This window comes from Mirounga angustirostris, unplaced genomic scaffold (assembly GCF_029215605.1).
Source record: "Mirounga angustirostris isolate CCGP_5_RB_7025 unplaced genomic scaffold, mMirAng1.0.hap1 SCAF_17, whole genome shotgun sequence".
Taxonomy (NCBI): domain Eukaryota; kingdom Metazoa; phylum Chordata; class Mammalia; order Carnivora; family Phocidae; genus Mirounga; species Mirounga angustirostris.
Genome location: NW_026991725.1, coordinates 56,004,811 through 56,072,987, shown reverse-complemented (window position 1 = coordinate 56,072,987; position 68,177 = coordinate 56,004,811). Strand labels below are relative to the sequence as shown.

The 68,177-nt window shown below is 45.3% G+C and overlaps 1 protein-coding gene across 8 annotated transcripts; it reads left to right on the top strand.

The window, feature by feature from the left end:
- The first annotated feature begins 17,266 nt into the window (after nt 1-17,266).
- Nucleotides 17,267-67,974, top strand: PRPSAP2 (phosphoribosyl pyrophosphate synthetase associated protein 2). 8 transcript variants are annotated; one of them, XM_045889748.3, is made up of 13 exons: nt 17,267-17,409; nt 22,219-22,315; nt 22,567-22,717; nt 23,930-23,982; nt 26,054-26,120; nt 29,385-29,557; nt 31,704-31,819; nt 44,267-44,322; nt 51,879-52,027; nt 57,464-57,534; nt 61,572-61,718; nt 66,649-66,729; nt 67,783-67,974. In XM_045889748.3, the coding sequence occupies exons 3-13, from the start codon at nt 22,599-22,601 to the stop codon at nt 67,840-67,842; spliced, it is 1,092 nt and encodes a 363-aa protein (XP_045745704.1). In that variant the 5' UTR covers nt 17,267-17,409; nt 22,219-22,315; nt 22,567-22,598; the 3' UTR covers nt 67,843-67,974. The 8 variants fall into 8 exon arrangements, with proteins under 8 accessions (XP_045745704.1, XP_054366994.1, XP_045745702.1 ...); XM_054511019.2 differs by having other exon boundaries at nt 66,649-67,974; XM_045889746.3 differs by lacking the exons at nt 66,649-66,729; nt 67,783-67,974 and adding an exon at nt 65,777-66,456.
- Nucleotides 67,975-68,177: the final 203 nt, after the last annotated feature.

Genomic DNA, 68,177 nt, shown 5'->3' with positions numbered 1-68,177 from the left:
CCTTGGAATTTATTCCCAGATGGGGAAATTCGGGCCAAAGAAAATAACAGTTGTACAGCTCTGGTTTAAATATTACCAATCACTCTAGAAAGATTGGCTTGACTTAACCATCACACACACACACACACACACACTCCTCCAATCTTTGTTTTTCTCTTCAATCTGTCAACAACTTTGTTATTTTTATTTTTTAAATACCTATCTTTACTGAGTATCTAATACATGCCAAATGCTTTGTCTGGTATTTCTTAATGCATCTTCTTTTTTTCTTTTTAAGATAAGAGGGTTTTTTTTTTTTTTTTAAGATTTTATTTATTTATTGAGAGAGAGAAAGAGAGTGCGAGTGGGGGGAGGAGCAGAGGGAGAGAGAATCTCAAGCAGACTCCAAGCTGAGCACAGTCCAATGCAGGGCTCCATCCCACGACCCTGAGATCATGACCTGGGCTGAAACCAGCAGATAGACCCTTAACCTACTGGGCCACCCAAGTGCTCCACTTAATGCGTCTTCTCAAAGTGAGTGTTTGCATTTACTAATGAAGAAACTTGGCAAGTTCCAGTCATTTGAGGTTACACAGATGAGGGTTGACTGGCCAGAACATTCCTACAGTTTCTATGAGCCCTGCGGGTCCCATATTCTCTCATGACCTGTATCAGCTCAGGAATGAAGAAACTATACAGATCCAAATTAAAACCCAGAGGGCAGAGTCTTGGATGATGGTGGCGGTGATGGTGATATCATATTTCAAAATCTCCAAATTCCTACATAAAAACAGTTGAACCAGGAGAGCACAGCAAAATCTCACTGACTAGATCCACAACAAAACCAGCTGACAAGGACTCAAACTACCATGAAGTTGCAAACACTCAGGGTGCAGTGTGTGTCTATGAGCCCTTCCTGGGGTGTCTGTCAAAACCTTTTGGGAGGATTAAAACAGCCCCAAATCTTTTAAAAATCCCTCTCATTGAGGGTTATGTTATCTTCCCTTGAATTAGAGTGGGCTCTGTGGTTGCTTTCTTAAAAAAAAAAAAAGATTTTATTTATTTATTTGACAGCGGGAGAGGGAACACAAGCAGGGGGGAGTGGGAGAGGGAGAAGCTGGCTTCCCTCTGAGCAGGAAGCCCCATGTGGGGCTCGATCCCAGGACCCTGGGATCATGACCTGAGCCGAAGGCAGACGCTTAACAACACAGAGGCACCCCTCTGTGGCTGCTTTGATTACTAAAATACCAAGAAATGATAATGTGCCAATTTCTGGGCTCAGGCCTTTAAGAACCTTGCGGCCTCCACTTCCTGTCCCCGCCTTCCTGGGGAGAGCTAGCTGCCAATGTCCGAAGTCAGACTACTCTAAGGAAGCCCATGCTAGCCACGTGGAAACGCCGCCTGGCGAGAGGTCAAGGCCTGACCAGCCCCAGTCGGTTTTAGCCATCCTGGTCCATGTGAGCCAAGGCCAGTAGCCTTTGGAAAATTCCAGCCCCAGCCACGAACACCTGTGTGAAGCTACTCTGGATGTTTGCTGTTTTTTTCTGTCACTTGCCCTGAGTATGTTCCTACTGCTACACACAGGAGGATGGGTTGTTTTTTGTTTTGTTTTTTTTTTTAAACCCACGTATCATAAGACTCACTATTTTAATGTATACAGTTCAGCACTTTTTAGTATATTCACAAGGTTATGCCACCCTCACCACCATCCAATTTCGGAACGTTTTCTTCACTCCCAAAAGGAGTTAGTAGTCACACGCCATCCCTCTCTCCCCCATTCTCTACAACCCCTGCCTTTCGCAACATTTTTTTTTTTTCAGATTTTATTTATTTGAGAGAGAGACAGAGAGAGAGCATGAGCAGGGGAAGGGGCAGAGGGAGGAGAGGGAGAAGCAGACTCCCTGCTGAGCAAGGAGTCTGCCGACGTGGGGCTCTATCCCAGGACCCCGAGATCATGACCTGAGCTGAAGGCAGATGCTTAACTGACTGAGCCACCCAGGCGCCCCTCAAGGCTAATGTTCATTTCAGTACATAGTTTACCAAACCTTTGCTGCTGTATTATAACTCCATTCTTCCCTTCCATTCTGCTGCGATTGTCCCCAAATAAATATACCTTGTGTGCCCATCCACATAGATTTAAAAGTCTTGCTTTATGTAGTTGTCTTTTAAGTTTATTTATTTACTTTTTACTAATCTCGACACCCAACGTGGGACTCGAACTCACGACCCTGAGATCAAGAGTCCCACGCTTTTCCGACTGAGCTAGCTGGGCACCCCAGTGTAGTTTTCTTTTAAATCGATATGAAAAGAAGAGGAGTTACAAACCAAAACTGCGATCTCACTAGCTTCTGTATTTACCTATGTCATAACCAGGATTTGGAACAATGCAGAGAGAGGAGTGGAGAATGACGGGGGCAGGGGAGGGGAGGGCATGGCAAACAGAATAGCTTTCATGATGATTTGGGGGTAGCCCACTTGATGCTAAGCTCGGAATGGTTGCCCATGGTTGCAGAAACACCTTCCTACCCTGGACTGAATAAGGAAGGTTGTTTCCCTGGTGACTGCTGGCTGGCAGGAAGTCATTCCAAGGAAGAAGCTGACACATGAGGAAGGGCAGAGCAGATAGAGCAGCAGAGCCTGATCAAACCACTCCTGAAACTCATGTCACTGGAGCCCATAAGTTCCTTCTCTTGTTAGGATTTCTCTTGCCTGAGCCTGACCATACCCTGAGTGCACCTTCTTCTTTCCCCTTCTTCTCATATCTCCAAGCCTTTGCATTTGGCCTCTCTCCACTTCGAATGCCCTTCCCTCATGCCCACCTGGTGCAAACCTAGTTATCCTTCAATATTCCTTCTCCGTGTAGCTTCCCCCGAGTTCCCAGGTAGGGTTGGCTCATCCTCAGCGCAACTAGAGGTCCCAGGGTACACTGCTATTTTGTATACACTGGGCTGCCATGATTAGTTCTTGGTCTGTGTCCATCACTGGACTGAGGACTCCTATGACAAAGGACTGACTCCAGTTTTTCTCTTGACCCCCAACCTCCAGCACAGAGCTCAGTATATACTCCTGCAGTTGATTTATCCATGTTGCTAAATGTAGCAGGAGCTCATTCATCTTCTTTGCTATGTAAGATCCCATGACATCATGCCATAGTTTGTCCATTCTCCTTTACCAGCTGATCACTGAGGACATTTCCATCTTTTTTGCTATAACAAATAATGGTGCCCAGAACACTCCTTTATGGCCTCCTTTTCTTTTTACTAGGATTTTGTTTCACTGCTAAGTGATAGGGACGTGAATAACAGTGCCATAGCAGTATGGACAATGGCCTCTGGAAGATACCAAGTCTTAATCCCTGGAACCTGTAAATAGTCCCTTATTTGGAAAAAGGGTCTTCATAGATGTGATGAAGCTAAGGATCTTGAGATAAGATTTTACTGGATTATCTGGGTGGACCCTAAATGCAGTTGTATATATCCTCAACGGAGAAGGCAGAGGGAGAGTTGATGTACACACAGAGAAGGCAGTGTGTAGATGGAGGCAGAGATTGGAGTGATCTAGCCGCAATCCCAGTAGCCACCAGAGGCTGGAAGAGGCAAGGAGCAAATTCTCCTCTAAAGTTTCTGGAGGTGGGGGCTCCTTGGTGGCTCAGTGGGTTAAAGCCTCTGACTCTCGGTTTCTGCTCAAGTCATGATCTCAGGGTCTTGATCCCAGGACTTTGGGATCATAACCTGAGCTGAAGGCAGACGTTTAACCCAGGCGGCCCCTGAAATGTTTAAGTAAAAAAAAAAACAATTTTTTTTAGTGTATAAAAATCACCATGCATTATTTGTATATTTTTAAAAATGTTTGAAATAAAAAAGAGAGGGAAGCTAGGATACAGTAACTTACTGTGTCCAGGGCCGTGCCCTCTGTGGGGGGCTTGTCTGGAAGCACCCATGGGGGGCTGATTCTAGGAGAAGACAGACTGAACACCCAGGAAGCCATTGGGAGCAGGGGCTATGGTCTAACAGACGTCATGGAACAGCCCCGTCCCAACCCATGATAATGGCTGTCATACCAGAGCCAGCAACAGGCTCTGAAGCAGGCAGAAGGGCAGTCACTTTCCAGAAAACTCCTGTCGAGTGCTGTATTGGATTGAATAATGTTCCCTCCCCCTCCACACACACACACACACACACACACACACACACACACACACACACGTGTGCAGAATTCATGTCCACCTGGAACCTCAGAATATGACTCTATTTGGAAATGGTGTGTCTTCGCAGGTATTCTTAGTGAAGATGAAGTCATACTGGGGTAGTGTGAGCCCTAAATTCAACATGATTGGAGGAGAAGAGACACAAAACACAAACACGAATGTGCCCCGTGAGGACCAGGCAGAGATTGGAGAGATGTAGTGCAAGCCAAGGATCAGGATGGACTGCCAGCAATCATCAGAAGTCCGAAGAGGCAAGGGAGGATCCTGCTTTGGAGGCTTCGTAGGGAGGGGGACCCTGCCCACACTTTGACTTCTGACTTCGAGTCTCCAGAACCGTGAAAGAATAAATTTCTGCTGTTGTAGGCCCTCCAGTTTATAGCATTTTGTCATGGCAGCCCATGAAGCAAATACAAGCACCTACTATATGCTAGACACTGTGTCAAACCCTGGAGACACAGTGAAAAAGTGGGCCAAGACCCTTGTCCTTAAGAGCTCTCAGTCCAGTGGGGGAGGCAGACGTGTGCTGGAGTCCAGGAAGTTCTGGGTATAAAGGGCAGAGACCCCTAATCAAGCCCCTGGTTGAAAAGTTCTCCAAGCAAGGCCCGGAAATCTGAGCTCTTCTTTGGAGGGACATTTTCCCCCAGGTGGTGGCCAAGCCGATTCTCCTTCCCTTCATTCCCCCTGTGGGCAATTAAAGCTTCGGAAACCCTCAACCCTTTCTGGGTCACCACACATACCATGCTGCTCTGTGTCTCCCCTGACCCACAGTCTGTCTCTCTCTTGGCTGCAAGGACCAGGTGTTACCGATTGTTTTTTTAAAAGATTTTATTTATTTACCTGAGAGAGAGAGAGTGTGAGCGGGAGGGAGAGGGAGAGAATCTGAAGCAGACTCCACACTGAGTGGAGTCCGGCGCCTGGCTTGATCTTGACACTCCGAGATCATGACCTGAGCCGAAACCAAGAGTCAGATGCCCAACCAACTGAGCCACCCAAGCACCCCTTTCTGATTTTTAAAATCACTGATATTGCTTAGCAAAGTGCCTGGCACCAAGGAAGTCCCTAAAGGCTATTGAAAACAATGAAGGGGCGCCTGGGTGGCTCAGTCGTTAAGCATCTGCCTTCAGTCAGGTCATGGTCCCAGGGTGCTGGGATCGGGCCCCACATTGGGCTCCCTGCTCGGCGGGAAGCCTGCTTCTCCCTCTCCCACTCCCCCTGCTTGTGTTCCCTCTCTCGCTGTGTCTCTCTCTGTCAAATAAATAAATAAAATCTTAAAAAAAAAAAAAAAGAAAAGAAAACAATGAAGTTAAAACCCAAGCGAAAATGGGCCTGAGAGATCTTTCTGGAGTGATGGAAATTTTCTATAATCGGTTCATGGTGGTGGTTGCACAACTCCATAAATTTACCAAAAATTGTTGAATTGGACACATAAAACAGGTGAATTTTACAGTATGTAAACTATACCTAATAAAGCTGTTAAAAAAAAGAAAAAAGCCTAGGGATGCCTGGCTGGCTCAGTTGGAGGCACATGAGACTCTTGATCTTGGGGTTGTGAGTTCGAGCCCCATGTTTGGTGTAAAGATTACTAAAATAACTAACTAATGTAGAGACTACTAAAACAAACAAACAAACAAACTTAAAAAAAAAAAAAAGCCTAACCTATTTGAATGGCTAAAATGGAAGAGACAGAAAACACCCAGTGCGATCAGAATCCTGTTGCACCACCACTGGGAGTATAAATCAGCTCAACTAGGTTGGAAGCAGCCTGGCAGGAGCTGCTTATGCTAAACCAATATATATAACCTATGGCCCACCAATCTCATTCACAGGCATACACCCAACAAAAATATATATAATCTCCACCAAAAGATAAGTGTGAAAGATTCATAACAGAGCTATTCATAATGGCCCCAAACCGGAAATCACCCAAATGCCCATCCACAACAGAAGGGAGCTACAGAACCAGAATGAGCTGTGTTCATTCAAAAATACAACTACAGGGGCGCCTGGGTGGCTCAGTCAGTGGCGCACGCAACTCTTGAGCTCGGGCTTGTGACTTCAAGCCTCACCTTGGGGGTAGCACTTACTTTAATAATAATAATAATACAATTACCCACGACAGCATGGATAAAGCTCACAAACGAATGTTGAGGGAAAAGACCAGACCCAGGGGGCGCCTGGGTGGCTCAGTCGTTAAGCGTTTGCCTTTGGCTCAGGTCATGATCCCAGGGTTCTGGGATCGAGCCCCCCATGGGGCTCCCTGCTCAGCGGGGAGTCTGACTTTCTCCCAGCTCATGCTCTCTCTCTCTCAAATAAATAAATACAATCTTAAAAAAAAAAAAAGGCCAGACCCAAAGGAGCACATACTGTATGATTCCATGAATATAAATGACAAAACAAGAAAGATTAATCTAGGGCTCTGTGAATGAGGACAGTGGTGATCTTCGCGGGGGGGGTGGGGAGAGTGGGTGGAAGAGGGCATCTATATTCTATCTCTTGAGATGAATGAATGCTGGCCACACAGGTTTGTTCAGTTTGTGAGAATTCATTGAACGGAACCCTTAAGATGCACTTTTCTGTATATGTTTTCTACTTCCCTAAAAAGTAAACAACATAAACCCAGACTGGTTTCTCACCTCTCCATCTCCATCTCGTGGTCATTTTGTGAACTACTACACCCAGCCCGTGCGGGCTCCTGACAGGGGCTGGGCTGAGCGTGAGGAGGGCAGGTTAATCAATACTTCCCGGAGGAAAAAACAAAACAAAACAAAAATCCAACCAACCAGCCAAGCCCTTTCAGCGTCCAAAAAAAAAAAAAAAAAAATCACTGTGGGGATCCAAAGGTTGAAAAAGCTCTCAGAGTCCTCTGAAGTGCATTGGAACCAGGTCACCAACCAAGTCACCTCCCTCTCTGCTCTCATCCCTGACGCGGCGGCTAATCTTCCAGAACCCAGCCGCTCCCAGCTCCCGCCCCTTTCCCAGGGCTCTCCGCCCACGGGGACTCCACCCCTTATCCAGGTGTGGAGTGTGTGACGCAGGGTAGGCCAATCAGGGCTAATATTCCCTGGCTTAAGTGATTGGCTCGGGCTGGGGTGGGGGGTGGGAGTGTGACTCAGCCTGTCCAATCAGAGTGAGCCGGGACTTTTTGCGGACCACGCTGGGGCCAAGGCTGCGGAGAGCTCTTCTGGAAGGAGGCAGGTCCGGAAGTTGTTCACCGCCGTCTAATGGCCTGTCTACCGGCGGAAGCGACACTGACGATGAAAAGCCAGTGATGGGAAAGAGATGGGGGCGTGGCCTCATCCTCTGGTCTTTGGCACAAAACTTGGCTGAAGTGAAATCTAGGACTATTTGGTTATGTGGAAAAATTTCCTTTTTTTTTTGGTTTTTGGTTTTTTGTTTAAGGCAATTTGTGTGTGTGTGTGTGTGTGTTGTTGTTGTTTTGTGTGCTTTGCCACAGAAGGAAGCCAACAGAGTCCGAAGGCATGTGCTTCCAGAAGAATCAGCACTTGCATTGGAGGGAGGGAGGGATCCTAGGCTCCAATCATCAGTCAGGCGCTCGGGGACTGCGTGAAACCGGAGAGATCTGTCCTGGGACGTGAGAACCGGAAGGTTTGAACAGGCAGAGTTGACTAGTAAACCACACAGGAAATAAAAGCAAGGGGGGAATTCCTCCGTTTTAGATTTTATTTTTTCGACGACTTGTACAGAAAATTGTCAACCACAGCAGAGTTGGAAGAATAGTTCGGTAAACATTTTCTCATTTCCTAGATTCAACAGTTGTTCGCATTTGGTCCTATTCAACTTTTTTTTCCTTTTCTTTTTTTTAAAGATTTTATTTATTTGACAGACAGACAGACACCTCGAGAGAGGGAACACAAGCAGGGGGAGTGGGAGAGGGAGAAGCAGGCTTCCCGCTGAGCAGGGAGCCTGATGCAGGACTCGATCCCAGGACCCTGAGATCATGACCTGAGCCGAAGGCAGACGCTTAAGGACTGAGCCACCCAGGCACCCCTTCTTTTTCTTTTTTTTTTAATCAAAGCACTTCAAAAGAAGTTGCAGAGAGCGAAAGCCCTCAGGGCTGAACTTGGACTCCCTCCTCTAGCCTCATGAATGGATTTTCAATGTGCATTTAGATGGGGTTCTTGCAGGACCTGTCCTGTGCTGTTAAACGGACCCAAGAATGCCCCTCGATTGCTGTACTTGGCCTCTAGCGTTTTTCCTGGTATAACTTATAATTTATGGACTATAGCTTTACTGAAGAATGGGAGTCTTTACAGTGTAACTCACCTAGCAGGGGACCCCAGAGCCAGTGGCTTCCCTTTGTTGAGATTGCCTGCAGCTAGAACATGCCCCCCCATGCAGAAATTAGAGAAGAAAAGCCATATGGAAGTTCTTCATGAAGCTGCTGCTGTGTTTCCTGCTCCATATCCTTTCTAAGAAAATGAGGGGCTGGGTGAGCCATTGCGTGTCGTGAGTTCGATTGTCAGTCCTAACCTGAGACCCACTCCTGTGGTCTTGGGCTAACTTTTCACCTCTAAATACTTAAGCACGCACCCCTTAAAAACAAGAATATCCTACATAACCCAAGGATACTACCACATGCAAGAAAGTTTAATTTTGGTATCTGTGCTGCTAAAGGAAGCACAAGAACATTTAGAGTTCTATAATACTGTTTCACATCAAGTCCCCTTTCAAGTTTCCTCAACTGTCCCGCAAATATTCTTTAGAGCTGGTGTTTAAACATTAGGATCAATGGAGGGTTGTTGGCAAAAGTTCTCTCCTTGATCAAACTTGACCACCAAACTCTTCTGAGCCTAACTTGGCCCTGTCCTTGAGCACATCCTCTAAGAGTTTTAGCAAGAATCCTGCTAAATCATTTTAGCCAGAATCTCCCACCCTGGATATCTGAGGAAATTCCTCATCCCCCATCATCGCTCAAGTGATGTCTGATCACCCTGGCCTGCCTTTAGCCAGAATCCCCCCTTAGCCCTGATATTTCCTCTTAATAATTTTCCATCCATTGACCTGCCCATGCTGCTCCTTGGCTGTGAATTCTGATTTTTCCTTGTGTTCAGAGTTGAGCCCAGTCCTGTACTGAGAGGTCTCTTTTTCCCTTGTTAAAAAGAAAACCCAGGCCCCAAATGGCATCACTTGGGCCAGGCCAACTCACCAAACTGGGGCTTACTACCTAACCTAATTGCAGTTTCGACCTTCCCCAGAAATGTAAGGATGTGTCTTCACCTGTCAATCAGGCCGCGGAGGTTTTGTAACTTCCACACCTCAAGCCCAGCTGAGTCAGAGTCAGATGACCTTCTACACTGGCTTGAGGGGCCGGGATGTAAATCAGAGATGACCACACCTGCATCCGCTTTAGGAACATGGAGGAAGAGATTAAAGGGGGGAGGGGGGGGAAAGGGTCTTCTGATGCTCTGCCACTTTCTGGCTCTGTGACCTTGGCAAGTGACGTTTCCTCCTTCTCTCCAGTGCACAGTTGCGTGAGACCTAATGGACAAGACCACCGTTCTGGGTGGGGTCTGCTTTACAGATGGTTGCCCCAGGTTTCCCTCTCAAAGGAAAGTGGTGGAGGATGGCATTATACGCAGAGCCACTTGCTGGAGCACTCTCTTCCCCTGCTTCAGACACCAGGCTTGGCCCCACGATTTCCTCTGGCCAATGGGTGTGTTAAAGAGAGAATGACTCATTCTGACACCCGTTAAAGAATGGTAAGGCAGGCTTTATTCAAGAGGGTCAATCGGGGTAAGTGCCGGGACCACTGTGGTGGGGTTTTGCAGTGGGGGAGAAAAACTGGGCTCAACTCAGAACACAACACAGAAAAGTGGCCATTTATAACCAAGGAGTAGGGTGGGGGCCATTGGATGAGAAATTACCGAAAGGAAATGTCAAGAGGGGATTCTGGCCAAAGGAGATTTTGGCAGAAGGCGGGCCAGGGTGATGAGACACCACCAGGGGGACAGCGGAGGGTGAGGATCTCCATTAGGTATGGAGGGTGATCGCATATGGAGGATGGGGGATTCTGGCTAAACGGACTTAGCAACGTTCTTACTTCAACTGGACAATGCAAATATGAGCACAGAAGTCCAAAAGTTGAGGCCTAGTTGAAAAAGAACTTAGAGGAGCCTGAGTAGAGTTCAGCCAAGGAGAGACTCTTTGTCTGACATGAGCAAAAATGACACATGTCATTTCCCAGCAGGAGCTGTTCTGGATGATGCATAATTAGCAACAGATGTCTTTTTTTCTCTCTGCTGGGAGATGGACAGTGGCCCAAAAAGGGGTTGTTCCTTCAGGCTGGGGCATCGAATATGGACCATGTGGGTTAGAGCTGCCAGAGGACCCACAATGGACACGTAGTGTTAGAAAGAATTCTTTGGGGGGCGCCAGGGTGGCTCAGTCGGTTAAGCATCTGCCTTTGGCTCAGGTCATGACCCCAGGGTCCTGGGATCGAGCCTGGCGTTGGGCTCCCTGCTCAGCGGGGAGTCTGCTTCTTCCTCTCCTTCTGCTTCTTCCTCTCCTTCTGCCCCTCCCCCTTCCCCTGCTCGTGCTTTCTCGTGCTCTCTCGTGCTCTCTCAGATAAATAAATAAAATCTTAAAAAAAAAAGAACAAATTCTTTGCTGTTATAACCAACAGTCATCTGGGGCCCATTTGTTACTGCAGCAAAACCCAGCCCAGCTTGATCCACAGAGACCTCCTTATTGCCGTTCACAGTGGTGCCTCCCCAGACAGGACAGGCCTTCTGCTGGTAGCTCTGACCAGCTTCCTGAGGCCGAGATGAAAGCTGTTTCCTGGCAGCCTCTGCCCTGGCCCCAGTTCGGGCCTCAGTGAGGAACAAGGCCCAGCTGCTCCCTCCCATGGGACAGGCCTGCAGTGATTTATAGGCAGAGAGGTGTCTCCAGGGTCCATGTCCAGACACTTCAGAAAGAGCTTCCACTTTATTTTGCAAGCTTTTGGGCACCAAGCCCAGGACTGAGGACTATTTCAAGGGCCCTCATTTATATTTGAGACCTAATTTTTTTTTATTACATCAAAAAAATGTTTTAAACCCCTGCAAAGCCGGTATTAATCAGTATTTAATTAAAGGCCCACACAATGTAACATTAGACTCCATCTCCTCATCACTGAATCTAATGTTCATTCATTTTTCAGGACAGCAAAACATGTGGCTTAGATTTCCTCACTTTGTAAAAATTTCCCATAAAGTAAGATGAACGCTAATTGCTTAGATATCACAGATATTCAGGAGTTGAGTGAATCCCTTGCGGCCAAATGACTTCAGAAATGAAATCATATAAAATCCTTCCAAGTTTTATTTTATGGCAAAGACTTTTGTATTTTCTGCCATATGTGGGCACATTTTTATATATTTGATGGAGGATGTGGAGTGAGCATACAAAGACAAAGCCTTGGAAGAAGGTCTTTTTTAAAAAAAAATTTTATTGTTATGTTAATCACCATATATTACTTCATTAGTTTTTTTTTTTAAAGATTTTATTTATTTGAAAGAGAGAGAGAGAACACATGAGAGTGGGGGAGGGTCAGAGGGAGAAGCAGACTCCTTGCTGAGCAGGGAGCCCGATGCGGGACTCGATCCAGGGACTCCAGGATCATGACCTGAGCCGAAGGCAGTCGCTTAAACCAACTGAGCCACCCAGGCACCCTACTTCATTAGTTTTTGATGTAGTGTTCCATGATTCATTGTTTGTGCATACCACCCAGTGCTCCATGCCGAACGTGCCCTCTTAATACCCATCACCAGGCTAACCCATCCTCCCATCCCCCTCCCCTCTAGAACCCTCAGTTTGTTTTTCAGAGTCTATCGTCTCTCATGGTTCGTCTCCCCCTCCGATTTCCCCCCCTTCATTCTGGAAGAAGGTCTTAATGCTGGTAGTGGTCCTTTGCAGGACATGACTTGGGGCCCCTTCCCGTCTGTGATAGAGATGGCTAGTAGCTCACCAACATCCACTCTTCTCCTTCATCCCCAGAGCTCCCAGACAGTGGTTCTCAAAGTATGGCTGTTGGACAGCATTGACATCCCATGGGAACTTGGGATGAATGTCATATATGGTGATATAATATCATTTATATATTTACAAAATTTATATTCTATAGTTATTTACGAAGGTCTCACTTGTATAGTATCATTTCCTGGGTGCTAAAGCAGGCACTTGGCAACCACTTAGCATGCAGGGGCTTACCTACCTCTTGGTCATCTCGTAAGGCAGGTGTTTCATCATTCTCTGCTGAGGCCCAGCTCTCTAACTGGGCCTGGCACGTGGTGGGTACTCAATCAATATTTGTTGAGTGAATGAATGGAGCTGAAGGTCAGCTAGCAAGGTGGCCAGGGAGTTACAGGCGGTTTGATATGGACAAGTAATTTTATTTTATTTTATTTTATTTTATTTTATTTTTTAAATGTTTTATTTATTTATTCATGAGAGTCAGAGAGAGAGAGGCAGAGGCAGAGGGAGAAGTAGGCTCCCCGCCGAGCAGGGAGCCGGATGCGGGACTCGATCCCAGGACCCGATGATGGAAGCTTCCAAGGTCCCCTTGACTACTGACCAGGCCACAACCTGAGCCAAAGGCAGACGCTTAACCATCTGAGCCACCCAGGCGCCCTGGACAAGTAATTTTAAAAGCCCAGGAAACATTGACCATCCACTGGGCCAATTAAAAAAAAAAAGGATTGTGCTTGGTGTGGGTGGGGATGAGGAGAAAAAATGGACACTCTTCATGTTTTTGGCAAGAATATAAGTTAATACAAAATTTCTTGGGGACAAAATTTGAAAAGCGCATATCCTTTGATCAACAAGCTTACCTGGAGAAATTTAACGTGAAAAAATACTTGGGCAAAAGTGCAAAGACAGGTTGCGTAGATTAGTAAAAAGTGCTCAGAATTAGAGGTGGTTTAAAAACATCATGGTCCATCCATATTACCGTAGTTCATAGTAAGTGTGGCTAATAGAAAGTGGTTGGCAACTCTGTGCCAGATAATAAGTCACTTGGTCATCACGACAACCTACTGAGGTAGACGTTGTGATCATTCCCCTCCTATAGCTGAGGAAGCAGGGACAGAAAGGTAAAGGTCACATGGCCAGTGAGTAGGGGAGAAGGAATTTGGACAGAGGTCATCTCGTTCCCAAGTCTATGCTGTTTAGTCCACGGTACACATGACGATGACCTTGACTTAAGTTCATTAACATGAACTGTCTGCAATCAATTGGTAAGTGGAAAAGGGAGGTTAAAAAAATATCAGGAGTGGGGTGCCTGGGTGGCGTAGTCAGTTAAGCGAAAGACTCTTGATTTTGGCTCAGGTCGTGGTCTCATGGGTGGTGGGATCAAGTCCCGTGTTGGGCTCCGCGCTCAGCAGGGAGTCTGCTTGAAGATTCTCTCCCTCTGCTCCTCTCCCCCCCCCCCGCTCAAATAAATAAATAAATCTTTAAAAAATCATATCAGGAGTGAGCATCTCTCCACGGTAAGATAATGGCAAACACCTTTTTACTTTCTTCTCTTTGTGTGTTTGAATTTTTTTACATGTAAATATTAATAATCACGAAAACTATGAAGCTTTTTTCATTTTTGGGGGGGGATATAGAAAAAGAAAATCCAAAGGATAAGGGAAAGGGCTCGATGATGGAAGCTTCCAAGGTCCCCTTGACTACTGACCAGGCCACTGGTCTCTGTTGCCTCCCACAGTCAGACCAGCTGCCATCCTCCTCCACTTGGAGAGGAAACAAAGCCATTTATTCCTGATGGCCAGAGATGCAGGGTGGGCCAGCTTCCCCTGGTGGCCTCTTACTCCTGGACTCCACGGAAAGGTCATTCCCTACCCTGAATCCCCATATAGCTGCTAATCTGAGTACCCATTTTTCAGGTGAGGAAACTGAAGCTCAGGGCAGTGCCCTCACTGCTCTGTCTGAGGTCATTTCTGCAGTGAGGAGGCAGGATGCAGACTCTGGTCCTAGTGACTGACAGTCAAGTCCCTGAATTTTCATTTTAACATTTATTTGAAGGAGAAGTCTGTGTTTTCTGCTCTACCACCCTTCTGACAAACTTCTAAAAAACTATAGCAAAGATTCTCTTCCTTTAAAAAGAAAAGGTTGGAGGGGAATGTCTTAGGCTTGGTGTCTTGATTCATATTTTATGTGCAAAAGTTTGACCCTTGAATGTGGTCAATGAAGTGATGCAGGCAGGCTGATCACTTCCATAATATATAAAGACTTGTAAACCTCCAAGTGTGCAAGGGATTCTCAAGCTTAGCAATAGACTAACCCAAAACTGCATTCAAGTGAAACTGACCACAGTCTTTAAATTCTGGTTCTGCTCCTTTCTTGCTAATTACCCATTGCTGTGTAGCAAGACATCTCCAACCTCAGTGACCTAATCCAAAAATGTATTATTATCTCTCAATGTTCTGTGGTTTGACTGGGCTCAGCTGGGTGATTCTCACTTGGGGTCTCTCCTACAGTTGCTGTCAGGTGGTGACTGGGGCTGCGGTCACTGCTGGGTCATCGGGGCAGGATGTCCACCACAGCTTCCCCCCATGGCCTAAACCCCAAGGATAATGATAATGGGAGATAAGACATCGGCCCCAGGGATTTCAAAAGAGTCTTTGGAAAACGGAAGGCAGATGGACAAGTGGTATTTGATATAAAAGAGCAAAGGAAACCTGAAGCTAAGTGCCTGCAATGAGGGGAAACTGATGAGAAACTAACCATTTCACTGGAATCCTGGAAGCAGTGCTATATCGGAGCAAGCCATACTGGCTCAGGAGAGCCGATCTGTATAATTTCCAGAACGTTCTCTCTGTGTGGTGCGAGTATCATATAATTCTGTGCTATTGCCCACCTCCTTTCCACCAGGGGAGTAAATCTGAGGTCACCCATTTTACAGACATTTCTTGAGTACCATATTTGTGCCAGACACTGTTTTGAGTACTGGGAAATAGTGGTCAGCAAAAGAGACAAAGGGCCTGCCCAAACGGGACTTACAGTCTATGGGACCTGGGGTGGAGATATTTATGAAATAATCATCCAAGTAAAACAATTAGCAATAATTAGCAATCATGATAAGCTTAATGAAGAAAAAGTACATGAAGTAGATGGGGGGTGTTTAGGGAAGGCTTGAAGATGACAGCTGAGCTGAGATGCAGTTTCAGTAGGAGTGGATGGAGGAAAGGACTGCAGGAGGAAGAGCATTCCGGGAGGCAGGAACAGCACGTGCAAAGGCCCTGTAGTTCATAGATAGAGGACCAGGCTGGTGAGAAAGAACAACAAGTAAGCTGGGCGAGAACCCGCAGGCCCCTGCGAATGAATGATTGAAACCCAGTCCGCAATGACTTAAGAGGGTAGAGGGCGAGAAATTTATTGGCTCTCATCATTGAAAAGTCCAGGGAACTCCTGACTTCAGATTCAGCCAAACTCAACGGGGCTCGTCTATATCCCTCCCCCTTTCTTCTTCTTCTTCTTCTTCTTTTTTTTTTTTTAAGATTTTTATTTATTTATTTGACAGAGAGAGAGATAGCGAGAGCAGGAACACAAGCAGGGGGAGTGGGAGAGGGAGAAGCAGGCTTCCTGCTGAGCAGGGAGCCCGATGCGGGGCTCGATGCGGGGCTCGATGTGGGGCTCGATCCCAGGACTCTGGGATCATGACCCGAGCCGAAGGCAGACGCTTAACGACTGAGCCACCCAGGCGCCCCGCTCCCCCTTTCTTCTTCTCTGAGCATTTCTTCTGTCGGTTCCCCTCCAGGTATCCTGACAGATAGCAAGAGAGGAAGCCTCTAGCCTCAGTCCCCCCAGGAGGCTGGAGATTGTGTCTCCCGGGCTCCCGTTGGCTCAGCGGCCTATCCTTGGAGCCAATCAGCAAGCTGAGAGAGAGATGAGCTGTCCTGACTGGTCAGATCCATTCATAGGGCAACAGGTGGCGTGAAGGGTGGATCCCACGCTGCTGGCCAAGGCAGGCAGGTGGGGTTGGACGAGGGTTAGATCACAGTGCAGAAGAAGTGAAGAAAACCCAGCAGAGTTCCGTTTGGAGAGGATTCAGTTTTGTGCCGCGGATGTATCAGTGGGCTCATGGGCCTCGCTCTTTGCAGAAGTATGTCCCTGTACAGTTGTCAGGCAAAGGAGATGTCTTAAATGACTCCATTTCATGAAGTATCACCCAATTTATAACTCATAAATTGAGATGCTTGTATTCCGCAATTGTAAAATAAGAGGTTGGCTGCTTCTAGCTAGCTGCCCAACTTTTGATGAATGATTTCGTGCCTGATGCTTGTGAAAAATCCAAAGCACAGTTGGAGATGCAGTGCGGTATACGGGTCAGCTTAGTGCAGAGTTTGGTGCCGGGCATCCTGGATTGCAATTCTTGTCCACTTAGTCATTTGTCAAGTCATTCAGCGTCGGTGTTTCAGTTCCCAGAGCTGTTAAAATGCCTACTTCATTCTCTTGTGAGGATTAAATAAATTACGGTTAATATATGTTAAGCACTTAAGAGGACTTGGTCTGACACATGATAAATGCTACATACATGGTCGCTATTATTATGTTATATATATAAAATAAAGGCTAAACACACTTAAATTATAAGGAATTCAGGAAACGGATACCAAAAGCACCAATTCCTTTATAACAAAAGAAGAAAGGAAATAATTACAATAACAACGGAGCATTTACTACTTGCCAGAAACTGAGCTAAAAAGCTCTGCAGGTGCCATCTCATTTAATCCTCACAACCCCATGACATGGATGCTACTATCATTTCCATTTTTCAGATGAGGAAATCGAGGCTCGGAGGGGTGAAGTGACTTTGCCCAAGGTTACAGGCCAGTAAAGACTCGAACCCAGACATCTGTGATTCCACACGCTCGCTCTCATTCACAGCCACCTGGGGGATAGCCACGTCCCAGGGGCCCAGTGAGGCTCAGCCCCGCCCACCTCCGCCCCTCGCGCCGGCCTGGCCCCACCCCTCTAGCCCGGCTCTTCGGCCTCGCTGCTCCGCTCGGGTGGGCCACGCCCACGGCCCCAAGCCAGGTGCCTCCGCAATCGCGGCTCCCGGCCCCGCCCCCTGCCCCGCCCACAGGCCTCGCAGTCGCCGCGGACGCCGTTCTTGCGCATGGAGTCGCCATTTTGCTCCTAGAGAAGCCGTCTGGAGAGCCGGCGCTTTCTTCCTTCGGCAGCCGAGGCTGCGGCGGGGCCGGGGCTGGGGTCGGGGCCAGGTAGGCGGGCGGGAGCCAGCGACGAGTGGCGGCGCGGACCGGCGGGCTCCGGCGCTGCGGGGCGCAGGTGCAAGGGGCGGGGAGCCCCGCGGCGCCGGCTCGCCGACGGGTCGCGCGGTCCCGGGGCGGCGGCTGGGGGGGTGCAGCGGGGCGACCCCGGCCTCGCGCCCGCAGCCGCCCCCTTCCTCCCTCCCTCCCTTCCCGTCCGGAGTCCGCAGGGCTCGGGCCCGGCGCGCGGGCCCCGGGGTTACCCCGCTCCAGGCGCCGTTGGGAGTCGAGCCCTAATTAGGGGACCTGCGGCCGGGCGGCTCAGAAAACAAGCCTCCAGCCCAGCCGTCTCCGGCCCCTAATCTGACACGGCCCGTGATGTTGAGTTGACTGGCCTTGCTCGTCGCAGACATTTGTTACCCTGTAGCCGGCTTTTAATTTTTTATTTTAATTTTTTTCTTATTCCGCCCAGAACTCACCCAGGAGGGAGGACCTTGATGTCATGTTTAGGTCTTATTTCACTATAAAATGTTTTCCCCCAGTGTATTACATGGATGGTAAGGATTTCCCCCCCTTTATTTTGGTACTGGCGCAGTTTAGGTTGTTTTAGCTTTTACAAAGAATAAGGAAGTGCGGAATGGGGATTTGGGGCATGAGGAAGTGTGATTTCTAATGTTGAAAAGATTTAAATGCGCAAATAAAAATAATTCAGTCACACTATTGAACTCCACTAAGTCATACCCTTACTCCTGTCCGTATTCCTATCCTGACCTGGTCTGTACCATTATCACCCAGTTTTGATTAGAGGAAATGAAATTCTGCTCTTACTTAACCGAAGGACTTCTGCATAGTCCCGGAGATTTACCGTTTTTATTGTGTTGAATATATATTCAGAATTTTACTTAATTACCCCATTATGGATCCTTTCCACATGTCCAGTGTTGCTCTTAAAAAAATCTTGCAGTGACCATCACTGAGCATATAGGGCTTTTTTCTTTCTTCCCCTTGGTATAAATCCCCAAAAGGGGAAATACTGAATCAAAGTTCTGTGTTGTGCTCTTTCTTTAACACTTGATATCAGTTGTTTCCTAAACAAGCATGTTTGCTGTAGACATTTTTCAAAATCTGGATGTTTGTCCGATCCTGCTCGCTGTAATGCCAAATTCAGCAGGGGAGTCCAGTCATTTTCTGTGCTGTGGAGAGACAAGCTGTGCATACAACTGTCAGTGCTCCCAAGTCAGACTGAAACTGAGCTAATGTCTGCTGCTTGGAGGCCATGCAGGCTTGAGCCCGTTTCTTCATCTCAAAGCCTCATTTCCCCATGTGTAAAATGGGTCCTCATCTGGTGCCTGCTTTATTGAGTTGTCATAAGAATTCAAAGCACTCAAAATGATGTTTGCTGTAAGAAAACGTGCTGATGGAGAGATGGGCAACGTGCCTGGGATCACAGAAGCGTAGAGGATTAATTCAGCTTAGGCTTTTGCCCTACTAATTCTCTTCAGCACTGATATAAAAAGCATTTTTTTTTTTTGAGTGAGGGACATCACTAATAAAAATAATCATTCTTTGCACTTTATGATGCCTTCTAGTTCCATTTGTTAATCATTGCACCTCAACCAGGTCAGACTTTACTCAACAAATGTTTGTTGTTTGACAAATATCATTGAGCTTCTTCGATGTGCTCTGGTCGTACAGCAGAGGACATAATGGTGAGAAAAAAATCTCTGCTGTCCTGGACCTTAAATTCTGGTGGAGGAAGCTGATTTTACTAAGCATCTATTTCTCTTGTCAGGAAGGGAGAGGCACAGGCCTGGCCAAGGGACCTACCCAAGGACTGGTAGCTAGGGACTGTGGAAGACCCAAGACTTCACCCTCCTACTCCAGCATCTTTAGACAGGAGGTGTTTGTACAGTGGGCTCTTTGGAGGGAAAGCATCACGCTGTAATGCGAGCCTTCCTCATCCAAAATATGGAGAAGTGCTTTTGAAATGACTGCTGGCAACAGCCAAAGCAAGTGGTCTTTCAGTGTGGATTCCTTCATGAGACCCAATAGGTTGTCAAATCTCATTCAAAGAGGAGTAGGATTTGCTTTTTGAGAGGGGCCGAGAGTCTCTGAAAAGGGTGTGTTTTCATACGTGGTATAAATAATTCTCACACATTTACATTCTAGAGTAAATTTAGGATAAATGCAAAAGCAACTGTAGTTTGTGGGTTCCATTTCACACTGAAGCTTTGTGCTAATGAGCCTCCTGCCAGCCCCATCCTGGTGATTATGTTTCTGAGGATAATCTTTTAAAACTCACTTTTCTTGAAGCTTGGTAAAGAGCACAACTTCCATTTCCAGTAGGGAAAAGGAGAACCAAAGCTAGCAACAGCCCTTAGGTTTGAACATCTTGTAGAATGAATGGTCACAGAACATGACTGTATCGATAACCATTTCCACATGGCCTCCCCTTCCGGTGCCATCTCTGAGTGTAGTCTCAGGTTAGGTTTCAGTTACAGAAACCTGGTACCTGAAGACGGGGACTTAAGAGGCCACAGTCAGTGGTGAAGGGCATTTAAACTATGACCAGTGAGGAAAGGCTCCAGGAAGTAGCTTGGAGAAGAGAATACACAGAGCTAAGAGAGCCATCTAGAGATAGATGGAGCACTGCCCTGCAGTGAAGGAATTTGATGTTTGCTGTAAATTATCAAGGGAAGGACAAGGACCAGGGGTGGTGACTGCAGGGAAAGGAAGTTTAACATGTTCTAAAAAGAGTTTGGAATGGATGGGCCCTCAGGATGTGGTCATCAGTCTCTGGAGCTCTTCAAGCGCCCGGAGTGGTTTCTTGGAGTCCTGTAGATGGGCCGATTGACCTCTAAGAGCTCTTTCTGCCCTCAGATGCTTTCCTTCTGAGTGTTCCAAGCCCTCTCAAGAACACTGTGGTACTTTAGCAATCTTCTTCTTTGAAGTTTGTGGGATATAAAAAGAGGGCCACCCTATGTGTATTACTGTACTTGTTCAGGAGAAAACCAAAATATTAACAGTTGATTCCTATGTAGCTTCCATTTACCAAGCAGATCCTCTGTGTGGGACACTTTGTTAAGTGCTGTACAGAAATTAATTTTACAGTGACCCTGTAGGGGCCATATTCATGTATTGTATGGATGAGGGAACTGAGGTTAAGAGAGATTAATTTATGCAGGGCCTCGCAGGGAACTAAGTAGGAGACAAGATGCACACATGAGTTTGACTCCAAAGCCTATACTTACAACTACAGGAAAATGAGTTTCCTCTTCCAGACGTGTACCCTGTGTTCCTGAACACACATATATTGGTTGAGAGACAGTGTCGGAAGATACTTAAGATCTCTTACAACTTCGAGTGTTGCAAATGTTCTTTCATATATACCAGCCATTCTGCCCCACACTATGCCATAAAGCAGGGGTCAGCCGACTTTCTGTAGAGGATCAGATGATCAGCTCTTTTTCGGCTTTATGGCCGGCACTCAACTCTATCATTGTAGCCATAGACAGTTTGTAGGCGGTGAGCGTGGCTGTGTTCCAATACAGTTTTATGTACAGCAATAGCATTAGGAGGGACCTGGTTTGGCCCGTGGACTGTAGTTGGCTAATCCCTGCTCCCAAGCCACCTTCCATGGTAGGCACCACCAGTCCTCCTTGGTCTCCTTAGGGCTTTGGCCATTTGTGCCTGCGTTTCTGTTTGTAATTCACAGGCTGTAGGTAAATTTCATGGCCCTGCTCCACATTTCCCTTAAGAGGCACTCTGTGGGGAAGCGGGCTTTCCTAGCCTGCTGGTGCTGCCGTACCTGTAAATTGCACCATCCCCAGGCCCCAGTGGTTCTCTTGCAGTTACTGCAGAGAGATGCACACATGCACTAGGAGGCCTGTTTAGGATGGTGACCCCCTAAATGAGGCAACTCAAGTACCATGGAGTATTTGCAGCAGTTAAAAAGGACCAGATGGGCATATATTTTGTAACCCTGGGTTGTCAGAATATATCGTTTAACAAAAAGGATGATAGATACATTTGTACGATGATTTTTTTAATGTTAGAAATGTATTTTTGTCCTATCTTTTTATGAGGGGAGGGCCACGAGTGAATGCGTAAAGGTCTGATGGTGTCCGTATCAAACTAATAAGAACTGTCCATTCTGGGAGGGTGGGTGGGAAGGGGCCTGGTGACTTTAGCTTAAACGGTCCTGGTTCCGATTTTTCCAAGGAGAATGCGTTTGTGTGTTACTCTTATAATTAAAATGGAAGAACAGCAAAAAAGAGCCGCTCAGCTTCATCTCTTTTCGTAATCTCCACCGGCCTTCCCTGGTGCCATCCCAAGTAAAGCTGCAACTGAGGAAGCACAGTGTGCTTGCTGGGAATGTGCCCCCATGCCCCCGTGGCCTTCGAGATTGTTGCTGGGGCACTTAAGTCCTGCACCTTCCTTGGGTGATAAGGACACAGCCCAGAGAAGGGAAGGTGGGAGGGCACGTGAATGTGGGATGACCACCTCACCTCTGATGACTTTGAGGCCGGGGGCTTTTCTGTCTATGCCCTGCTGCCTTTCAGTTGGGTGGTCTGCTCACTCCCCCTCAGGGTTATTTTCTGGTCGGCCTTTTCTTGCAGTTCAGGAAAATGCAGGTGGCAAGGTCCGCCTTAGATGTGGCTCAGGGCATTAGGCAGCTGACAGGCCAGGGGAGGGCTTTGGGGTCAATAGTTATTATAGGAAAATATAATGGTCATAGGTGGGTTATTTATTCATTATTTAAGGGTCCATCAGTCCGTGTCCTTGCTAATGGCTCTGCCATTTTTCTGTGTGTTAATCCAGGAGGACTTTTGTTGTCAGAGAATAAAAGGAGGTTGTCCATAATTGGCTTTAAGCAGCAAAACAGTAAAACACTGAGCTCTTCAGCTCCACCTTTCTTGTAAGTTTATCATTTATTCCCAGTGGTCATGAAAACTAACTAAATCATATAACATATTTCCATAAATTCGGAACCCTAAAATCCAAACGAACTTTTTATTTGTCCATACATAGATGTAACATAAGAGACTCCATGATGGTGAACACTAATCTCCTTCAGCTTAAGTCATTTGCTATTTAAAAAAAATAAAAGTTCATTCAGGTGAATTTAATATTCTCTGGCAGTTGTTAATATATTTTTAATCCTCCTAGGCTCTGAGAATTGGAAAACCAAGAAGGTTTTGATGTTTTGTGTGGCGCCACCTGAATTAGAAACCAAGATGAACATAACCAAAGGAGGTCTGGTGTTGTTTTCAGCAAATTCTAATTCATCGTGTATGGAGCTCTCAAAGAAGATTGCCGAGTGAGTTATAATCGTACCATTAAGATCCATATTCATTATGTGATGTTTTAAATTTGATGATTGCAAGAGCACTGATTGTTCAACTCGAGAGCAGATATTTTGTAGTTAATCTGCGTTCATCTATATATTAAGGGCTAACCTTTTTGTTAAATATTTTATTTATTTATTTGACAGAGAGAGAGCACAAGCAGGGGAAGTGGCAGGCAGAGGGAGAAGCAGGCTTCCTGTGAGCAGGGAGCCCAATGCAGGGCTCGATCCCAGGACCCTGGGATCATGACCTGAGCTGAACGCAGCCGCCCAACCGACTGAGCCACCCAGGCGCCCCAAGGGCTAACCTTTTTGTCAGACTGTCGTAACCCCCTACATGTTTGCTAAACAGACATTTATTGAGTCCTCATGAGTGCCGGGGATTGTGTTCGGTGCCACCTGTGTATAGAATTACTTGACTATAAAGAACAGTGGAGTGTATTCTCTATGAAAATAGTTTATCTAGATTACAGTCCAGTATAGTCTTAGTTATTTATTAAATAAAATTTTGCCAGAAACCAATATTGCACTGTATGTTAACTAACAAAATATACATTAAAAAGAAACGATAAAGATTGAACACCCTCCTGGGTGGGTACTAGGCCTTGATCCTAGATGTTGGGGATTAACGGTGAACAAACCAGTCAGGATCCTTCCTTTTTATATTTAGTTGTGGAGCCAGGCAAGAAGGAAGTCAACAAAACAAAATTTCTGGGGGTGATAGTGTGAAGAAAACAGTATGAAAGAAACAGTTTGGGCAGTTTGTTCTGCTTTAGCTTGGGGGCTTGGGTGCCTTTTAAACCTAGGGGATGGTATGTGACTTGAGAAACCCTCCAGGCAGAGGGGACAGAAGGTGCAAAGGCCCTGAGGTGTGTAGCAGGAGGTGTTGGTATAGATCAGGGGCACAGCTGGAGGACAGAGGGCACAGGGAAATGGTCGGTGAGGCAGGCTGAGCAGGACTCCGGAGGCCTTCTTGGGGTCGGCGTGAGGTGGCCGTGGGGGGTTAGGTAACGGAGTGACAGAACAGTAGCATATCCACTTTCAATTTTATAATAAGAGTGCCTCTATTTTATTTTGCTTTATCTTCTTTTTATGAATTTCTGAAGCATCCTCAAATTGTAAAGATGTTGGATGGATTATGTCTGTATTATCTTTTCAACTCCCCCCCCCCTTTCTCTTCTCTAGGCGGCTGGGGGTGGAGATGGGCAAAGTGCAGGTTTACCAGGAACCTAACAGAGGTGAGCTATCTTGGACGTGTGTTACATTGATCTTTTTGTGGAATGTGGCATGCTGGCTCAGTCCCTCATCCTCCACTCTTGAAACAGTTGGACCCAGTGGCCGGTTAGTTCCGCACGAAGTCGGGTGGGCAAGGTGGTGAGAGTGGTGCTTTAGCTCTTACTGATACCAAGTGGATATAGAGTGTGTGGGGCTTGAACTCCAGCTCTCAGACCTCATCCAGTAAAAACCGCAGAGATGCATGCAACTGGTCCACTGAATGGAAATTCAGCAGTTGTCTGAGTTTATGTCCCCTTGGGCAGAACGAGAAAACCCCATGTGGCCACAGTATTAATTGGTTGTTATTCCTTTTTTTTTTTTTTTAAGATTTATTTATTTTAGAGAGAGAGAGTGCACAAGTGGGAAGGGAAGAGGGAGAGGGAGAATCTCAAACAGACCCCGTGCTGAGCTCGGACCTTTCTAAACTGCAAATGATTTAATCTGCCACTAAAGGGGATTGCATGATATCCTTTGTGTAGTCTGGAAGAGAGGGTAAGGGAGAACTGGTAGCAGAAGGCCCACGAGGAGGTTGGTTCATCCTTCGCGTTCATGAATGAAGGCAGAGAAAATACTTGGTGTCTATTGGGAAGGAAGGCAAGAACTGACATTTGTGGATTTCTCGCTGTTAGATACTGAAGAACTGCGCTCAGGGGTGATAATAGGTACGAAGTCCCCAGAGTAGCAGAGTCAGGATTCAAACCCAGATCTCCCTGACTCTAAAGCTCATTTTCTTTCCTTGGTACCGCATTCCTTGGTAAACACGTATTCTGTTTTTTCCAACATTTTGAATGAAAATGTTCAGACCTGTAAAAAAGTTCAGAGAATAGTGCAGTGAATATCCATATGTATGTCTGCTACTTGGATTCAATAGGTGTGATTTTGCAATATAGATATGTATGTGTGGAACCTTTTGAAAGTAAGTAGCAGGCATCAAGCCCTGAATGCTTGACCATGCTTCTCAAGAATAACCACGTTCTCCTGCATGAGTACACTATTGTCACACTTAAAGAAATTAATGACTGTTTTCTAATTATCTAATATCTAGTCTGTATTCAAATTTCCCTAGTTGTTCTGGAGAGCCTTTTATAGCTGGGTTTTTGTTTTTTGTTTTTTCAAACCAGGATTCTTGGCTCAAGCAATATGTTTTTTTTATCTCTTTAGTTTCTCCTAATCTAGAACAGTTCTTTCTTCGCATGACATTGACTTTGAAAAATGTCCCATTCTGCATTTGTCTAATTGTGGCTGATCACACATTTTTTGAGAGTAGGGATGTTGGACCTTATTTATGTTTACTCTCACAGCATTATTATAACATTGCCTAATAAGTTATTTTTTTTAAAAAAGATTTTATTTTTTTATTTGTCAGAGAGAGAGAGAGAGAGCGCGCACATGAGAGCACAAGCAGGAGGAGTGGCAGGCAGAGGGAAAAGCAGGCTCCCTGGGATCCTGACCTGAGCCGAAGGCGGACACTTAACCACTTGACTGAGCCACCCAGGCGTCCTGCCTAATAAGTTCTTAATTGTGCTGGCTTTATGAATGAGTATGTGCTCAGCGTGGTACAGCACTCACTCCCTATATGAGAGAAGTAAGAAGGGTAGGTTTACTTGTTCCAAGTCAGAAACGGAATTCTTTTTGAAGCATGTAACGTAACCTGACATGTTAAAAAGTGTGGTTAGGGGTGCCTGGATGGTTCATCCGTTTGAGTGTCTGACTCTTGATTTTGGCTCAGGTCATGATGTCAGGGTCATGAGATCGAGCCCTATGTCAGGCTCTGTGCTGGACATGGAGCGCGCTTGAGATCCTCTCTCTCCCTGTCCCTCTGTCCCCCCCCCCCTAAAAAAAATAAAAAGTGTGATTAATGCCAGTGTGTTCATTATCCTTTACAGCACCTAAAACCTCATGAGTTTCTTTAACAGTTCCAGTTTCCATATTTTATAACATTGGGGATGAAACAGATTTTTTGTGTATTTTAGAAAACATAAATTATATGTCTTTTTCATCCCTCCCCCGCCTTTTTTTTCCTTTTCCTGCCAGAAACAAGAGTACAGATTCAAGAATCCGTGAGGGGAAAGGATGTTTTCATCATCCAAACTGTCTCAAAGTGAGTCCTTATCCAACAGACGCAGTGTCGCTCTCTGGGTTTTTCTTTCTGGGCACGAGTGTTTAGAATAATAAGAGCTAACTGGACAGGAAGAGTTATGAGCATTTGAAAATTGGTATGTCTTATTTTACTAATTTTTCTGACATAACTGTGGACTTTTACGTGTTCTTTCGTGTTCTTGAAGGGTGGAAGTAACCAAGTCTTGGAGTAGAGGTTCTTAATGAGAATAGAACCCATTACATTGCCTCTCAATAGCCAGAATTTGATAAAACTCAGAGGGAAGCTGTGCTAGTTCCCCAAAAAAGGCGGGAGGAGAGATGTTTACTTACTTGGGGTTCTTAAAGCTTTGACTGCAGGCAATTTAAAAAATGATCACCAGTTCTTATTTTGTTGTGTAGATTAAATGAGCAGAGAAGATAAAAGAATAATGTATTGAAGGAATATGTATTCCTGTGTGGTGTGACGTTTGACAAACGTGTGTTCTGGAAATTGTCAAGGCTGCAGCCGTGTGAGCTTGGTGAGGAGTCAGTGCAGTGAGGTGTCATGTTCGATCAAGGACCACGCTGTCCACAGATGTCCCCACATGCCTCTGTATATGAAAGTGCTTCACTTGGTTTTTATTAATGTCTGGAAGTTAGTTTGTACAGGGCATCATTTTTTGGCTTAGAGATTCTAAATTTTGCTGCATGTCAGATCTGTGTTTATACGTATAACAAATACCAAGGAGGGGGAAGAAGAGCCACGTTTCAGGAGAATTTAGACATGGAACACAGATACTTTCACTTACATTTTGAACATCTGTCCTGGTCTTTGGTTCATGGAGATGAAATCTCGTAGCCACCTGGCTCTTTAGGAAAGATGAGTTGAAGGGGACCTGTCGTTGCATCCCAAGCCTTCCCAGGAGCGTGTGTGACTTGACAGAGGGAGGGGGTGGCTGGCCTTTGCTGAGGTTCCCTTGTTTCATTTCCTCTGTGCCACTTAGCATCCTCGGCAGAGGATGCTCCTGGGCTAGGAGGCACCGAGTTCTTGCGGCCCCTGCCACCGCTGTCCTCTTTCCCCCGCCAGCTGAAGGGCCGGGGTGCTAGTGGGGAGCTCCCCTGTGCCCACACCTGCCCTCTACCTTCCGGCACTGGGGTGGGGAAAGTGCAGAGCACAGAACGACTTACAATTTACGTTGCTTCTGGCTCCTGAGTGTCTGTGGTACTTTTATCTCCTTACAGACACATGTGAATCCATTTGGATAAATGCACAGAAGTCGCTTGCCTTACACAAGGGGATAAGTGGGCCTTGAAGGCCAAATTGGACTTGGGATTGAGGGCTTCAGCAGCGTGGCTCATATCATCCTGCCTGTTTCCAGGTCCTTCCATCCCTTTTCTTTCTTTTTGTTTTTTGGTTTTTTATTTTATTTTTTATTTTTTTAAAGATTTTATTTATTTATTTGAGAGAGAGAGAATGAGAGAGAGCACATGAGAGCGGGGAGGGTCAGAGGGAGAAGCAGACTCCCTGCCGAGCAGCCCGATGCGGGACTCGATCCAGGGACTCCAGGATCATGACTTGAGCCGAAAGCAGTCGCTTAACCAACTGAGCCACCCAGGCGGCCTGTTTTTTGTTTTTTTAAAGGTTTTTTTATTTATTCATTTGAGACACAGAGAGAGAGAGAGAGAGAGAAAGCATGAGTAGGGAGAGAGGCAGAGGCAGAGGCAGGGAGAGAGAGAGAGGCTCCTAGCCCAGGAGCATCCTCTGCCGAGGATGGTAAGTGGCACAGAGGAAATGAAACAAGGGAACCTCAGCAAAGGGAGAAGAAGGCTCCTCACTGAGCCAGGAGCCCAGTGTGGGGCTCGATCCCAGGACCCTGGGATCATGACCTGAGCCGAAGGCAGACGCTTAACCGACTGAGCCACCCAGGCGCCCCTGTCCCTTTTCTTTCTTTTTGGTTTCTTTCTTTTTTTTTTTAAAGATTTTATTTATTTATTTGACAGAGAGAGACACACCGAGAGAGGGAACACAAGCAGGGGGAGTGGGAGAGGGAGAAGCAGGCTCCCTGCAGAGCAGGGAGCCCGATGTGGGACTCGATCCCAGGACCCTGGGATCATGACCTGAGCCGAAGGCAGTCGCTCAACCAACTGAGCCACCCAGGTGCCCTCTTTTTGGTTTATTTCAACACTTATCATTCTGCCCCGCCTCTTGTTGGTTTCTTATTCCCATAGCTAAAACTGTCTGCATGTCTCATTTTGCATTGTCCTGAACCGTGACCTTGTGTGAACTCAGGGATTCTTAGTCTTGCCAGGTTGCCGGAGAGCCTGGCCATCGGGGTCTTTATGAGATTTGATGTTGTCAGATACATCTTATCTTTCACTTTAGGACGCTAAAAGTGTTGCTGGACAGGAGTTGAGAAGAGAAGCTTGGCCTGGGGCTGTGGCCTGGATTCTCCTCCAGCTTCTAGAAAGCTGTGAAACTAGATGAGAAGCCCAAGGGCTAAGGGGAGACCAAAGGGGGCGCACATGAATGAGTGTTGGGCAGAAAGGTGGGGAGGAGGGGAACCAGCCAAAGAAGCCAAGTAGGGCGGAACAGGAGAACAGCGAGGAAGTTCTAGGAGCCAGGTGGGTCAAGCAGGGTGCGCAGCCGTGGGAGCTGCTGCCCGCAGCTCGGTGAGAGGAGCAGAATTGTCCTTGGATCTAGGCGCATGGAGGTCATGGATGACCTGGATTGGCACGTGTTTGGGAGAGAGCGAGATGGTGAGCGTAGACAGCTCTCTTGAGACGTACACACAGGGGAGCAAAGAAATAGGGCAGTGGGAAGAGTGGCCACCAGTCGTTTCTAATGGAAGAACAATGCTTCTAAGCCGATGGGTACAAGCCAGGGGAGGGTACCAAGCTGATGGCGGACACAAGAGAGGGAGAATGGCTGGAGCCCTATCTTCCAGTAGCCTGGGGGTGGGAGTTGGGGGGCGGGGGCTGGTTAGGGCATCATCGGGAGGGCTAATTGCAGAGTAACTTTGGTGTGGAATGTCTGTCTCTGATGGCGGAGGACAGGTCGACGTGTGGGGTGCGGCTGCACATGGCGGTGGGAGCCCGTAGAACCTCTCCCTTCTGACTGGGTTCTTCTTTCAGGGAAAAAGGAACTAGGGTCATCGGCGTGAGGGAATGTTCATGCCTTTTCTGTGTCTTGAGCCTTAGGTCCCGGTAGGGGCGCGAGGAGCACCCTGCTGCCACTTTGTGGGGACAGGGAAATATTAATCACGTGTCTTACGTTCTTGGGATGCAGGGACGTGAACACCACCATCATGGAGCTCCTGATCATGGTGTACGCATGTAAGACCTCTTGTGCCAAAAGCATTATCGGCGTGATACCCTACTTTCCTTACAGCAAACAGTGCAAGATGAGAAAAAGAGGCTCCATTGTTTCTAAATTGCTGGCTTCGATGATGTGCAAAGCTGGTGAGAACAGCAGATACTTGACATTTATTGGGCCTGGGCGTTTGATTTTTACCTTAGACATTGTAACCCCTTGTCTTAACTAAATTAGGACGCTAAGCAGAAAAGGACCTTTTTTTTTTTTTTTTTTTAAAGATTTTATTTATTTATTTTACACAGAGAGAGAGACAACTAGAGAGGGAACACAAGCAGGGGGGGCGGGAGAGGGAGAATCAGGCTCCTGGCTGAGCAGGGAGCCCGATGCGGGGCTCGATCCCAGGACCCTGGGATCATGACCTGAGCCGAAGGCAGACGCTTAACGACTGAGCCGCCCTGGCGCCCTGAAAAAGGACCATTTTTAAAGACAGCTAATTTATAATGAGAAAGCAGTGCAGAGAATTCTCTCCTGTTCCCAACTCCCTAAAACACAAAGTTAAGGAGAACAACTTATTTTTTAAACAAAGACCTTTGTTTAAAATTGAAATGACAAGTTAAAATTGCATTGAAGTCTTTTTTGAAGGGGAAAAAGACATTTTTGGAACCAAGCACTCTAACACGGCAACAACTTTTAGTCTCGTCCAGGATGGATTGGCATATTTTGCAAACCATATGTGTTATTTTGTGTTGTGTATTTTCAGGTCACGTCCTAAGTGTCTCCCCCTTGTTTCTATAACCTTCAGAAGCGTTACTGTGTGTGTGTGTGTGTGTGTGTGTATGTGTATGGGACTCTAGAGTCCACGTATCCCAGAGCACTGGCACAGAGAGGAAAGGACAAGACAGCCCCCATATCACTGCATTTGAACACAGACACTTACTGTGGAGTGAAGTTTCTACTGTAGCGTTCCAAAGCAGGCAAAAAAAAAAAGAAAGAAAACCCACACACCCAAATTTGATGGAAGCCGAACCCCAGCAACCTCAACAGTATGTAACCTGTTGAAAAGTCTTCAGAGTTTTAAAAGCTGGCTGAAGGGAGCAGGCTAGCTCACCGAACCTTCCAGAAAGATTCTGCTCTTCTTCTCTCCTGGCCTTCATCCTGGCTGGGCCACCAGGTTGACTTTCCTGCTCTTTTGGGCAGGTTTTGCTTTTTTAAAACTTTTCCAGTTATGAGAGACATTTCTTCATTACTATTATATTTGCTATTTTAAGACTATAAATTGATGTGAAAATCATGTATCTTGGTGTAAGAAAATCACTCAGTCTCCCGCTTTTGAGTAGGGAAAAGCCCATTCATCTCCCAAGTGTCTCTTCTACTCACACAAAGATGTCACTTCTGACACTTCTGGTCACCAAGTGTGTAGGGGGTTTTCCCTACACTTAGCAATTTTCCATGAGAATACCAGCTAGGTATCCTGTAGTTTAACTAAATTCTGGAGATAGTGTCAGATCCCACAGGTTAAGGGCTCAGTCCCACGAGACAGCCCCTCCCCCATGCCAACTGCAAGACCGAGTTGTCACCTGTGTGTCTACCAATCTGCTGTAAATCAGAGGTTCCCAGGACCCACTCCTCGGATTCGATTAATTTGCCAGAGCAGCTCACAGAACTCAGGAGAACTGTTCACCTACTGGTTGCCACTTTATCGTAAAAGCATATGATAAAGAATACAAGCAAACATCCAGATGGAAGAGATAAGGGGGTACAGGATGTGGGGAGGGCTGCGGAGCCTGTGACCTCTCACCATGCACCAGTCTCCCAGCATCTCCACCTGTTCACCTCCAACCTCGCAGCTCCTTGAAGCCTCTGCTTCCTCAATCAATATTAACTCCATTTCCAGCCCCTCTCCCCTCTCTGGAGAATGGGAGGTGAGGGCTGAAAATTCCAAACTTCTAATTACGCCTTGGTCTTTCTTGGTCTCCCCCTCCAAGAGCCCACCGGGAGTCACCTCATCAGAATAAAAGGTGCTCTTAGTGCTCTTATCACTTAGGAATTCACAAGGGTTCTAGGAGCCCTGTGTCAGGAACCAGGGGGCAGAGACCACTATAGGTATTTTCTGTTCTCTCACAGTCTCATTGAACTAAAAAATCTGAGAAATAAAGATACTGAGTCTTTTTGATGAGAGAGCAATTTTTTAATAGCTATTATATATTGTATCATATTTTATATATGCTTAGTTCATACCCTGTGACTGGTTATTTAACTATTCATGTGTTGGTGTCTGCTTTGTTTCCAAAGGTCTAACTCATCTCATTACTATGGATTTACACCAGAAGGAAATTCAGGGCTTCTTCAATATTCCTGTTGATAATTTAAGAGCTTCTCCCTTCTTACTGCAGTATATTCAAGAAGAGGTAAGCTAGCTCAAACTTCAGCATTTTAACATTCTGTTTAAGGTTGAAAAGATACATTTCCATTTCCTTGGGCCGTCTGTAAAGGATTAAAACTTGGTGTATTCTGCTTAAAGTACTATTTCCTGGGGTGCCTGGGTGGCTCAGTTGGAGAAACATCTGACTCTTCATCTCAGGATCATGAGTTCCAGCGCTGTATTGGGCTCCACGGAGCCTCGCATGGAACCGACTTAAAAAATAATAATAAAATAATAAAGTAGGGGTGCCTGGGTGGCTCAGTCGGTTAAGTGTCTGCCTTCGGCTCAGGTCATGATCTCAGGGTCCTGGGATCGAGTCCCCTGTCGGGCTTCCTGCTCAGCAGGGAGTCTGCTTCTCCTTCTCGCTCTCCCTCTGTTCTCTCTCTCTCAAATAAATAAAATCTTAAAAAAATAATAAAATACTATTTACTTTAATAAATGTAATTCAGTGTATTTTAAAATTCTTTTTTTTTTTTTTTTTAAGATTTTATTTATTTATTCATGAGAGACAGAGAGAGAGAGGCAGAGGGAGAAGCAGGCTCCCAAGGAGCAGGGAGCCCGATGTGGGACTCGATCCCAGGACCCTGGGATCATGACCTGAGCCGAAGGCAGACGCTTAACCATCTGAGCCACCCAGGCGCCCGTATTTTAAAATTCTTAATCTATAATTTATTTCTTTTGCTAAGCTCTTAAAATTTCTGTGTTTTCTTTGGGGCCTTAGGTACCTAGAATTGGACTAGTTGTGATCATGACACATAACTCTCACCCTTGGTCCATGCGTGGACCTGGCCCTCGTTTGCGTATCCATTGCTCTGCCTCTCTCTCTGTCCACCCATCTGTAGTGGTCAGCATCCGTGATCCCACCACCCAGCAAGAAAACTGGATGCATCATAACTGACATCCACTCCCTGGTCCTTTTCCGTCACATCCCCCCCGCTTCCTCCCACCTGAGGGAGCCACTGTCCTGAATCTCGTTTTGTCCTTCTCTTAATTTCTTTGTATATGGTCTTATCTCATACATACATCCACATAGAGATACTATTCAAAGACAAAAACACAAAATACATATTTTTTTAACTTTATAAAAAATGAATCAAATCGTGTTATTTTGGGGGGAATTTTTCACTTGATGTGACATTAGTAAGCTTCCTCTATGTCGTGTGTCACAGTGCATCCATTTGACTACCGAGAGATACCGTGCAGCTCTATCACAGTTTATCCGTAAGGTTTTTGCTGTTGTGGTAGAGCTCCCGTGAGCGCTCTTGTCTGTGTGTCCCGTGGTGCGTCAGCAGACGTTTATTGCCGCCATATACCTAGTGGAGCGTTGCGAGGTGGCATGGCGTGTGTGTTTAATTTTTCCCAAAGCAGTTATGCCAACTTACATTCCCAGCATCAGGGCAACAAGGTAGTCTGTGGATCCATCTTGTTTCAATACTTACATTACCAGAATTTACGATTTTTGCCAGTTGAATGGCTATGGTGTGGTGTCTTGGTGTCACTTCAATGGATAGATCTCTGATGACATAAGAAGTTGAGCATCTCTCCATATATTTCCTGTTCTGTGAAAAGGCCCTTAATGCACTTTTGTTTGTTCTTCACTGATTTTGTGTGTGCTTCTTTCTGAGCTACAGGCATTCTGGTTTTTATCCTGGATTCTGGCCATTTGTTAGTATTGGTTTCATATAAAGTATTCTCACTTTTTTTTTTTTTAAGATTTTTTTTTTTTTTTTTAAAGATTTAATTTATTTATTTGTGAGAGAGAAGGAGAGACAGAGAGCACGAGAGGGAGGAGGGTCAGAGGGAGAAGCAGACTCCCCGCCGAGCAGGGAGCCCGATGCGGGACTCGATCCTGGGACTCCAGGATCATGACCTGAGCCGAAGGCAGTCGCTTAACCGACTGAGCCACCCAGGTGCCCCTTTTTTTAAGATTTTATTTATTTATTTGAGAGAGAGAATGAGATAGAGAGAGCATGGGGGGGGGGGGGTCAGAGGGAGAAGCAGACTCCCTGCTGAGCAGGGAGCCCGATGCGGGACTCGATCCCGGGACTCCAGGATCATGACCTGAGCCGAAGGCAGTCGCTTAACCAACTGAGCCACCCAGGCGCCCAGTATTGGTTTCATATAGATGTCCCCTTTTGTAACCTGTAGCTTTCCTTAGGGAGACCAGATAAGCAGGCATATTCAGTTTTTTTTTTTTTTTTTTTCATTGAGGTGAAATCCACGTATCATAAAAATTAACCAGTTTAAGACAAACAGTTTGGTGGCATGTAGTCACGCATTGTTGTACAACTGTCACCTCTGTGCAGAGCTTTGTCGTCACTCCAGAAGAACATCCTGTACTCGTTAAGTAATCATTCCCCATTCCTGCCTCCCTCAATTCCCTGGCAGCCACTCATGTGCTTTCTGACTCTGGATTTGCCTGCACTGGACAGTTCATATACAGGGGATCCATACGATACGGAGCCTTTTGTGTTGGCTTCGTTCACTTAGTGTAATGCTTTTGAGGTTCATCAACGTGGTGGCATGTACCAGGACCTCATTCCTTTTGATGGCCGAATATTATTCCATTATATGTATATACCACTATTTATCCATTCCTGTGTTGATGAACCTTTGGGTCATTTCCATCTTCTGACTGTTGTGAATACTGCGCTATGCACATTCATGTACAAGTTTCTAAGTGGACATAGGCTCTTATGGTGGACATATCTTTCATTTCTTAGATATATACTTAGGATTGGAATTACTTGATTATATGGTAATTCTGCATTTAACATTTTGAGGAACTGCCAAACAGTTTTCCAGGGTGGCTACAGCACTTACATTGTAACTAGGAATGTATAAGATTTTTAGTTTCTTCACAATCACATCCTTACTGACATTTCTTTTTTGATTATAGCCATTCTAGTGGTTATAAAGTGGTACCCCATTGTGGTTTTGATTTGTATTCTCCTGATGACTAATGATGTTGAGCATCTTTTCATATGTTTATTGGCCATTTGTATGTCTTCTTTGTGGTTTTTTAAAAATTTTTATTTATTTAAGTAATCTCTGCATCCAGTGTGGGGCTCAAACTCACGACTCCGAGATCAAGAGCCACACGCTCTATGAACAGAGGCAGCCAGGTGCTCTTGTATATCTTCTATGGAAAATGTCTGTTCAGATCCTTTGCCCATTTTTTAATTGGGCTGTTTATCTTTTTATTGAGTTGTAGGAGTTCTTTATATATATACTGGATACTAGTCTTACCAGATACGTGACTTGCAAATATTTCCCACCATTCTGTAGTTTGTCTTTTCACTGTCTTGATATTGTCCTTTGATGCACAAAAGGTTTTAACTTTGAAGAAGTCCAGTTTGTGTTTTTTTTTCTTTTGTTACTCATGCTTTTGCTCTAAGAAAACATCATCAAATCCAGAGTCATTAAGATTTACCTCTGTGAGGGCGCCTGGGTGGCTCAGTTGGTTAAGCGACTGCCTTCAGCTCAGGTCATGATCCCAGGGTCCTGGGATTGAGTCCCGCATCGGGCTCCCTGCTCTGCGGGTAGCCTGCTTCTCCCTCTCCCACTCCCCCTGCTTGTGTTCCCTCTCTCGCTGTGTCTCTCTCTGTCAAATAAATAAATAAAATCTTTAAAAAAAAAAAAAAAAAGATTTACCTCTGTGTTTTCTTCTGAGAGTCTTACACTTTTAGCTCTTATATTTAGGTTGACCCATTTGGAGTATTTTTGTATATGGTGTGAGATAGGGGTCTAACTTTGTTCTTTAGCATGTGATATCTAGTGGTTCCAGCACCATTTGTTGAAAAGACTGTTTCCCCAATGAATGGCCTTGTCAAAAAAAAAAAAAAAAAATTGGCCATAGACATTTGTGTTTATTTCTGGTCCCTCAGTTCCATTCCATTGGCCTACGTGTCTATCCTCCAACAGTTAGCCATGTCCCTCAGTAGTGAAAATGAATTTAAGTATTTTTGAAAGACAAAACTGTGGTCTGTTTTCTTTAAAGTTACAAGAAACGTACAAACTCTAAAAAGTTCAGGAAACAATATAGAGTAGTATTTACCTGAGCATGATTCCCAGTTGAGAGAGAGAGAGAAAGGATGGGAGAGCAACAACAGGTGTGTTGATGGGGCAGGAAAATGGGGTCCAGCCAGAGAGAAGCACGAGAGGATGAGACTTGGGTATGTGGGGGAGCATGATCCAGATAAGAACCAGTCACGTGAAGGAACCTATAGTTTTGGAGGACATGGAGGAGACAGCGTAGACTTTTATAGACTGATGTTTACATCTTGTGAGTTTTTAGGACGTATCCACTCAAGGTACCAGGCATGTTGTGTGTTGACGTGTGGGACGCACCCATTGGCCTGCTGAGTCCGGGCTGTGGCCCCCTGGTGCTGGTCCAGAGGCCAGGCTCCGGGCTCCTTGAGCTGCCCTAGCCATGGCCCCTTGGTGTGGGCTTCTGCCTCTGTACAAGGCTGCCTTCCACTTGAAAGATCCCATTTTAGGCTTCATTGTTGGAAAGGATTGAACTCTCAGGGTTGAACTCTCTCTTACACCATTCGCGGTTCAGCAAACAAGGAAAATGGTTCTTTGTTTTTGATGGCAAGCTAATAGGGATAATGCCAAACGTTGTAGTTTTAAGATTCTGTCCTTCATTCACAAACATAAATTAAGACAGGCTATCAAAACTGAAATATTATACGGGAGCTCAGTGTTTGAAAGGACTTTTGTTCACTTTGCCTTTTAGAGTGTACTTGTTTTAGTAGACCATATCGTCCTGAATCGAAGATGCCATCAATTAAGGTTTATGTTATTTCGACTGTCAGGAAAGAAGAAAACACTGTGGATTATAGTATGACACAGTGCCTTCGTGTCACTTAGTGATTCTATTCTGCAAGATTGATGCTGACATCTTCTGATTTGACAGCTTACACTCTGTTTCTCTTGAGTCGTCCCTGGAATTTACGTGCTTTCTGCCAGAGTTGGAAGGAATGTCCAGATAATTGGATGCTCACTGACTTGCAGTTTTGGTGCTCTCTCCTGGGAGTTTGGCAGTTTCTCCTGCCCACAGTTGCACTGTGGTGCGTGTGTCTGGGTATTGATTAAATACAGTGCATGTTTTTAAAAAATGACTGAATATTACAGTGACAATCCTAGAAATCATTGGTCTGCACCAGGATTTTTTTTTTTAAGACTTTATTTATTAGAGCGCACACGAGCCGGGGAGCGGGGGGTGGGTGGGTGGGAAGGGGCAGAGGGAGAGGGAGAAGCTGACTCCCTGCTGAGCGGGGAGCCTGCCTCTGGGCTCGATCCCATGACCCATGAGATCATGACCCCCCAAAACCAAGAGTCGAACGCTCAACCAACAGAGCCACCCAGGCGCCCCTATCTGCACCAGGATTTTTTAAGGAAATGATGAAGAGGGGACTACAAGTATATTTCTATGGTGTATGTAGAGATCCTATCCCATTAATTTTTTAAATAGGAGCTTCTAGAGTTATCTTGTTTCTTATTCTTGAGTTGCTTTTGTTTTTTTTTTCCTCTGTGTTCTTCTTAGTGTCTTTGTATCGAGCCACTGTCATCACAGAAATGAGATATGGCAGGGACTGAGAAACTAAGGACAAGGGTAGGGGGTGTATAACAAGGGAGCACGGGGTGTAGGGCAGTTTGATTCTCTGTGGTTCCACGGTAGCCCTGATGATGTTTTCCCTTAATGGTTTGGGGGACAATTACTAGAGTTTGGAAGCTGGACTTACATGACATGTGGTGTGTTTTCCCCTCCACTCGATAGTAAGAGGAATCTTCTAACAAGTGAAAAATGAAACTTCACATTGACTGTGGAAGTGTAGGGACACGTGCATGTGTGTCTTTAGTAATTCTGACAATAGTGGTAAAGCCCTGGCTTCCCTGGGCCCCAGCCTGGTCCTGGGCCTTTCTGCAGGGGTAACCCTTATTACCAGCTTGCTTTGTGTCCTGTGTCCTTAGACCTTTCTGTTTTTCCTCCTTGTCTACATAGTTATAGATGTTGATTTGTGGGTGCTGTTTTTTTTTTTTTAAGTAAGCTCTATCCCCAATGTCGGGCTCGAGGTTATGACCCCGAGATCGAGAGTCACATGCTCTACCCACTGAGCCAGCCAGGCACCCCTGATTTGTGGCTGCTTTTTTAAAAAAACAGTTGCCATATTGTTTGCCTTGTTCTGCATCTTCTTTTCTTTGCTGTGCTGGTATGTGGAGGTCTTTCCATGCTAAGATATGTAGGTTTATTGCTTTGGTTATGATTGCTACGTACTCGTCTTCAGTTTAGATCAGTGATGTCCAGTAGAACTTTCTGTGATCATGAAAATGTTCTGGCGGCTGTCCAGTATGGTAGCTGCTTGTCGCATGTGGCTAGTGTGACTGGAAAGCCGAATCATCTTCTTTAAGTTTAATTAATTTAAGTTTATTTTTATTTATTTATTTATTTATTTTAAAGATTTTATTTATTTGACAGAGAGGGACACAGCGAGAGAGGGAACACAAGCAGAGGGAACGAGAGAGGGAGAAGCAGGCTTCCCGTGGAGCAGGGAGCCTGATGCGGGGCTCGATCCCGGGACCCTGGGATCATGACCTGAGCCGAAGGCAGATGCTTAATGACTGAGCCACCCAGGCGCCCCAGTTTAAGTTTAAATAGCTGTGTGTTTAAATGTTTAAAGCACAAGTTTAAATGAGCCACTGTTTTTTCCAACCTTTTTCTTCTTGATTAGATATTAGGTTGTTTTAATTTTTCATTCTTTTTTTTTTTAAGATTTTATTTATTTGAGAGAACACGCAAGTGGGGGGCAGGGGGGGCAGAACGAAAGGGAGAAGCAGGCTCCCACCTGGGGCTCGATCCTAGGACCTCAAGATCATGACCTGAGCCGAAGGCAGACACTTAACCAACTGAGCCACCCAGGCGCCCCATAATTTTTCACTCTTTTAAGTGAAATACTTTACTTTAAAAATTTATCATAAGGAGCACCTGGCTGGCTCAATGGGTAGAGCATGCAACTCTTGATCTCGGGTTGTGAGTTTGAGCCCCATATTGGGTGTGGAGATTACTTTAAAAAAAAATTATTGTAAGTGAAACTGCATTGAAAATTCTTGTACTTGCCTTTCTGATTACTTATGTGTTTTTCTGAAAAAATATTAGGAGGTGCAATGAATTGCTTGATTGAAAAGTATCTGTTTTTAGTACTTTAATAGATACTGCAAAAATTGCAATTTTCTGAAAATCTAATATTTTAATAGATATGAAAATTGCCGTTCTCTGAAAGGGCTGTATCAGCGTATACTCCCACTCACAGTACATAGGATAGTATCTGTTTCCCTTTGCTCTTCATTTTGCAAATTGAATGAGCAAAACAATACTGTGTTATTTGAATTCTTTCCTTTCTCGATTTCTAGTGTGATTGAGCATCTAGTGTGTATTTTTTGGGGGCGGGCAGGAATTTCCCCCATCTAAAGTGGTGTTTCATTTTTCTGCCATGGTTCTGAAATTTCAGCATGATGTGTCTGGGGTAGATCTTGTTTCCATTCATCTTTGTAGATACTCCCTTTCGTTCTCTGGACATTTTTTCCCCGTATAATTTGAGTGTCTCATCCCTTCTGTTTTCTCATCCTTTCCTTTGGGAACTGTTAGATGTTGAAAATTTTGGATCTAGTCTCTGTTGTTTAACTTTTCTTCCCCAAGTTTTGCATCCTTACATACAGCATTGTGGGAAAATCCCTCGGCTTCATTTCCCAGGCTTGTTCTTCATCTGTATCTGTTCTGCTGCTCCATTAGCCAGCTGCTGAGTTTCTTAATGGGACTGTAATGATTCCCACCTTCTTTCTGGTTCTTTTTCTTAACAAGTTGTTGTTCAGGTGTACAATTTCCTGTTTTAGCTCCTGAGGAGAAAATAGACCTGTTGTCTTTCTTTCTTTCTTTTCTTTTTTTCCTTTTCTTTGCTTTTCTTACCTTTTCTTTTCTTGTAAACTTTACGCCCAACATGGGGCTCAAACTCAGGACCCTGAGATCAAGAGTCGTATACTCTACCGACTGAGCCAGCCAGGTTCCCCCAAAATGGACCTGTTTTTATTAGAGTCCTTTCTTTTCTTTCTTTTATTTTAAGATTTATTTATTTATTTTAGAGAGAGAGAGCGTGGCGGGGAGAGGCAAAGAGAGAGGGAAACTCAAGCAGACTCCGTACTCAGTGCAGAGCTGATGTGGGGCTCAATCTCACGGCCCTGAGATCACAACCTGACCTGAAACCAGGAGCTGGACACTCAGCTGACTGCACCACCCAGGCACCCCAAAGAGTCCTTTCTTCTAAAGCCTCCTTTTATTTGCTTTAGTAACGGTTTCCTTTGTTGTTACTTCTCTTGGCTTGGTTTGGTGCTGTTTGATGATATTTGGTGAGACAAGTACATAAAAACAGTTTAGAAAGACTTCCGGCAAAAATAAGAAAAGGGCCTAAATGAGAATATTTTTTGCTACTTTGCTCCCTAGCATTGGATGAGTTAGGCTCTCCTGTAAAGACATCCAGTCCATGTAGTTATGCTGGATACATCTGTATTAGAGCTGTCTTCAAGTTAATCAGTTTTTTGTTCATTCACTGAGTATTATTTAGTGCTTCCCACATACTAGGCATTGTACGAGGTGCTAAAGATTATTAATGCTTATATGGAAAATCATTGTCTAGCATAATTGTGAGATAAAAAGCAATTAGGATATATTGAAGGATATATCATATAATTTAGTGAAGTGTTTAATTGTCAAGAACATAATCTGGAAATATGGCCGGGATGAAGTCAGAAACAATTCACTGCACAGCTTAAAAAGAGTTCCGTCTTCTAAACTCTTAGAAGTTACTAATGGGTATCTTCAATTACAATCATCACTAGCACAAATCAAATGTTCAATAGTAAAAGACTCCAAAGTAGACTGATATTTTAGTTATTTTCTTTTTTTACATTTTATTTTATTATGTTATTTTAGTCACGATACATTACATCATTAGTTTTTGATGCAGTGTTCCATGATTCATTGTTTGCCTATAACACCCAGTGCTCCATGCAGTATATGCCCTCCTTAATACCCATCACCAGGCTAACCCATCCCCCCACCCCCCTCCCCTCTAGAACCCTCAGTTTGTTTCTCAGAGTCCATAGTCTCTCATGGTTCATCTCCCCTCCAATTTCCCTCCCTTCATTTTTCCCTTCCTACTATCTTCTTCTTCTTTTTTTTTAACATATAATGTATTATTTGTTTCAGAGGTACAGGTCTGTGATTCATCAGTCCTACACAATTCACAACGCTCACCACAGCACATACCCTCCCCAGTGTCTATCACCCAGCCACCCCATCCCTCCCACCCCTCTTCACTCCAGCATCCCTCAGTTTGTTTCCTGAGATTAAGAATTCCTCGTATCAGTGAGATCATATGATACTTGTCTTTCTCTGATTGACCTATTTCACTTAGCATAATACCCTCTAGTTCCATCCACGTCATTGCGAATGGCAAGATTTCCGGTTTTTTGATGGCTGCATAATATTCCTCTCTGTGTGTGTGTGTATGTGTGTGTGTGTGTGTGTGTGTGTGTGTGACATCTTCTTTATCCATTCATCTGTTGATGGACATCTTGGCTCTTTCCATAGTTTGGCTATTGTGGACATAGCTGCTATAAACATTGGGGTGCACGTACCCCTTCGGGTCACTACATTTTTATCTCTGGGGTAAATACCCAGTAGTGCAATTGCTGGGTCGCAGGGTAGCTCTACTTTCAACTTTTTGAGGAACCTCCATACTGTTTTCCAGAGTGGCTGCACCAGGTTGCATTCCCACCAACAGTGTAGGAGGGTTCCCCTTTCTTCGCATGCCCGCCAACATCTGTCGTTTCCTGACTTGTTAATTTTAGCCATTCTCATTGGTGTGAGGTGGTATCTCATTGAGGTTTTGATTTGGATTTCCCTGATGCCAAGTGATGTTGAACACTTTTTCTTTTAAATTTTTTATTGTTATGTTAATCCCCATACATTACATCATTAGTTTTAGATGTAGTGTTCCGTGATTCATTGTTTGTGCATAACACCCAGTGCTCCATGCAGAACGTGCCCTCCTCAATACCCATCACCAGGCTAACCCATCCTCCCACCCCCCTCCCCTCTAGAACCCTCAGTTTGTTTTTCAGAGTCCATCGTCTCTCATGGTTGAACACTTTTTCATGTGTCTGTTGGCCATTTGGACGTCTTCTTTGGAAAAATGTCTGTTCATGTCTTCTGCCCATTTCTTGATTGGATTATTTGTTCTTTGGGTGTTGAGTTTGATGAGTTCTTTATAGATTTTGGATACTAGCCCTTTATCTGATATGTCATTTGCAAATATCGTCTCCCGTTCTGTCGGTTGTCTTTTGGTTTTGTTGACTGTTTCCTTTGCTGTGCAAAAGCTTTTTATCTTGATGAAGTCTCAGTAGTTCATTTTTGCCCTTGCTTCCCTTGCCTTTGGCGATGTTTCTAGGAAGAAGTTGCTGCGGCTGAGGTCAAAGAGGTTGCTCCCTGTGTTTTCCTTTAGGATTTTGATGGACTCCTGTCTCACATTGAGGTCTTTCATCCATTTGGAGTCTATTTTTGTGTGTGGTGTAAGGAAATGGTCCAGTTTCATTCTTCTGCATGTGGCTGTCCAATGTTCCCAATACCATTTGTTGAAGAGACTGTCTTTGTTCCATTGGACATTCTTTCCTGCTTTGTCGAAGATGAGTTGACCATAGAGTTGAGGGTCCATTTCTGGGCTCTCTATTCTGTTCCATTGATCTATGTGTCTGTTTTTGTGCCAGTACCATACTGTCTTGATGATGACAGCTTTGTAGTAGAGCTGGAAGTCCGGAATTGTGATGCCGCCGGCTTTGCTTTTCTTTTTCAACATTCCTCTGGCTATGCGGGGTCTTTTCTGGTTCCATACAAATTTTAGGATTATTTGTTCCATTTCTTTGAAAAAAGTGGATGGTATTTTGATGGGGATTGCATTGAATGTGTAGATTGCTCTAGGTAGCATTGACATCTTCACAATATTTGTTCTTCCAATCCATGAGCATGGAACGTTTTTCCATTTCTTTGTGTCTTCCTCAATTTCTTTCATGAGTATTTTATAGTTTTCTGAGTACAGATCCTTTGTCTCTTTGGTTAGATTTATTCCTAGGTATCTTATGGTTTTGGGTGCAGTTGTAAATGGGATCGACTCCTTAATTTCTCTTTCTTCTGTCTTGTTGTTGGTGTATAGGAATGCCACTGACTTTTGTGCACTGAATTTATATCCTGCCACTTTACTGAATTCTTGTATGAGTTCTAGCAGTTTTGGGGTGGAGTCTCTTGGGTTTTCCACATAAAGTATCATATCAACTGCAAAGAGTGAGAATTTGACTCCTTCTTTGCCAATTTGGATGCCTTTTATTTCTTTTTGTTGTCTGATTGCTGCGGCTAGGACTTCTAATACTATGTTGAATAGCAGTGGTCATCGTAGACATCTGTGCCGTGTTCCTGGCCTTAGAGGGAAAGCTCTCAGTTTTTCCCCATTGAGAAAGATACTCGCTGTGGGTTTTTCATAGATGGCTTTTATGATATTGAGGTATGTACCCAAATCCCTACACTCTGAAGAGTTTTAATCAAGAAAGGATGCTGTACTTTGTCAGATGCTTTTTCTGCTTCTATTGAGAGGATCATTTTTGCCCTTGTTCTTTCTTTTATTAACGTATTGTATTACATTGATTGATTTGCGGATGTTGAACCAACCTTGCAGCCCAGAAATAAATCCCACTTGGTCGTGGTGAATAATCCTTTTAATGTCCTGTTGGATCCTATTGGCTAGTATTTTGGTGAGAATTTCTGCATCCAGGTTCATAAGGGAAATTTTATTTTCTTAAGGGTTCTTCATATCTTTATAAAACCCCACTGTCATGATTATCCTTTAACAAATTGGTTTCTTCAATATGCCGTGACTGAGACCTGGGAATCCTTTGTATGGACGGCACTGATTTGGAATTGGACAGTTACCTTGGATTCACGTTGGATGGGTATCATCCTGGCACTGGGAAGTTGCATGCAATGGGGATTCATGAGAGGACTTCCTGTTGACTTGATAAAAATGTCTTTATGTCCCACTATCAGTATTCGCCAACACATGGATATGAGTTAATCAGCAATTCACCCTACTTTTTTTTGTCTTCAGTCTGTGAGGTTCTTACCTTGATAATACTTTTTCCTAGGTAGGGGTTTTTTCATTTTCCAAAGGGAAAATTTACTTTGAACTTTTTCTCTTTTTGGAAAACTTTGAAGTGACCAGATGACATTTTTGAGTCTTGGAATGTTCCTTTTTATCGACTGTCAGGTTTTGGTGTGAATAGCCTCATGGAGACATGGGAGTAATCCCTGACCTCTTGTCTGTCACAGATCCCGGATTACAGGAATGCGGTGATCGTGGCCAAATCTCCAGCCTCGGCCAAGAGGTAGGCGGGAGCTCACCACTAATCCTCGGGTCCACATGGAGAATCATCTCCCCGATCGAATCCTGGACGCTCTGGATTCTACCTCAGTGGTTCCCACTGGTGTCCCTTGTTTTTATTCTATGGGCTGATAGTTTAAAGATTGTCTGCTGACTCCATTTGAAAAATGATGATATATTTTCCTCTTTTTTTTTTCAATCCCAATCTGTGCCCACCAGTCAAAGACATGCAGGTATCGGGAAGCCTGACCTAATGCTTCTCTCATTTCCAGATTGGCAGCCACTGGTGGACCTTCACATCCAAGGTGTTTAAAATCCATGGTGTTTACAGTACCAGTAAATATACTTTTAGTTGTTTATTGCCTTTTATTACAAGAACTCAGTAATTTATTAACAGAATCGTATCCAGCCGAGAGGCCACTTCTTGGTATGTGTTAAAAAGTGACATTTTACAGAACAAAAACACCCGGAGGCAGTGCTGAGAGTTACATGTAAGCTGGAGTAGCTGATAAATCAGTAATACAATATTTAAAGTGGTTTAGGGTTGAGAGGATTTTATATACCCATGTTTTCTGGAGAAGCCACTTTGTGGGAAAGGGAGAGAACAAAAGCAAATGTAGGAAGAAAGGAAAAAAGCTCCCCCCCTTTTTCTTCTTTTTTTAGATAGGGAGAGATTATTAGGGGGAAGGGAGAGAGAGAATATTAAGCAGGGTCCACGCCCAGCGCAGAGCCCAGTGTGGGGCTCAGTCTCACAACCCTGCAATCATGACCTGAGCCGAAATCAGGAGTCAGATGCTTAACCGACTGAGCCACCCAGGCGCCCCTAAAAATGCTCTTTTAAAATTATGTCCCGCGATTGAATGCCTTTGCTCACTGGATCCCTGTGAAGCCCTGCAGAATATAAGAAAACATAGGTACCTCCATCCTGGGTCCCGCAGGCTGATGATATTGAAGGATGAGGGAGAGCTTGCAGACGGTAAGCCAGTGATTTAAAAGGCATTACAAGCAGTTTTCCATTATAAATTACGAAGGACATTAGGATATTAAATAAATTAGGCTGGCACTTGGATAAAAACATAAAGTCGCCTTGTCTGGTGCAGCCAAGGCTGTGCCCACACCACACTTCCTTCGAGAAGCTCTATCAGCAGAGTCTTGTATCGTCCATTTGAGGAAGTCATAGTAAACCATGACTCGTTTTGGAGTATAAACCTGTCAAACACTTTTCTGGGCATTGCGCTGGATCAATTTTAATGTAGTAATTTGTTTTTCTCTAATATATAGGCTTTCAGTTGTTGTTAAGGTGAAAATCATGTAAGGTATAATTAATCATTTTAAAGTATACAGTTCGTTGGCAGTTAGGGCCTTCACAATGTTGTGCAGGCACCACCTCTCTCAGGTTTCAAAGCTTTCTCATCACTCCAGAGGAACACCCCATGCCCATTAAGAAATCACTCTCCATGCCTGCCGTTCCCCCTGCTTGGGCTCTCTCTCTCTGACAAATAAATAAAATCTTAAAAAAAACACACACAGGTAAAAGACAACATACAGAACGGGGTAAAATATTTGCCCCTTCTCTCCCCAGCCCCTGGCAACCACGAATCTGCTTTCTGTCTCTGTGGATTTGCCTATCCTGGACGTTTCGTATAAATGGAATCATATAGTACGTGGCATTTTGAGTATGGTTTCTTTCACGTAGCCTCCTGTTTTCCAGGTTCATCCATGTCGTAGCGTGTATCAGTCAGTCATTTCTTTTTACAGCTGAATAATCCCCACTGTGTGGATAAGCCATACTGTTTATCCATTCATGTATTGAAGGACATTTGGGTTGTTCCCACATTTTGGCTGTTATGAAGACTACTGCTGTGAACATTTGTGTACACGTTGCTGTGTCGATGTATGTTTTCATTTCTCGTGGATGTGTACCACGGATCGAAAGTGCTAGGTATATGGTAATTCTATGCTAACGTTTTTGAGGGACCGCTGAACTACAGTGGCTACACCATTTCACATTCCCACCAGGAATGTTCAAGGGTTCCAGACTTTCCACATCCTTACCAACACTTATTTTCTGTTTTATTATTATTATTATAATTATTATTATTTTTTAAAGATTTTATTTATTTGACAGAGAGAGACACAGCAAGAGAGGGAACACAAGCAGGGGGAGGGGGAGAGGGAGAAGCAGGCTCTCCACCGAGCAGGGAGCCCGATGTGGGACTCGATCCCAGGACCCCGGGACCATGACCTGAGCCGAAGGCAGACGCTTAATGACTGAGCCACCCAGGAGCCCCTATTATTATAATTATTATGGCCATCCCAGTGGGTGTGAAGTAGTCTCTCACTGTGTGTTTTTTTTAAAAAGATTTTATTTATTTTTGTGAGAGAGAGGAGTTCTTTATATATTCTGGATACTGGGTCCTTTTCAGATAGAGGATTTGCAAATATTTTACCCCATTCTGTATGTTGTCTTTTACCTGTGTGTGTTTTTTTAAAGATTTTATTTATTTGTCAGAGAGAGAGAGCACAAGCAGGGGGAATGGCAGGCAGAGGGAGAAGCAGACTCCCCTCTGAGCAGGGAGCCCGATGCGGGGCTCGTTCCCAGGACCCTGGGATCATGACCTGAGCTGAAGGCAGACGCTTAACCGACTGAGCTACCCAGGCATCCCTCTTTTACCTGTCTTGATAATGTCCTTTGACACACAAAAGTTTTTAATTTTTATGAAGTCTGGGTTAGCTGTGTTGTTACTGCTTTTGCTTCTGGCATCATATATAAGAAACGATTGCTAAATCCAAGGTCATTAAGTTTGCCCCTGTGTTTTCTCCCAGTGCTTTAGTTTTAGCTCTTATGTTTGGGTGGCTGATCCATGTTGAGTTCATTTTTGTATATGGAGGGAGGTGTCGGGGGCCAGCTTCTTTCTTTTCCACGTGATTATCTGGTCATCCAGCACCATTTGTTGAAAAGACTATTCTTTCCCCCTTGAATGGCTTTGGCATTCTCGTCCAAAGTCAGTTGGCCGTAGATGTTTGTGTTTATTTCTGGATTCTCAGATCTGTTCTGTTGTCTGTGTGTCAACACCACACTGTTTTGATTACTGTAGCTTTGTAGTAAGAATCAGATCAGAACACCCACAAGTAGATAGAAGTGGGAGTACTCTCCCTGTGAGTCCTCTACTGACACCAGGTGGGAAGTGGTCTTCTTACCACCGGGCTGGTGAGGCTCCTGACCCCACGAGGCCTCCCCTGACACCACCTCAGAGGGGAGAGGGAAAGGCACCTTTTACTGCCGAGTGGGGTTGGAAGTCCAGGGTTCATGCTGCACTGACCCTGAGGGGGTGGGGGATCATTACCGCTCGGTAGGGATGAAAGTCCCAGCTCCCTACTTGGCCTTCTCTGAAACCGCCCTATTGGAGGGTTTGGGGCTCATCATTATAGCCTGGCAAGTGAGGAAGGGTAGACCCCCCTACTTGACCTGTGCTTATGTCCGGAGTGGTGTAGCTGGCTTTTTCTGTGCAGTTGGCCAGAGAAGGGCAGTTACTGTGTTAAAGTTTTCTGACTTGGGAGGCTGCCCCTTTCTTGGTCCTTTGGCTGGAGAAAGCAGGCTTTTGTTTGGGCTTTTTTTGGTATGTGCCTGTTGGCATTTTGGGGTTGCCTGCTTCTCCAGCTGCAAGTCTGTGATGATGAGACAAAAAGACCACCAGACTGACCACCTTGTCGTTCCAACAGCCTCAAGGTCCCCAGCCAGTCTTTTTTCTCCTCTCCACCTTTAGAGTCTTCTTACATTTGTTTCATATATGATATCCAGGGTTTTGGTTGTACTTCGTGGGAGGACTACTCTGTCTTAGCGGAAAGAGAAGTGGCAGCAGTGCATTTTGATACCTTTTTGCCCCCTAAATACCCGAAGAATATGATGAATTTTCCTTTGTCTCACCCATATGGATAGGCTTCTCGTAACTTCTGTAATACTTGCTTTATATCTAATCCCATTTGTTGATGAGATTTTATCATTGCAGTAGCCTTTGGCTCAGTTTATTTGGCTTTTGTTAGTATAGTTGACTCTTGAGCAACACAGGTCTTAGGGCACCGACCCCCCCCCCGTGCTTCAGAAATCCACGCATAACTTTTGACTCCCCCAGAACTTAATTACTAACAGACTACTGTTGCCTAGAACCTTACTGAGAGCATAAACAGTCGATTAACGCATATTTTGTCATTTGTATACTGTATTCTTACTCCAGGTAAGACAGAGAAAAGAAAGTGTTATTAAGAAATGGTAAGGAAGAAAAAATACATTTACAGGATTGCACTGTATTTAAAAAAAAAAAATCCACTTATAAGTGGACCAGTGCAGTTCAAACCTATGTTGTTCAAAGGTCAACTGTACTACAGTGTTTGTCTTTTTTTTTTTTTAAGATTTTATTTATTTATTTGGAGGGGGGAAGCACAGAGGGAGAGGGAGAAGCAGACTCCCCTCTGAGCAAGCAGCCCGATGTGGGGCTCGATCCCAGGACCCCCAGATCACAACCTGATCCAAAGGCAGACATTTAACCGACTGAGCCACCCAGGCGCCCCCAGTGTTTGTCACCTATCCATTCAGATGTTTATTGTGCCAGGTCTGATGAGGCCTAAGAACACTCCCTGAGGGAGCTTATATGTAGCGTCAGATGTTTTCGCTACTATTGTGGTTGGAGCGTGTGTGTCCCCCCCACAAAATTCATCTTGAAATCCTAACCCCCAATATAATGGTATTAGGAGGTGAGGCCTTTGGAAGGTGATTAGGTCATGAAGGTGGAGCCCTCATGTCTGGGATTAGTACTCTTGTGAGAAGAGTCAGGTGCTTGCCGTGGTTCTCTGTTCTCTGCCCCATGAGGGTACCGTGAGCAACATGGGCCGTCTGCAAACCGGAAGGCAGGCCCTTATCAGGCACCGGCTCTGCCGTGCCTTCATCTTGAGCTGCTAGCCTCCAGAACTGTGAGAAATACATTTCTGTTGCTTAAGCACCCCCCAGGCTGTGTATTCTGTTACAGGAGCTGGTATGAAGACATCTATCTACGTTACCTCATCTGATCTTCTCTGGCTAGGAGGTCAGCATTTATTATCTCTCATAGACGAGAGGGGTTGAGAAAGTGATCCACGGTGATTCAGCTGTATGTTGTTTACTGGGAGGTAGTGGGGCCACTAATCACTTCTTAGGGTGTTCTCCACACCAGTGATTATGGGATTTTGGGTGTTGGCCAAATAGGATTGAGATGGACTTGCCCATCCACTCAGTACATGTGTAAGTGCTACTTAGACTTTGAGAAATAACAAAATGGGAGATCTAACACTGAAGTTAAGTCTTACTGTAAAGCTGAAGCGACCGTGATTATGTAGCATTGGGATAAAGATAGAAAAATAGAGTAGTGGAACAGAATCGAGTCCAAAAACAGATCTATGTGTATCTAGAATACTGGTTTCCAGCAAAGGTGCAAAGCAGTGCAACAGAGAAATGGTAGTCCGTTTCATGAATGGTGTTGGAATGATTGGATATTTACGTACAAAATAATGATTTTGAGTCGTATTTCACATCATATACAAAAATCAGGGCGCCTGGGTGGCTCAGATGGTTAAGCGTCTGCCTTCGGCTCAGGTCATGATCCCAGCGTCCTGGGATCAAGTCCCGCATTGGGCTCCCTGCTCCTTGGGAGCCTGCTTCTCCCTCTGCCTCTCTCTCTGTCTCTCATGAATAAATAAATAAAATCTTAAAACAAAAACAAAAACAACAAAAATCAACTGAAAGTGAATCCTGTAACTAAATGTAGAACCTAAAACTATAAAACTTCTAGGGGAAAACGGGGGAGAAAAATCTTTGTGACTTTGCTGGACAAAAATTTTTTAAATAAGACACCAAAAGTACATTTTATAAGAAAAAAATTGTTAAACATCATCAAAAGTAAAACTACTCGGGCGCCTGGGTGGCTCCGTTGTTAAGCGTCTGCCTTCAGCTCAGGTTGTGGTCCCGGGGTCCTGGGATTGAGTCCCACATCGGGCTCCCTGCTCGGCGGGAAGCCTGCTTCTCCCTCTCCCACTCCCCCTAAAACTACTTTTCAGAAGACATTACTAGGAGAATGATAGGAGAAGGCTCAGATTGGGAGAAAATATTTGTAAAGCATGTGCTTGATAACGAACTTGTTATATTCAGGGGCACCTGCCTGGCTCAGTCGGAAGAGCGTGAGACTCTTGATCTTGAGATCATGAGTTCAAGCCCCATGTTGGGTGGAGAGATCACTTAAAAAGTTAAATAAATAAACTTAAAAAAAAAAAACAACTTACATTCAGAAGATATAAAGAATTCCTAAAACTTCGTAAGAGAACTAGCAACCCAACTAAAATTGGCAAAAGATAAACAGACCCTTTATCAAACTATATATTCAAATGGCAGATAAGAACATGAAAGATGTTCAGCACTGTTTGTTATGAGGGAAATCCCGACGGAAAGCACAGTGAGGTACCACTAGGCACCATTAGAATGGATAGCATTTGAAATCGCCCACACCACGTGTTGGTGAGAACATGGAGGCCCCAGGATCCTCATGCACTGCTCAGGGGAATGTAAAATGGTATAACCAGTTTGCAAAGCAGTCTGGTTGTTTTTTTAGAGAGTTAAATATATGCCTTACCTTATGATCCAGCCATTCTGCTCCTAGGTTTTTACCTAAGAGGAAGGAAAGCGTGAGTCCATGCAGAGATCTGTACATGAATGTTCAAAGCAGTTTTGTCATGGTTCAGAACTGGAAATAACTCAATGTATCAAGTAAATGAACAAACTCTGGTAGACCCACATAATGGACTGTTGCAGTGTGACGGGGTGACCTGTTGATAGGCCATGTAATGTGGACGAATCTCCAAAATGTTATCCTTAGTGAACGAAGTAAGACAAGAAATGATGACATACTCCGATTCCACTTAGGAAATTCTAGAAAAGGTCAGACTCTGGTGCCAGAAAGCAGATTGTTGGTTGCCTAGTTCTGGAAGGAGTTACTAAGGGGCAAAAGGACATGTCTGGCAGCGATAGATATCTTCATTGTCTTCGTCGTGCTAACGGTTTTCATGGATGTGGCATACATCAGAGCTTGAGATTGTACGGTTTAAATATGCACAGTTTGTTGGGTCTCACTTATATCTCAGTAAAACTTAAAAATTGACGCTTATGGCTTTGAGGAGTATTTAATGCCCTTTGCCTCCTGTGGTTGTTCTCACTGTTAAGTGGGTGGCAAGGTGGATTAGCAGTTAGAAGCGAGGAAGATGCGGCTTAGCAGAGTTAGCGAGTGCAGGCGCAGCTAGCCCGCTGAGCGCAGACCAGGCTGCTGTCTGGCCACTGGTGCCCCCTGCGAGAGGGATGTGCTCATCACCTGGGGTCCCCATGCTTTGTCCCGGATCCTAGGACTCGGAGATTATTTTCTCTCTCTTTTCATTAACCCTCTCGGAAACTACACTGGTTGTCTGTTCTCGTATGTTCCTCCCGTGAACGTCAGACAACGGAAGCCGTGTGCTTTCTGAACCGTGTCTCATGCTCTCCCTCAGGGCACAGTCTTTCGCTGAGCGCCTGCGCCTGGGAATCGCGGTGATTCACGGAGAAGCACAGGACGCCGAGTCCGACCTGGTGGATGGACGGCACTCCCCGCCCATGGTCAGGAGCGTAGCTGCCATCCACCCCAGCCTGGAGATCCCCAGTAAGTGTGCCGGCCCCTCTTTGTCACTCTCCTCTTTGCTTTTAAGGCTGCCTGAATGTATTGTCTTCCCACTGTGAATGGCCTCTTCTCTCTTTGTTTTTTTTTAAGTGGGCAAAAACGGATTAATACCCAGTTGTAACAAGTGCATTTCTGATAGCCCTGTGGATCGTAGAGCCTTCTAGAAGCAGTCTGTGTGATCATAGCAAGAAGTAGGAAAAGGCTCAGTTCTGCCATTTCAGAGAATTTCATCCATTCACTCAGCAATATATCCTAGAGGAGAGTTTAACACGAGCAAAAAACTTTGTGCATATTATTCACTAATAGTGTTACTTTGAATGCAGAATATTGGAAACGTCTAAATGGCTTAGCAGAGGGTAGGCCCTGATAAATTATCTTGTATCAGCACACCTAATTATGCAGCCCACTGAAATAATTAAGCCTAACTGGATACAAGAGAAAAATCTGGAATATATGGGAATCGGCAGAATACAAGAGTGTATACCTGGGCTTGTGTGAGGCCCCGGAGGGAATACTAAAGGTGACAATATGGTGATGGGGTGGGGCAGTTATGTGTGAATTTGTTTGTTTTTAAGAAACTTCCTTTGTGCTTTACTAACATCTTTTCAATTAAAAACAAAAAATACTGCCTTTGGGCGCCTGGGTGGCTCAGTTGGTTAAGCGACTGCCTTCGGCTCAGGTCATGGTCCTGGAGTCCTGGGATCGAGTCCCGCATCAGGCTCCCTGCTCGGCGGGGAGTCTGCTTCTCCCTCTCCCGCTCTCCCCTCTTGTGCTCTTTCTCTCTCTCACTCTCTCTCTCAAATAAATAAATAAAATCTTAAAAAAAAAAAATACTGCCTTTGAGTCTGTTGGGGAGGAAAAACTTTGCCCTCTTTAGATTCATGCTTACGGGCCTGCAAATCTCACAAAAGATAGATTAGCACAAGAAAAGACAGGGTTTAGGATTGTGGGGGATCTTAACAGGGGAAGCTGGAAAACAGGTGACTTTTAGGAGAGGTGAAGGGCCCTTAGCACAGAAGGGAGTAGGATGGTTTTGTTACCGCGTCTGTGTGGGTGTGGTGCTGACTTCTAGTCTAGGTGGTAAGTTAGTCTTCCCTGGTTGTTCCTGGGAGGGGACTTACGACCTTTGAATTCTTTCGAGTTCTTTTGGGGGGTTCTGCTTTTAGACCAGAAGGGATTTCAGGAGCTCCAGTGTCTTCAGCTCAGAATCATTTTTATGCCACCGTGGCATATTCTGGACCCCTTCACGTTCTTGCTTTGCACAGGAGTTTGCTTGTTTGCAAATAGAAAACACTTGAGGGGAGGAAAGCTGAATTGGGACTGCACCTGCAGATCTCGGTGGGCTGGGGTGGAGAGAGGCAGCGTTCAGGCGTCGGTTAGATCAGGATGCCAGGACAGCCCGCAGGGCAGAGGGCAGGCTCTGGAGGCAAGGGCTGGGGCCTGTGTCTGGCCATGGTGTGACCAGGAAGGACACCACCCTGACTGCTGGAAGGTCCTGGGGGAAAAGATGGGGGTAAGGTGGCAGGAGTCTGCTGGAGCGGAAGGGAGGATCTTAAATGCCAGTTCATATACTTGCGTTACAAAAGGCTGCAAAGTTCTCTGGAGCTGGGGGCAGGTGTCTTCAGAAGTCCAGGCCTGCATTGGGTGTTGGGATAGATTGCAGGGAAGAGAGGCAAGAGATAGGGAGGACAGATTTGGGAGGCTGATGAAGTTACATGGATGCACAGTGGGAGGGCTTTGATCTCGGGCTGGGCTGTGCTGTCCAACCCAGCGGCCGCCTGCCCGCTGGAGTGGGGCGAATGGGAGCCGAGGTGTGCCGGGAGTGTGAAGGACACGCACTCTTGATGTGAAAACCATAATGTGAAAGATCTTTGTTAATCGTGTTTTTATTGAGTACATGTTGAAATGATATTTTTGATTAAATAAAATGTATTAAAATTAGTTCCATATATTTCCTGATACTTTTGTAATGTGGCTTCTAGAGAATTTAAAATGACATCTGTGGCTTACATTTGTGACTTAGCACACATATATCACTGCTCTGGGAGTCTAGCAATGGGCTCATTGGACAGGAAGGCCTGTGCCTCTCCCATTCCATCTTGGGAGATGGCCCTCTCCCACTGTGATGGGAGTTTTAAAGAGAAGAGAGAGGGGCACCTGGTGGCTCAGTTGTTAAGCGTCTGCCTTCGGCTCAGGTCATGATCCCAGGGTCCTGGGATCGAGTCCCACATTGGGCTTCCTGCTCAGTGGGGAGTCTGCTTCTCCCTCTGACCCTCACCCCACTTGTGCTCTCTCTCTCAAATAAATAAAATCTTAAAAAAAGAAAAAAGGAGAGAGAGCTAGGGATGGAGCCAGGGTTCGGGATTTGCTAATCAGGCCCCACATTAGCGCGTGCACCCCACTGCAAGGCTGCTGGGCTCTCAGGCCTGTGGCTGGCCTTCCTTTCAGAGCCGGTATCTGCTCAGTGAGGGGCTCGTGTTGGGCAGGGCTCTACAGGGATGAGCCCCTTCCCTGAGCTCAGGGGGAAAGCACGTTCCTATTCAGCTTTGCAATTATGTCAGCTACGTTCAGGAACGTGTCAGCAGTCTTCACATGAACCAGCTCCTTTTAACTTCTGGGCTTTAGCTTTTTTTTTTTAATTTAAGATTTATTTATTTATTATTATTATTATTATTTTTTTTTAAGATTTTATTTTATTTTTTTTAGAGAGCGAGCGAGAGAGAAACAGCATGAGAGGGGCAAGTGTCAGAGGGAGAAGCAGGCTCCCCGCTGAGCCGGGAGCCCGATGTGGGACTCGATCCCAGGACCCTGGGATCATGACCTGAGCCAAAGGCAGACGCTTAACCATCTGAGACACCCAGGCGCCCTATTTATTTATTATTTATTTGAGTGAGAATGAGAGAGAGAGTCCATGGGGGGGGGGGAGGCTCATTTGCTGGCCTGGCCCTCTAGACTTGTTTAAGTTAGTAGCAAGTAGATAGATGCAAATAGACATATGGAGGCAAAAGAAAACATTATTCCTATGGAATCTCACACATACTTGTTAAGATTGTGATGACATCAAAAGATTTTGATATTTATCATTAGATTTAAAAGATTAGTTCGTATTTTTTGGTTTCTTACAGAGGGAAAATGCCAACTAAAAAAGAAAGCAGTACTTTTCTATAGGACTCCTGGGTGGCTCAGTTGGTTGGGCATCTGCCTTCAGCTCAGGTCATGATACCGGGGTCCTGGGATCGGGTCCTGTGTCAGGCTCCTTCCTCAGTGGGGAGCCTGCTTCTCCCTCTGCCTGCTGCTCCCCCTGCTTGTGCTCTCTCCCTGACAAATAAGTAAAATCTTAAAAAAAAATAAAAAAGAAAGCAATACTTTTCCAGACTAGGAGCCCATTATATAAATATTTGAAACGGTACAGCACTAGATCCAGAGACACAGCATTTTTATCTTTTGGTGGGCCTCTTCCCATGGTTTCCTTCCTTGGGTTACGGAGCTGCGGTGTAGACGGGGACAGAATGCACGTGTTGCTCCATAATACACCTTCTCCCAGGTGATTGAAAACTTGCATGAACAGCATTTTTAATGGCTGTTGAATGTGGTTGAAACCTAAGCCCAACCAGGGTCTAGCAGGTATTCGTTTTTACCTGTTTTGTTTGTTTTTTTTAAGGTTTTATTTATTTTAGAAAGAGAACGAGTGGGGGGGAGCAGAGGGAGAGGGAGAGAATCTCCATCAGACCCTGCTCTGAGCGCAGAGCCCCATGTGGGGCTCGATCTTATGACCCTGAGGTCATGACCCCAGCCAAAACCAAGAGTCAGATGCTTAACCGACTGAGCCTCCCAGGCACCCTGATGTTTTCACCTGTTCTTTGCCAGTATAATGTTGTAACGCACATAGGTGGGTTAACGCTTTTTCTGTACCTGGGCTTATTCATTGTAAGTTTCTAAAAGTGAGATTTATGAATCCAAAGGTAAAACTGTTCATACGGCTCTTTGTCAGGTTGATTCCCTAAAGTCTACACTGTTATACTCTTTCCCCAGTCCTGGGGTTAGGTGCCTGGAAAAGGAAGTGTGGAAAGTGTACAAAATTACTTCAGTTTTGGGATTTATCTTGCTTTGTTTGGTTTTACATTTCTGTCGTCCCCCCCCCCGCCCCCCGCCACCTAGGATCACGTTACATTCAGTTGTCCTTCGTCTTTAGCCTCTTTTAATCCACAGCATTGGTTCTCAACTGGGGGGGGGTGCGGGGCAGAGATGCCATGGATTTTGTCCCATTGAGCACACTTGGAGGGTCTGCAGACAATTTTGGTGGTCACAGTTGAGGGGGCCAAGGATGCCATAAACATCCTGTAAAACACAGGACAGCTCCCACCACAAAGAATTACCTGACCGAAAAGTCAATGGTGCCCAGGTTGAGAAGCCCTGATCTAGAGCACTCCTACTTTTTTTCATTAGTGACACTGACCTTTCTTTAAAAATTGAAGTGAGGGATGCCTGGGTGGCTCAGTCGGTTAAGCGTTTGCCTTCGGCTCAGATCCCAGGGTTCTGGGATTGAGCCCCGCATCGGGCTCCCTGCTCAGTGGGGAGTCTGCTTCTCCCTCTGCTTGCTGCTCCCCCTGCTTGTGCTCTCTGTCTCTGTCTGACAAATAAATAAAATCCTTAAAAATAAAAAATAAAAATTGAAGTGAAAGTCACATAACCTAGAATCAGCTGTTTTAAAGTATACAGTTCACTGGCAGTAGAAAGGGGGCAAAAGCATTACTGAATTCACAGCATCTCGTTACTACAGATTTTGTTAATTAAGGAATAAATTCATGGGATATCTTTCCATTTATTTATGTTTCCTTTAATTTTTTTTCACCAGTATATTATACTTTCCAGTGTACAAGTCTTTCACCTCTTTGGTTAAATTTATTTTCAGGTATTTTATTCTTTTCAATGCTTTTACAAGTGGAGTTATTTCTTCTTCAGGTTGTTCATTGCTCATGTGTAGAAAGAACTGATTTTTATGTGTTACCTTGCAACTTTGGTGAATTGATGTATTAGCTTTGGTAGTTCTTTGTGGATTCTTTAGTATTTTTTATATGTAGGGTCATGTCATTTGCTAATAGAGGTAGTTTTACTTCTTTCTGTCCAATCTGGATACCTTTTATTTCTTTTTCTTGCCTAATTGCTGTGGCTAGCACATCCAGTACCGTGTTGGGTAGCAATGGTGAGAGCAGGCATCCTTTGTCTTGTTCCGGATGTTAGGGGAATGTTTCAGTCTTTCATTAAGTATGCTGTCAGCTGTGAGTTTTTCATATTTGCCCTTTTTCAGGTTGAGGAAGTTCCCATCTGTTTCTAGTTCCTTGGGTCTTTTTATCATGAGACATTAACTTTTTAAAGGCTTTAATATAGAAACTTTTGTGTGTGTTTTATTCTGACCAGTGCTGATTCCTAAAGAAAAGCCCCCAATCACAGTTGTTGGCGATGTTGGAGGAAGGATTGCCATCATTGTGGTATGTAGATCTCTCTTATTATTATTGTTAATTGTTGTATTTGCCGTTGTTATTCTGTTGAATTATTTGTTAATTGTGTGGGGATAGCGGTGTGGCCAGATAAGTCTCCTTTACGTTGGTACCTTGTGCTACATGTTTACTTTGGTCCAAAAGCAGAAAATTGTTATCATTAGTTTATTAAGAAATTGTAACTACTTAGTTTACTAAATGTTGTGTGGCTGTTTGTCATACATGAGAAATTGTTTTGCGATAAAGGTAGGGTACAAAATTGATAACTGTTTAAAACACTCATCTTCTTGTGCTTCACAAAACCAGTGCACAGAAGGAGTACATTTAATGCCTGTATCATTAAAACAACAATAATATGAATACGTGGGCGCCCCACTGCTCAGCTTGGAAACAGAACGTCATCCTGTCCCCGTGAGGCCACGTTGGCTCTTCCCTGGTCTCTCTTCTCTCTCCTACCCCCAAAGGTTGTCAGCAACCTGGAAGTCACCATTCATGCCCTTGCTTGCCGTGAATGCATGTATCCCTAATGCTAGGTGGTTCTGTTTTTCAGGTTTCTGATGTTTGTATAATGAAGTCTTTGTGTACTTTATGACTTCCATTCAATGCTGTTCTGAGATTTCTCCATGTAGTAACATGTGGTTGCACGTTATTTCTCTTTACTGCTGTTCCTGGTACTACCATGACACAGCTTACTGATCTGTTCTCCAGGCACCGAACATACAGTTTCTTTATTTCCAGATAATACTGCTCTGAACAATCTTGTGCCTATTTTCTGGAGCATACGTGTAAAACTTTCTTGGCACCTGGGAGTGGGGTGGTTGGGTCAGAAGGCACACACATTTCCAACTTCCCTGACTGGTGGCAAACTGTTCCCAGAGTGGCCGCACCAGTTAACCAAGACTCCATAGTGGGGGCCCCATGTTCTCCCCAGTGCTTGTGATTTTGCTTGTGAACTTCTGAATTATAAAATCTTTTCTGAATTACAAAATCTCTGACATCACCCTCTAGGGTACTAACTGCCCATGAATTTATTCCTTAATTAACAAAATCTGTAGTAACAAGATGCTGTGAATTCAGTAATGCTTTTGCCCCCTTTCTACTGCATTAAAAAGATGCAGTAGAAGTAATTTTTTTTTTGAAGTAATTTTGATTCATAGGAAGTAGGCCCTCCTCTCCCCCAAATTATACAGGGAAGTCTTGTGTTCTCTTGATCAGCTTCCTCCTCCTTGCTCAACTGTGGTGCAGTAACACAATCTGGAAATTCAGATCACTACCACCCACACAGCTGCTCCTGATAGGACCAGTGTGACGTGTGTGTGTGTGTGTGTGGACGTGTACAGGCTTCTCACACGTGGAGCTTTGTGTAACTGCCACCTCGGTCAGATACAGAATGACACCATCACCTGAGCGAAGCTCCTTCGTGCCCCGCCTTTATCGCTAGGTCCCCTCCTGCCCCCCCCCCCCACGATCCCTGATGGCTAATCTGTCCTCTGTCTTTGTAATGGTGACTTCAAGAAAGTCATACAAGTGAAGTATACAGTTGGTCAGGCTTTAAGATCGGTTTTTTTCCCCTAGCATGCTTCCCTGGAGATCCATCCAGGTTGTTACGTATATTAGTACACCCTTTTAGGCTGAGCTGTTTTCCATGCAGGTTGGTACCACAGTTGAACCGTTCACCGACTGAAGGACGTTTGGATTGTTTCCAGTTTTCTTCTATTAGAAATAAAATTGCTCTGCACATTTGTGTATGGGTTTTTGTTTTACTTTTTGTGGGATAAATGGCCAAAGGTGCGATTGGCGGGTTGCATGGTGATTGCAAATAGAGTGTTAGAAGAACCTGTCAAACTATTTCAGAATGGCTGTACCATTTTGCCAGTAGCACTTTTCAAGTAATATCTCTGTTTTTCTTCTTTGATTATAGTAATATCACTATACATTTGAAAGGAATAATACATATGCATATAAAATAAATGTGTGAATACTTGTTCAAGTCTAGACGATGCTTGATACCCTAGTGGGCTTAAGATAACTTTGGTAGCCTGGGTGTGATAGGAAAGACTCCGTTTTCCACCTCCTATGTCTCTCAGCTGCATATCCCCTTTACAGTTCACATAAATGTGTGGAGGTTTTTCTCTGTGCTACCAGCTGCTTGTCTTACAATTTAACTCAGGTCTTTTTTTTTCTTTCTTTCTTTAAGCTTTTACTTGAGAGAGAGAAAGCATGAGTGGGGGAGGGGTGCAGAGAGAGTGCGCAGGGGAGCCCGATGTGGGGCTCCATCCCAGGACCCCAAGATCATGACTTGAGCCGAAGTCACACGCTTAACCGACTGAGCCACCCGGGCGCCCCAGTTTAACTCTGTTCTGACACCGTCTACCCAGAGCTATTGTCGCAGACCCGCGGGTTAAGGGTCGGTCCTACAAGACTACTCCCACCCTACTTCAGATGCCATTTGCAAGCACGGCCCCGGCTTACCCACGGCTTCTGTACGATCTGGCCACAGAGCAGACGTTCCCATGACCCCCTTCTCAGGCTGGATTAATTTTGCTAGAGCGGCTCACAGAACTCAGGGAAACCCTTGTATTGACCAGTTTATTAAAGGATGTCATAAAGGATACCGATGAAGAGATACATAGGGCGAGGTCTGGGAGGGTCCAGAGCACAGAATATTCTGTCCCCGTGGAGCTGGAGTACGTCACCCTCCCAGTATGTGGATGTGTTCACCAATCCGGAAGCTCTCCAAACCCTGTACTTTTGGGATTTTTATGGAGGTTTCATCACATAGGCATGATGGATCATTAACTCCATTTCCAGCCCCTCTCCCCTCTCTGGAGAATGGGGGTTAGGGGACTGGAAATTCCAAGCTTCTCATGGCATAGTCTTTCTGGTGAGCAGGCCCCATTCAGGAGCCCACGGGGAGTCACCTCATTAGAATAAAAGATGCTTCTAGTGCTCTTATCACTTAGGAATTTACAAGGGTTTTGGGAGCCCTGTGTCAGGGTCAGGGTCAAAGACAAATAGAACAAATGATGTTCTTAGTGTTCTCATCACTTAGAAATTTGCAGGGGTTTTAGGAGCTCTGTGTGCTCTCTGGGTGGAGACTGATATATATTTTTTACCCTGTCACACTGGGAGTCTGTGGTGCATGGGTGGGACACTACTGGACTGTGTAGTTTGTTAAAATACTGTTACTATAGGGGCGCCCAGGTGGCTCAGTCATTAAGCGTCTGCCTTTGGCTCAGGTCATAACCCCAAGGTCCTGGGATCGAGCCCCGCATCGGGCTCCCTGCTCAGCGGGAAGCCCGCTTCTCCCTCTCCCACTCCCCCTGCTTGTGTTCCCTCTCTCACTGTGTCTCTCTCTGTCAAATAAATAGATAAAATCTTTGAAAAAAAATACTATTACTATCTTTCCCATATGTAGAAAGTGTATTTCCCATGTGCCCAGTGGAGAAAATTCAGAAAATAAGGAAAACCAACAGGAAAAGAGGAAAGGACTAGCTAGAATCAAGCACATTCTGACAGTTTTATTATGCATTTCAAAAAAACAAAAACCCTTCACGGGATGCCTGTGGCTCAGTTGGTTAAGCTTCTGCCTTTGGCTCAGGTCCCGATCCCAGGGACCTGGGATCCAGTCCCACATCGGGCTCCCTGTTCAGCGGGGAGTCTGCTTCTCCCTCCCCTTCTGCTGCCCCTTCTCTCTGTCAAGTAAATAAATAAAATCTTTAAAAAAATCACAAAACACAAAAACCCTTTAGTGAACATTTCTGGAGCCCCAGCCTGCTGAGGGCACAGTTCCGGGCCCACGAGGGATAAGGTGGAGATGGTGGCCCCAGGGAGCCCCGGTGTGGCCGAGAGGCCTGCAGGGAATGCAATGGGGGCACAGCGACTGGCCGTGTCACCATGCCACCCGGATATGTTAGATGGGACAGCAGATCTGCTAGAGTGGGATGACACCCTTTCTTTTTCCGGCTTGTGTGAACCCGCCTTTGCACCGTGTTCATGTACCTCCTGCTCCCTCTGTGACTTGACAGGATGACATCATCGACGACGTGGACAGCTTCCTTGCCGCAGCAGAGACCCTGAAGGAAAGGGGCGCATATAAGATCTTTGTGATGGCGACTCACGGCTTGTTGTCATCAGATGCTCCCCGGCTGATTGAAGAGTCCGCCATCGACGAGGTAACCGCCACGGTCTGGGCTCCGCTGCCCCGGCACCTCTGTGCCTCCCGGTCCCGGTTAGAGAGAGCGGATGAGGGCTGCATTATTTGGTGGTTAAGAATCGATTCAGGGTGCCTGGGTGGCTCAGTTGGTTAAGCGACTGCCTTCGGCTCAGGTCATGATCCTGGAGTCCCGGGATGGAGTCCCGCGTCGGGCTCCCTGCTCGGCGGGGAGTCTGCTTCTCCCACTGACCCTCCTCCCTCTCGTGCTCTCTCTCATTCTCTCTCTCGCAAAAAAAAAAAAGAATCGATTCACACTGTGGGTTATGTTTGCGTTTCACGGACCGGAAGCCTCTGTCTTTTGCGCATGGTACTAGTTTTACTAACTCTCATAAATGGGGCACATAAATGGGGCTGTGCACACTCCCCCCCCCCCCGCCCCCCCCCCCGACTCCATCACAGCCCTGCAGGCTGCCCATCAGCACCACTTTTAGAGAGACAGGAAGTCCTGCATCCGAAAGGCTAAGGGACTTCTTCAGGTCACACAGCTGGTAGGATGAGCATTTATGATGCCAAAGCACAGCTCTCGCTGGTACAGACAGACGCCTGCGGTATGGACCTGGGGCAGGAGGGCAAACAGGGCAGTTTCCCAAGCCACCTGCATCTCACTCAAGCCTGAGGCAAGGCCATCAGGCTTATTCCCCCTGCTTTGTCTGCCCCCCAGGTCAGCCGGCTGATCTGCTTGTCTGCTCTGCCTGCATAAATCACATCTTTATTCTCTCTCAAGAAATGGGAGGTGTTTTGCCCTGGAGATTCCTGGGTATTGAATCCTCCATGGCTCAAACTCCTTTTACTTTTCCGAGTCCCACACTTCTACTCTTTAGCAGGCCATCTCCTTGAGCCTGGCCCTGTGTTCAAGGGTTCAAGGTGCCTTCGCTCAGACAGAGGCCAGGCTGGTGTGGCTTGGACCAGATCCAGCCTCCTTATGTCCAGCGGGACAGACATCCTAAGGGGCCAAGAATACGTGAAAGGTGTTCAAGGCCACGAACTGGATGCGGAATTCACATACTGAGTAGACGGAGAGGACTTCGGGCAGCTGTCACGGCCTGTCCACGTGGTTCCCACGGGTGCTGCGTGCGGGCAGATTTGAAAAAGCAAGCCAGAGGAGTGGGGGGGGCCCTGCGGGACCCAGGCCTCCTAGAGCAGAGTGGCCTTTGGAGAGGAGGCATGAAAGCAGCAGAAATGGACACAAGTGCACCCGAGTCTTGAGGGACAGGCCCCCTCTGCGGATGGGCGCGTTTGTGTCTTGAGAGGGGCCTCGCACTGATGCCCAGAAGGGGGAGTCAGGCCAGTAACTAGTGGCTACACCAGGTTTCTGGGGCGCTTAGGTGGCTCGGTCGTTATGCGTCTCCCTTTGGCTCAGATCATGATCTCGGGGTCCTGGGGTCGAGCCCCGCATCGGGCTCCCTGCTCCATGGAGAGTCTGTGTCTCCTTCTCCTGCCTGCTCGTGCTCTCTCTCCAATAAATAAATCTTAAATAATAATAATAATCAATAAACTGGGTTTCTGTGTTCACTCTGGTTAGGAAGCTCAGGTTTTTCCCGTAAACTTACAGCACAAAGCACAGTGGAGCAGTAGGGTGTAAACAGTGCAGGAGCAGTGGTGGACTCTGCCGGGTAGGAGGTGGAGGTGGGGGACGTGGAGAGGCTGCCGTCCTCCTCTTTCGGAAGATAGTGCTCGAGGTTGATAAACCAAGATTTGAAGTGGGGGTTTTTGGTTTGTTTGTTTTCATTAAAATCCTTAAATGAAATGGTCAGAATAGATAAAGGCAGGAGATCAGTGGTTGCCAGGCCTCTGGGGAATGGTGAGATGAGGAGGGACAGTGAAGGCATGCAGCGTTTCTTTCTGGGGGACGTGCTAAGCCCAACTCTTGAGTGTTCTGAAGACCAGTGAAGCATACACTTTAAATGGGTGACTGGATGGTACGTGAATTATATCTCAATAAAACTGATACTTTTTTTTTTTTAAAGGTTTTATTTATTTATTAGAGATCGAGCACACACAGAGGGAGCGGCAGGCAGAGGGAGAAGCAGACTCCCTGTTAAGCAAGGAGCCCGATGCGGGGCTCGATCCCAGGACCCTGGGATCATGACCTGAGCTGAAGGCAGACGCTTAAGGACTGAGCCACCCAGGTACCTCTCAAACTGGTACTTCTAACAACTGGTTAGAACAGATGTGGAAGGGACGCCTGGGTGGCTCAGTCGGTTAAGTGTCTGCCTTCGGTTCAGGTCATGATCCCGGTCCCTGGGATCGAGTCCCGCATTGTGCTCTCTGCTCAGAAGGGAGCCTGCTTCTCCCTCTGCTCCCCCCACCCCCCGTTTGTGCTCTCTCTCTCTGGCAAATAAATAAATAAAATCTTAAAAAAAAAAAAAAAAAACAGATGTGGAAGATACATCCCCCAGTGAGGGTGGTTGATGCGTGAAAAACCAACCCCTACAAGGGAGCACCGCGCATGGGGCGCAGGTGTAGCGCCCCCCGCCCCGGGTCGTGCCTCACACTGATTCTCTGGGGGGGTTGCAGAGAAGTCTGTGCTTGATACCAGTGGGAAGGGTTTTCTGGGTTTTTTGTTGTTGTTGTTGTTTGTTTTGTTTTTTTTAATTTGGGAACTGTTCTCTTTCACAGGCCATGATAATTTATGTGACTCTTCATGTTTCCATTTTTGCCTCATGTGCCAGGAATATCAGCTACAAAAGGAAGTCACAATCAGATGAGGCTAGGTTTTCATGTCCCTGCTGCTGGTTCTGAATAATTCCTGACTGTCCACCTCTGTTTCAACAGTCTCCTTGTGTATGTGCATCTTTATTATAAGAGGTCTTGACGCTTATTTCAGAAGTAGGGAGTATAGAGTATAAATATAATTAACAAATCATTCCCATCCCTGTTTTTTTTAGGACGGCTATTTTTTTTTTCCATTTGTAGCTGTTGGAAAGTGCTTCTTTGTCTTTCTTTTTTACCAAATCTTAATTTTAAGAAAAACAGCTTTATTGAGATATAATTCACCCATTTAAAGTATAACATTCACTGGTTTTTAGTGTATTCACAGAATTGTGCACCCACCATTCTCCTCCCCCCAGAAAGGAGCCCCGATTCTCATTAACAGTGCACCCCTCTCCCCATTTCTTCTCAGTCCACTCAGCCTTAGGCATCCACTAATCTTTCTGTTTCTATAAATTTACCGAATCTGGGCATTTCATATAAATAAAATCCTGTGATGTGGAACATTTTGTGTCTGGCTTCTTTCACTTAGTGTGCGGTTTTGAAAGTTCATCCTTGCCGGAGCAGGGTATCCATACTTCATTCTTACTTGTTGCTGAATATTTCATCAAATGGATATGCCACATTTTGATTTTTCATTCATAAGGTTATGGAAATTTGGGTCGTTTCCACTTTTTGACTCTTGTAAATAATAGTGTTTTAAACATTTATGTGCAAGTGTTTGAGTGGAGATATGTTTTCATTTCTCTTGGGATCTGTGGCCACTCTATGTTTAACCTTTTGAGGAACCTCCAGACTGTTTTCCAGAGTAGCCAAATCATTTTTCACTCCTCTTGCCAGCAGCGTCTGAGGGTTCCAGTTTCCCCACATCCTCACTGGTAGTTCTTATTCTCTGTCTTTTTGCCTGCAGCTGTCTTAGTGGGTGTCAGGGTATCAGACCTTGACCTAAGAGACACAAGTAGTGGGGGCGCCTGGGTGGCTCAGTCGGTTAAGCGTCCGACTCTTGGTTTCAGCTCAGGTTGTGAGATTGAGCCCCACACTGGGCTCCATGCTCAGCATAGACTCTGCTTAAGACTCTCTCCCTCTGCCCCTTCCCTCTGCACTCGCTCACTCTCTCTAAAATAAATAAATCTTTTTTTTAATAAAAGAAATGAGTAGTGTTCACATTGACTGAAAACATACGGTAGACTCACTCTCCTGTCAAGTAGAACCACAGAAATTTGAGAATATATCGAATTTTCAGATCCAGACAGGAAGCTACCTGGTTCTCTGATGCTGTTGGATTTCTTTCCTCTTGATTTGCAGGTGGTGGTTACCAATACGATTCCACATGAAATCCAGAAGCTCCAGTGCCCCAAAATTAAAACTGTGGATATCAGCATGATCCTCTCAGAAGCCATCCGTCGGATTCACAATGGGGAGTCCATGTCCTACCTTTTCAGAAATATAGGTTTAGATGACTGAACAGCTTTCCTTTCTTTAAACTCCCAAGGGCCAAACTGGAAGCAGAGAGTACTGTGAGGGGTCACGCCTGATTTGATGTACTTCCCAGGGGCCGTCTGTGCTTTGTTCCTTCCTTTTTGTTAATTCCTACGAAGATAGACCAACTTTTTATGTCGGTTTAGGTGTTTGTGAGTTTTTTGGGCGATTTTTATAAAAGAGAAACTATATTCTCCTCCTAAATGAATTAACAACCCTAGTTGTTTGTAGCTTAACTATTTCAACAATAACCTGGAATAAGACTTTTAAGCCCACAGACAGCCTTTTTCCAAAGTTGCTGGAGCCCAAGTGCTTAAAAAAGTTCATGAAATCAAATGATCTATACTGTGTCATACCTGCAACTGAAAAGCCAAAAAGATGATACTGTCGAATCCCAGCAAATGACATTTTTAGAAACGCTTTTATAGACACGCATATGTGAACGATTATTATGCGACCATTATTTATTTTCTGCAACAAAAGAAGGAATAAAAAACTTAACGCTGTGTGTGTGTTTTTTAAACTTTGTGTTTGGGCAATTTTGTAACTAAAATAAAATGAACGCTGAATACACTGTGTGTATTCACTGCTGTGAATGTTGGAGTGTTGGGTCCGCTTGTTCGGTTTTCTCTTCTGCAGCTTGTCATGGTGCACAGTAGTCTCTCAGGGATGTAACGTTTCCTGTTCTGTTTGTCCAGGACCTGCACGTTTCTGATCGTAATCACTTGGCTGTGGGAGGAGAGGAATTCGAGTCGCAGGCTGTGAGCCCCGGGGGGCAGGTCAGCAAGTTGGCGTGAGCTGCCGCCTGCATCTTGGCATGGCTTTGTTCTGCTCCCTGTTCAACAGCACAGCCATGCTCTGAACAAAATGCTACCTCTGCATGCTCTGGAAGATGAGATGCTGGGGCGGGGGTGGTCGCAGAGGGCAAGTGATACGACCCTTGTTAATGTCAGGCATTGAAGAACTGTCTGCCCCGCAGTTCAGAGTGCAGAACTCAGAACTTGTCCATGAGAGTTGTAGCAGGCTCTGGAACACGGGGGTCCAATGAGTTAGACCAGCATGTTCTCCTGCCAAGGTCATCTAATGGCAGTCCCATCAAATTCATGGAGGAAAAGATTAATGACATTCTCACAAAGAAAAGGATTATTCTTTTACTTTTTGTTTCAAGTAAACTTCACCCCCAATGTGGGTCTTGAACTCATGACCCCAAGATCAAGAGCCAGATGCTCTACTGACTGAGCCAGCCAGGAGCCCCAGGACTATTTTTTTCTTCCAAAAACACTTAACCCTGTGGTTTCTGCCTATGTTAGAATCTGCAATTAAAATAGGTGACCTGGCACAAAATTAAGATTGGTCACTTACTGTCTGCCATATCCAGGTTTCTTCGTGCTCCCAAGAGAGCAGCCTGACTCTGGGGGACTTGCTGTGGAGTGGGTCTGGGGCCTTGTGTGTGCAGAAGCACCGAGGGCTGTGCTTCCGGCAGCTGCCCTGGGTACCAGACGGTCTACTGCTCATCTCTCTGTGCTCATCGCACGCAGCAGTGTCCAGACCCCTCCTGACTCGCTGTCTCAGCCAAACAGCCTGTGATGGTTATGCTCCTGCAGGTGCATGAGAGGAAGGCATATTTTGTTAATTACCTAAAGTAATGCACACTGATGCTCGGATCTAATCAAAGTAGAAGCCTGCGCTGTTGACATGGGACATTAACTCTTGCTTAGAACTGTGTGACCTTAAAATGAGCTCTCTCCTTTATACGTTGTGAGCATGGTTTGCTTTGCTTTATGAAACCCTTGAAAGTAACCACATTTTCCTTTTACTTCAAAATGAATAAGCTGGCAGATGTCTACCAAGGATGGTGGAATGGGGAACTCCAAAAGTCTCTTTCTCCATAGAAGCAGAGAATAAATTGGCAAAAACAGAATCGACTTTGTTGGAACTCTAGAAAATAAAAGTTTACAGCAACTAAGTAAATGGTCAGTAAAAAAACAAAACAACAATAAAGAAAAATGGCTGAATCTTGAAAAGATTGCTTTGTGGCACTTTAACTTACCCTGGTCCCATTCATTTTGTGCTTCCTGGCAACCTTGAAGACAATAGCCTGCATTCCTGGTACATGTTCCTTGTACCAATGGGAGTAGAATACTGTTCTCAAAGAATTACGGTTATTTGTTTGGACCTGTCTACTGGCTCCTTGAAGAACTGGCTCAAAGGACTTGCCTTTATTTTA

What these genes read in the sequence shown, in the direction of transcription:
- PRPSAP2 (XM_045889747.3), top strand. Translation starts at nt 22,599, where the DNA reads ATGTTTTGTGTGGCGCCACCTGAATTAGAAACCAAGATGAACATAACC. An exon ending in CTCTCAAAGAAGATTGCCGA is followed by an intron (nt 22,718 to 23,929) that starts GTGAGTTATAAT and finishes TCTCTTCTCTAG; the next exon opens with GCGGCTGGGGGTGGAGATGG. An exon ending in TTACCAGGAACCTAACAGAG is followed by an intron (nt 23,983 to 26,053) that starts GTGAGCTATCTT and finishes TTTTCCTGCCAG; the next exon opens with AAACAAGAGTACAGATTCAA.